General features: G+C 38.6%; 3 protein-coding genes across 3 annotated transcripts; all 3 read right to left on the bottom strand.

Moving 5' to 3' along the window:
* Positions 1-16493: 16493 nt before the first annotated feature.
* On the bottom strand, positions 16494-37539 carry pdgfra (platelet-derived growth factor receptor, alpha polypeptide). Its single transcript, XM_056264410.1, has 25 exons — positions 37373-37539; positions 35993-36155; positions 35609-35795; positions 35057-35172; positions 34644-34931; positions 34230-34493; positions 33649-33779; positions 33309-33477; positions 32985-33174; positions 32706-32821; positions 31036-31162; positions 30637-30833; positions 29820-29914; positions 28319-28451; positions 27852-27956; positions 27552-27662; positions 27162-27315; positions 24431-24591; positions 22781-22896; positions 20859-20981; positions 20607-20718; positions 20408-20507; positions 20205-20310; positions 18558-18796; positions 16494-17452 (listed from the first exon to the last, which is right to left on the bottom strand). Exons 1-25 carry the CDS (start codon positions 37466-37468, stop codon positions 17308-17310), a joined length of 3744 nt encoding a protein of 1247 aa, XP_056120385.1. The 5' UTR covers positions 37469-37539; the 3' UTR covers positions 16494-17307.
* A 1322-nt stretch (positions 37540-38861) lies between these two features.
* On the bottom strand, positions 38862-42375 carry LOC130097526 (platelet-derived growth factor receptor alpha-like). The gene is made up of 4 exons (XM_056264400.1): positions 42134-42375; positions 39670-39748; positions 39206-39466; positions 38862-39121 (listed from the first exon to the last, which is right to left on the bottom strand). Exons 2-4 carry the CDS (start codon positions 39725-39727, stop codon positions 38862-38864), a joined length of 579 nt encoding a protein of 192 aa, XP_056120375.1. The 5' UTR covers positions 39728-39748; positions 42134-42375.
* A 7270-nt stretch (positions 42376-49645) lies between these two features.
* Positions 49646-51206, bottom strand: gsx2 (GS homeobox 2). Its single transcript, XM_056264395.1, has 2 exons — positions 50477-51206; positions 49646-50196 (listed from the first exon to the last, which is right to left on the bottom strand). The coding sequence occupies exons 1-2, from the start codon at positions 50862-50864 to the stop codon at positions 49856-49858; spliced, it is 729 nt and encodes a 242-aa protein (XP_056120370.1). The 5' UTR covers positions 50865-51206; the 3' UTR covers positions 49646-49855.
* Between the last annotated feature and the right edge of the window lie 6154 nt (positions 51207-57360).

Below are 57360 nucleotides of genomic sequence, written 5' to 3'. Positions count from 1 at the left end.
AGTTCAAAGCAGTTCAGAACAGTCATTAATTGAGTCCTATTTGAACAGGGAATATCAACGTGAATGTTAAAGTCACCAAGCAGGATGACCTTGGATGATGAATCACAGGCTAGCGTTAGTAGTTCACTTAGTTCAGAGAAAAAATCGTTTTGCTGTTTGGGTGGTCTATAAAGCAGGATGATTGTTAAGGGACTGTTCGAAGAAATTTTCAAAACCATATATTCAAAAGTCGTAGTAGTGTGAAAGTCCAGTTGAGTAAGTGTTATGGAGTTGCGATAAATGATCGCAAGGCCACCCCCCTTAGTGAATAAACACGGCTTAGACAGGTGCTGGTATCCGTATGGTGTTAGCAGATTAAGATGCATGAAGTCATTCGGTGTTAGAGGAGATTTCGTCTATCGTCTATGGGTGGCAGGTCTTTCTCTGTTATAGCCCCTAAGTTATGGAACTCTCTTCCGTTGGCTCTTAGGACAACAACCACGTTGCACGAATTTAAGCATAAACTCAAAACACATTTGTTTAACCAGTATTTCAGTCATGAAAATGTTAATTTGACATAACACAGTCACAATGTTAACTGTCTGTAATTAATAATTAATGTTTGTTGTCTTTGTTTTTATGTTTGTATTGCAAATGTAATGCGACTTGCAACTGCAATCGCTCATTACTTGGACTGGGCAAATGTCCATTGTCCGTTTATGTGTAAACGGCTTATCCACTGTCATTGTGAAGCGTCCTTGTGCTTGGGAAAGGCGCTATATAAATTAAACGTATTATTATTATTATTATTATTATTATTATTATTATTACACCACCACTACCAGCCTGCACAGTGGTAACAAGGCATGATGGATCCATGTTCTCATTCTGTTTACGCCAAATTCTGACTCTACCATCTGAATGTCTCAACAGAAATCGAGACTCATCAGACCTTTCTTTCCCAATCACCTTTCTTTCCCATTCTGACATTCAGTTTGAAGTTCAGGAGATTGTCTTGACCAGGACCACACCCCTAAATGCATTGAAGCAACTGCCATGTGATTGGTTGATTAGATAATTGCATTAATGAGAAATTGAACAGGTGTTCCTAATAATCCTTTAGGTGAGTGTATATTAACCCACAGCTATATATAAAGTTGGATATGTATATCCAACTTTATCCACATACATACACAACAATAAATCATATAAATTCTACTGAAAATACCCTATGGGTTGGACCCCATTTTGCCTTTAGAACTGCCTTAATTTTTCATGACATATATTCAACAAGATGGTGGAAACATTCTTCAGAGATTTTGCTCCATATTGACATGATCGCCTCACTGCAGATTTGTCAGCTGCACATTCATAATGTGAATTTCACATTTCACACCAAAGGTGCTTTAATGGACTGAGATCTGGTGACTGTAGAGGCCATTTGAGTTTAGTGAACTCATTGTCATGTTCAAAAAAACAGTTTGAGATGATTTGAGCTTTGTGACATGGTGCGTTATCCTGCTGGAAGTAGCCATCAGATTATGGGTACACTGTGGTCATAAAGGGATGGACATGGTCAGCAACAAAACTCAGGTACGCTGTGGCGTTTAAACAATGCTCAATTGGTAGCCTACTAAGGGGCCCAAAGTGTGCCAAGAAAATATCCCCCACACCATTGCACCACCACCAGCCTGAAGCATTGATACGAGGCAGGATAGATCTGGCCCTATCTGAATGTCGCAGCAGAAATAGAGACTCACCAGATCAGGCAACGTTTTTCAAATCTTCTATTGTTTTGGTGAGAGAATTGTAGCCTTAGTTCCCTTTTGTTGTCACTCCGAGTTACGTCGGATGACGACGAATGGGGTTTCGCTTAGAAAGCCTATCAACTTCGAGTCTTACAAAACGAGCCAATGGCAAAGAAATGCCATGGGTCTGCGGAATTTGCATGGCGCAACTCTGCCCCACCTCGTGGGTATAAAAGGAGAACGCCGGCAATATGCATATATGTTTTCGCTTCGGAGCCAAGTGTATGCTTCACTCCCAAAGCCATCCTGAGATCTTCTCTTCCTCTTCGAGACGAGCTTCTCTCCAGGTGTTGGTGTGACAGCGATTCCCAGCGAGTGCACATTCCCTGCGATCTGTGCAGTGATCTGCCAGTGTGTGTGTTTTCTCCCTGGTCGCTTCAACACTCTGCGGAGATTTAATCCTCTCTAAAAGAGCAGCGCGTGGCACGTCTTTTTAAAGACGCATTGCCCGTGCACTTCTGGTTGCGGTCGACTTCTATACGACTCTGATGGGCACAATCGTTGCTTTGTGTGTTTGGGCTTAGAGCACGGTAAAGCAGCGCTTGTGGATGACTCATGTTTTCATTGTGGAAACATGGCCATCGTAACAATTCGGTCGAGACTCAGTGATCTTGCAAAAGTGAGAGTCCCCTCATCCACACCCCGATCTACCGTTCCCACGGGAGCTGGTACTTCAGCTGGTGGCCAGGGTGACCTCGAGCTCTCACTGCTTCAGCCTCTTCGTGGAGAATGGAGACTCCATCCCCAGTCGGTCCAGCTGATTTGGGATCAGTTCGGGGATGCACAGGTGGACCTGTTTGCCTCCCACGACTCGTCCTATTGCGACCTGTTTTACTCCCTGACCGAGGGCATGCTCAGCACGGATGCACTGGCGCACAGCTGGTCGCGGGGCCTCCGCAAGTATGCGTTTGCCCCAGTGAGCCTTCTTGCACAAACCCTGTGCAAGATCAGGGAGGACGAGGAGCAGGTCATCTTGGTTGCACCTCATTAGCCCACCCGGACCTGGTTTTCCGAACTTGTACTCCTCGCGACAGCACCTCCCTGGCCAATTCCTCTGAAGAAAGACCTCCTTTCTCCGGGACGGGGCACCCTATGGCACCCTCGTCCCAATCTCTGGAACCTCCACGTGTGGCTCGGCAGGGGCCGAGGCAGGGACGAGGCAGGTTTGAGTACCCTACCACCAGCGGTGGTGGCTACCATCACTTCCGCTAGAGCGTCGTCCACCAGACATGCCTACGCGTTGAATTGGAACCTCTTCGTCTCCTGGTGCTCTTCTCACCGAGAAGACCCCAGAAAATGCCCGATCAGTGTCGTGCTTTCCTTCCTGCAAGAGGGGTTGGAGCGAAGGCTGTCTCCCTCCAGCCTGAAAGTCTATGTTGTCGCTATCGCCGCACATCATGACGCAGTTGAGGGTAAGTCCGTGGGAAAGCACGACCTGGTCATCAGGTTCCTGAGAGGAGTGAGGAGACTGAATCCTCCTTGCCCTCCTCTCGTTCCCTCTTGGGACCTCTCAGTGGTTCTAACTGCCCTGCAGAGTGCTCCCTTTGAGCCTCTGCAATCAGTAGAGCTTAAGTTCCTGTCAATTAAGACAGCGCTCCTGGTTGGATTGGCCTCCATTAAGAGGGTAGGGGACCTGCACCCATTAAGAGGGTAGGGGACCTGCACGCTTTTTCTGTAGACGAAGCGTGCCTGGAATTCGGGCCGGCCTATTCTCACGTGATCCTGAGACCCCGGCCTGGATATGTGCCCAAGGTTCCCACCACTCCCTTCCGGGACCAGGTGGTGAACCTGCAAGTGCTGCCCCTGGAGAAGGCAGACCCAGCCTCGGCATTGCTCTGTCCAGTACTTGCTTTCCGCACCCATATAGACAGAACGCAGTGTTTCAGGACCTCAGACCAGCTCTTTGTCTGTTATGGTGGGAAGCTGAAGGGAAAGGCTCTCTCCAAGCAAAGGCTGTCTCACTGGATAGTGGACGCCATTGCTTTGGCGTACCAGCAGCAAGGTTGACCGTGCCCCCTTGGTGTGAGTGCCCACTCCACCCAGAGTGTGGCGTCCTCTTGGGCTCTAGCGCATGGCGCCTAGCTAACAGACATCTGCAGAGCTGCAGGCAGGGCGACACCCAACACATTCGCCAGATTCTACAATCTCCAAGTGGAGCCTGTGTCCTCCCATGTACTCGCTTCATTCAGCCGATACTAGGACCCGCTCAGGTGTCTTCGCTTGCTCGCCATTCCACTCCACGGACTGGATACGTGTGATATTTCCTCAGGTGAGCTTCCCTCAAGCCCTGATATAAGTTCCTCCAGTACTGCTGACGTTGACACCAGTGTCTATTGCCTGCACGTTGGCTAGGTGCATCCGTGTGCATGGTCCCCCCTCTGGGCGACCCCCACATGTGTATTTCCACTGTAAGCCTCTCTGAGCATGTGTCTTTCCCTCGGCAAGCCACCTTGCCACCCCTGGGGTTGAAATATTCCACCTGCGGCAGGACACCCCAGTGTTCTCCATATGCGTCCCTCTGGGCCATATGTGTATTCTCTAAATCCCCCCCTTCCCTCTGGGCTGGCATTAATTGCATATTTCTCTGAGATATGAGATATGCTCCCCAGTGTACCTTGGTATTCCTGTGCTAAATAGGAGTCCTTCGTCCATGCTAGTCTCACGACAGGGATCTCAGATTTACGCAGGGCACTGAAAGACAGCTGTGAAGGTGGCGTGATTAGACTGGTAACCCCATTCGTCGTCATCCGACGTAACTCGGAGTGACAACGAAAGGGAACGTCTCGGTTACGTATGTAACCCTCGTTCCCTGAGTAGGGAACGGAGACGTTACATCTGCCTGCCACTTCCGCTGTACCGCGGGGATCGCCTGAGCTCAGTCTTGGCTCCTCAGCGAAGAAACATATCTGCATATTGCCGGCGTTCTCCTTTTATACCCACGAGGTGGGGCGGAGTTGTGCCATGCAAATTCCGCAGACCCATGGCATTTCTTTGCCATTGGCTCGTTTTGTAAGACTCGAAGTTGATAGGCTTTCTAAGCGAAACCCCATTCGTTGTCATCCGACGTAACATCTCCGTTCCCTACTCAGGGAACGAGGGTTACATACGTAACCGAGACGTTTCCTGTTCTTAGTTGGCAGGAGTGTCACCGGTGTGTTTTTACTGCTGTAGCCCATCTGCTTCAAGGTTCGACATGTTGTGTGTTCAGAGATTCTCTTCTGCAGACCTTGGTTGTAACGAGAGGTTATTTGAGTTACTATTAGCTTTTTATCAGCTCAAACCAGTCCTGCCATTCTCCTTTAACCTCTGGCATCAACAAGGCATTTTTGCCCATTGAACTGGAGCTCTCTGGATATTTTCTCTTTTTTGGTCCATTCTCTGTAAACCCTAGAGATGGTTGTGCGTGACAATCCAAATAGATCAGCAGTTTCTTAAATACTCAGACCAACCGTCTGGCACCAACAACCATGCCACGTTCAAAATAACTTAAATCACCTTCTTCCTCATTCTGATGCAGTTTGAACTTCAGCAAATTGTCTACATGCCTAAATGCATTGAGTTGCTGTCATGTGATCGGCTGATTAGATATTTGCGTTAATGGGCAGTTAAACAGGTGTTCCTGATAAAGTGGCTGGTGAGTGTATATTATTCCACAGCTCTTAACTGCTAAATGTGACTATAAGGTGTGAATATTTTAAGATATTATAAACATTAACATCATAACCGGACATGACTCGAGCCACCCTTACCGCTTCCATGCCACATGATTCACTATATCAAACGGAACTGAGGAGTCACTGTCTCAAGTAAAATGGTTAAAATAGGCTATCGACAAAATGCAGACCACAAAAGACGTTAAATCGGTTTACACACACACACAAACACACACACACACACACACACACACACACACACACACACACACACACACACACACACACACACACACACACACACACACACACACACACATGGTCCTACAGTATACTGTAGTCCTACAATATTCCTCCACTAAGACTCAAGGGCTGGCATCCTCTGCCTTCAGCTTCAATCTGTGAGAACTCACATGCTATTCTCACACGCACGCACACACACACACACACACACACACACACACACACACACACACACACACACACACACACACACACACACACACACACACACACACACACACACACACACACACACACACACACACACACACACACACACACACACACACACACACACACACACACACACACACACACACACACACACACACACACACACACACACACACACACACACACACACACACACACACACACAGGCCTCAGGTCAACGTCCCAGAATGCAACAATAAACAGCAGTGTTTGAGCAGTCCAAGCCTAGACTCTAGCTAGTTCACAGCAGGGCTTGTGAAGCAAAAAGCCTGTCTTCTCTGTAGTACTGAGAATACAAGCTCTCTAAATTGAGGCTTTCTCCTTTCCCTGAAACCACACAGATGCAAGATGGATGTGAAAGGATTATTTGTTGTTGTTATCTATGATTACTGTATTTCTTTCAAATGCAAAAGCTATGAAATTTCACTGAAAATACTTTTATAGCATTTATTTATCTTATTTAAGGTCAATTCCAATATATATATACAGAGATGGTCAGTAACAAATTACATTTACTTGAGTACTGTACTTAACTACACCTTTTGAGTATCTTTACTTAAGTATTATTTCTTTCTGGAAACTTTTTACTTTAACTTCACTACATTTGAAAGACAAATATCGTACTTTTTACTCCACTACATTTCTGTCAAGGTCCTTGAGTAGAAAGTTGTAACGTCAGTCAGGGGATGATTTTGGTTGCAGGAGTTGCATTTTGGTTGGAAATGAAAGTCAGATTGACGTCAGAACCCGACTGATGTTGGTTTCTGACATCAACCCGATTTTCATTTTCACCACAATACAATGTCTGTCCAATGTTGGAGATTAACATCAATCTGACGTTGAATTCTGACATCAACATGATTTTCATCTTCAACGTTTTCTTCTAAATGCGAATTTTGTCATTGTTTTGGAGCATAGATAACAGTAAGGCTAACATATTCATACTAAAAGCCAAAAAACTTTAAATAGGGCACTATTTGAGGGAACAAATGGTTTTTAAATAGCCATTTGGGTGTACGAAACCATTGTGGACGTTATTGAGTGCACTTATTCAATCTCACATTCAATCCCACTACTGGAACTGTGTTCTAGAAATAAATTTGATATTGATATGAGGTAGGTAGGCAGGCATAGATTCAGAGGCATAAGGTACTGTTAGTATTACATGCAACACTGCAACAATAATAAAACAATGCATTGACATTTACTATACTTAAGTACTTTTAAAAACGAGTTCTTCTGTACTTTTACTTAAGTAAAAATCGATCTTTACAACTTTTACTTGTAACGGAGTAATATTTGACCAGTACTTTCACTCAAGTAAGGAAGTTGTGTGTACGTTGTCTACCTCCGTATACAACATAAATTATCAATGAACAACCACATATTTCTAAATTAACCTTACTCTAAATTAAAAAATGCCCTAAGAAAATTGTCAATTGTTAGTTCATGATTATGAATGCAATAATTGTTGAAGAATGCTAATGCCTAACTTGTTGGACTTTGTTATCCATATCAGTGGAGTCTCTAGGACCCCAAAACATAATAACGTTAATCTAATTAGAACATGAGGGTTCGCATAAGCACATCTTTAGGTATGTGTACAATACTGTTCAAAAGTTCAGGGTCAGTAAGATTTTTGAAGTCTATTCTGCTCATCAGGGCTGCATTTATTTGATGGAAAATACAGGTGTTTGATGGTAAAAGTGTGAAAAATGATTACAACTTAATATACCTGTTTTCCAATTTATTCCTGAGATGCCATGAGCTGAATTTAAAGTTGCCATTAATCCAGTCTTCAGTGTCACATGATCCTCCAGAAATCATTCTAATTTGCTAAAATGAAGTTTAAAATAACAGCATTTCTTTCAAATAGAAATATATTGTAAATGTCTGTACTGTTACTTTTTATTAATTTCAAAAAAAAAAAAAAAAAGCTGACTGACCATCTGTTAACATCTGGTTGTCAGTGAGGGTCACTAGTTTTGGTCCTTGACCTCATACAGTATGTACAGCACAGAAAAAGGGATTGGAAGGAGATAGAAACAAAATCAAGGAAGTGCTGATTAGTCCTTTTTAAGATTAGTATTAAATTGCATATAACTGTTATGTGCTGATTGGAATTTCTTTAATTGAATGAAGGCATCTAAACAAATGCTGAGAGTAACAATCCTCCTCATTTCAAGTCTCATGGAGCTTTTTCATGGGTTTTAGTGGGAGTTGGCTTAAAGAAGAGACAAGGTTACATAGGGACAATATGTGAGTATGTTTGAGTAAAATTGAGAGGGACAGAAAGGGACAAACATAAATAAAAAGAAAGAAATGAGGAAACATGACAAAATTGAATGATATTTTCTAGGAACTAAACTCTATTTTGACTTCATAACCTTTGGCATGAATTTTGCATGAGGAATTCTTGCAATTTACTGCGCTTTGCAAAAAGAAAAGAGTTTGTTCTTCATGATGTCACTGTTGAACAGATGATGACCTCATCGAATGCGGTCAGCTAGTGGTAGACAATTGACCCCTTGACATTAAATATTTGTAGGATAATATGCATTGACCTTCATAGCTGTCCCAGGGTGGAGGTCTATTAGTTTTTCTATTAGTGTGGAAAGTGTTCTTGTGAGGACACTTTGAGAAAGGTTAAGATCACTTTTTGCTCAATATAATTGGCTGGTTTGATGCATTGCCATGTACTGCACTTTTGGAAATACTGTATTTTAAAAGTATCCCCAATCTTCATTCTATATTAAACAAAACCAAATGAATGATTAAGCTGAGTGAATTTGACTGTTGTTTACTGTGTTGTCAAGTAGTCACAGTGGCCAAATGTTGTCAATTTTTGCCTGTCAGTGTATCTATATCAATACATTTGAATAAAAAATACCTTTGCAAAATTTGTGAGATTCAAAAGTGAATTATTTTACCGTCTCCCTGTATGTGTGAGAAAGAGAAAGGATGTTTGTTTCTCAGCTTAAACGTTGCCTGTAGCACATATTCACATGATAGAGAAAAGCTTGATCTTAGATCATAAGACCCAATAGTCCATTTATTAGTCTGTCTACCTACTTTTTTGCTAAAATACAGCACAAAAAGAGAAAACACTAGGGTATTTGTGTGCATGTGTTTTGTACTCATTGCATGTGTACATAATGTCTGCCTTCAAGTTGTTTTACTTGTACTTAAGGCAGTTGATTTGTGCACTTAACCAGGATGTCTAAAGACCAGATGACAACCTGCTGAAAACTGGACAAACATTTCTTACCTGACAACACATCGTTTTGTGGCTGGATTAGTGTGGAAAAAAATGTTTAAAAATGTTTACTGAGCAATTATAGATTAATAGTATCAAGCAGCCGTAAAGCATACCATGAAAACAAGTCTGACACATAATGCCTCATTTAAGTAATTTACTGGCAAATACCTCCAATAATAACGAATAAAAAGTATATATGCCTACTGGAAAATATAATAAAATATATGTGAATGAAAATGACATTATTAAATGTATGTGAGTGCAAATGTAAAAATACCAGTTAGGCCAGTTATTTTAGACTATACAGTTATATGTAATTATCAGTTAACATAATCTGTTAAACTGTTTTTTAACAACATTAAGAAAAAAGTAACAAAATATATCATGGGACATGGTGCCATGGTAATAGCTACTATATTTTTAGGACATGTTCTATATGGTAAAAAAATGGTAAAACAACAAAAAAATTAAGTAGGCTATATCTTTGAGAACCATTTAAATACTAAAATAGACTACATGAATATAGTATTCATTTAACCATTTTGTCATCTTATAGGCGTACAGTACTTTTTTCCTGAGGGAATTGTATGCAATTATGGTAGGCCTACTTATAGTTAGGCCTACCATGGTAAATTCTTAAGCCTAAATAGCCTAAGCATTTCTATGCACACAGATTAAAACAGCGTAAAGGGAAGGGCTGTTTTTCCCGCGCAGCTTTGGTCAGTTTTCAATTTGTATTTTGTTGCGGCTGTTATTGTCTGAGTGATAAATCAATCAAGGTATCACTTACAGAAATGGCGTTTTAATCTAGATGCGATACCCTGTTCAAACAACAAGAGCGGTCTGAGCACCGGGCCATGGAGACGGGCTGGTAACGAGAGACGGGCTCCGGGGAGGTTGCGGGGTCCAAAGACGACACAGCACAAAAGCCCGTCCGAACTCTCTCTGAGCGATATTCTCTCGACCGAGCCAAGCGATGAGAGGTGATGAGAGAGCAGTGCTATTAAAGCGGGGATTCAGTTACACCTGAAAGACTGAGAGATTACTAATGTGATTATCCTGCACATGCATCTGCAGCCAAATACATCATAAATCCAATTCTACCCCGCTGCTTTCGCATAAAGCACAACAACAAACCAATATCTTATTTCCCTTCATTGCTCTCCACGGATTGAGTTAAATCGCATGCTCTTTGATATGCCTTACGCTTGCAGGCCTTCTTCTATTCGAATCGTCCAAAATGTTCCAGCTGAGAATGTTTGCTTTTGTAGTTTTTAATCTTTACACGACAGAACTTGCAAATGCCTCAATGAATAAATGACAGCTCAGCTTAGTGCCCAAAAGCATCAATGGCAGGTCAAACGTGAAGTTAAGATCTGTTGAACTCACTTGATCACCCATTCATGCAATCTGTTTGAGCTACACACTTAGCACAACGCTAAGTGAATAGCCCGTGCTTAATTTTCAGTGATGATGTCATTCTTAGGCAGGTCTGGGCCGGGAAGACAGGATGATTGTTGAACGATGGAGTAATTAGGTTGGGAGTATTTCTCTAACTGTCATCATATTGTGAGAAAACAGTAAGATTATACACACACATCTATAATTTTCTTCCCCACATTAATGAGAGATGATAGTCCTAGGTGGGGCAAATATGACTCTTTTTGAGTATAGCTGTTATAGGCTACTATTTATTGATGTATTTTAGGGAAGTTTGATTCCTCCATCTAATCACCTTTGGAACAAGAAAAGAAGGTATATTTAAAAGCAATTTTACTGCTTTGGTAAATCGTAATTATAACATCAAATCTCATAATTATGAGGAAAAAAACATGTTATGTAAAATAAAATTATGAGATATATTACTTTATGTCATAGTTAGGAGATAAAGGCCTGGTTTCACAGACAGGGCTAAGTTTAAGCCAAGATTAGGCTCTACGTAGTTCAATTAGGGCATTTAAGTAGCTTTTTTAAACATGTCTTAGAAACAAACATCCCTGGTGTGCATCTTGAGACAAAACAATGGCACTGACATATTTATCACTGCCAGTGCAAGTTGCTTTCAGTTAAAACAGCTCAAACAAGCATTGTAGTCTAGGACTAGGCTTAGGCCTTGTCTGTGAAACAAGAATTAATCATTTATGACAAAAGAAATTGTTTATCTCATAAGTAGAACTTTGTGTCAATTGTTTTTTTATGTTCATTTCTGCACTCTCCCTCTCACACACTCTTGCCGTCCTGTTTACATGATCTTTCATGGCTTCTCTTTTGCATAGAACTGTATCATGATCCTATGCAACTTTGCAATTTGCATATGTACACACACACACACACACACACACACACACACACACACACACACACACACACACACACACACACACACACACACACACACACACACACGCACCACCCATTCCCTGGAAGGCAGAAGGAGAATGTTATTTTCATATTACACCAGATAAAGACCATTTCAGTGACTTTGACTCTGTTCTGCACTGACCCTCAGAAAACCTTCAGTAGCTTATATACTCCTGATGTTTCAGAACATACATAGTATAATTTGTTATACATAGTATAATTCAAATAATTTTCCATTTAAAATATGAGTGCTTTAAATAAATAGGCTAACTAAATAAATAAATGCAGCTAAATTATAAAAAATAGAACAATTGGAATTAATAAATAAGCCATGCAAAAGATTTTCAGTGCTTTTTTTCTTCTTCATGTCTCTCACATTCTGGATATCGCATTTTTGCATTTGTTTCATTTGTTGTTGTTGATCTGGATGTCTGTTCAGTGTTCACATAAAATATTTAGTGAGTAAGGTAATTTGGTTAGTATATAGCAACTAATACTGTAAAATATACTATACTAGTATAGTATTACTATATATATATATATATATATATATATATAGTAGCCTATATGGTATAGCTACTAAAATCTTCCACAGAATTGGTAGGAATTCGTAAACAACTGGTACACTGTAAAACCTGATGAGTTAGTTCAACTCAAACCGTTTGAGGAAACCGATTGCCTTAAATCATTTAAGTTTATTAACTAAAACAATTTAAGCTTAAAAAAATATTTGATTTGTGTTCAAGTAACTCAATAACTTATTGTTAAGATAACTTGGGTAAATAAAGTTAACAGTACTAATTCCATTCAATTAATATAACTTAAATCTATGAAGTACACTGTAAACCCAAATAAGTTGGCAGAACTCAAAATACTTTTATTAGTATAAACTTAGTTAGCTTTAAAAACCTAATCTGCTAACATAGTAAATGCTAACATATTGAGATATATCCAGCTGCAGACCCGCAGCACCACCAGTTTCAGAACCCCAGTGCCAGAACCCCAGCGCCAGAACCGGAAGTGAGGGAGGGGCGGAATTATTTACAATGACACATTTTTGCAAGTAGGCCTATTTAAAAATATTTAAAATGGTTGCACCTTTTAAATAATATTTAGGGTATGTTTTTATTACACAGTGAGTCACTGCTCGTTGTATGAACTATAACTGGTATGTGACAAATAAAGAGCAAGACAGCGCTCGTGTTGTTCGAAGACGTCAGAGTGCGCGCGCGCGGCCAGGGCTCTCTCTCTGCTCGTTAAGCGCCCTGTCACGCGCAGCAGTCATTCTATTCTACATCACTCACCGATCAAAATAGGCTTTGGCGGGACAAAAATTTGCTTTGGCGGGACAAAAATTTGCTTTGGCGGCCGCCAAAAAGCGGATGATCTGACGGGTTTTAGAATACAACCTGAAACTAAAAAACAGACCCGACCTCTATTTGAGGCCGGCCTTATATTTACCCAGACCTGCAGCCACACCAGGCATGTAAAGAGACAATCGTCTATTTGGGACTCGGCTATTATTTGAAGTACGGTACATTTTTATTGTTTCTTTTAAAACAATGCCGGATTTTCTCTCTCTTTTTAGATTTTTGACATTATTTTACATAAAGAAAAATGCATGCTGCACATGTTCTTGTGAAATAAAGTATATTTTATATAAAATGACCATAAGTTTCAAGCATTATTTTTCACCATCATGATCAGGAAGTAACTCTCATAATACAATGAAACGGATAACTATATAGAATTATATTACACAAAATCAACGTTTTAAAATGCTTATTGTACTATACCTTAATGTATCATTATAATATGTATAAAGTATGACGCTTCATGTGTAATAATTCCGTTTCGTGTCTAAGCAAACTACGCTCCAAAACGTTAGGTGGCGTTACTCGGTTTAGAACGTAAGCTCGGCCCCTCACTTCCGGTCCTGGCGCTGGTGTTAGAACGTAAGCTCCGCCCATTACTTCCGGTTCTGGCGCTGGGGTTCTGAAAGTGGTGGTGCTGCGGGTCTGCAGCTGTATACTATTGAACATATTAGCAATAGTATGTTATACAGAAACACTTGCTGTATGAGCACAGCAATATGGATTATTTGCTCTCAAATCAAGCTGAATGCACCACTTGTCACCATGATGGTAACTATCCTAAAGCCAACATTAACAGAAATTCTTCTAAATTAGCATAACAAAACATGAATCACTACTAAATCTCACACATAACATTAATCTTACACACAAAAAAACATTATATTACACTTAATTTTAGCATTTACTCTCCCTTTCGAGTGCCATCGGCAAAGCATGCTGGGAAATAGACATCCCAGCTGTTTCAGTTAAACTTAAGTTCGTCTAAATTAAAATAAATAATTTCATAAAACTCAAAACAATGAAACAGTTCAGTTTACTTCAAATATATCAGTTCTGTGAACTTGAAAGAAAAAGAAAGTGCTAAGCTAAATACTCATAAAAGTTAATTTGACTGAACTAATTTGTTTAATTTAAGTTTGTCCTACTCAAACCAATTAATTATTTTGAGCATTAGGGTTTACAGTGGGAATTGGTAAACATATTAAACTAGCCTTAGTACTAAAAGTAAATATACTGTATATTTAAGCCCTAAAGTCAAAGTGAGGAAAATGTTAGGAATAGGATCATAGTTGCAGTGTCCTCTTCAGTGCTGAACCAAGTCGTCACAATGTAAAAAAGTGATTAAGGCTGAAATCAAAATTGGTTTTTTGAACACCCACATGGGGCCCTTGAGAATCCAGCGTCATCAGCCTTTATTTATGTTCCAGTCTAAAATGTGTGCAAGAGCTTGCTGTGAAGGGTCCTTCCCTATAACCTTTACAAGAGTGCAGCCACTGGACACTTTCCACTAGACCTTGAAACACTTCTATATAATTCACCTCACAGGCTAAGCACTTGAAATAAAATATGCTTGCACAAAATAATGAAGCAATAAAATAAGTTTACATAATAATAAATAATAAACTCTCTAATGTCGTCTGCATTTTGGTTGTAGCCTATACAGCAAAATTTCCTGTGCCTCTTTCTTCAGAGTTATCCTTTAAAGGGGGTTTTCCCCAAATAGGGGATGACTATGAAATCATTGTGCCTTTAAATAAACGACGTTTTACAGCACCCATTTCACATTTATCAAAAACCCTCTCTCGTTCTCTTCCCTAATCCATATATTTGCATATCCTGTTGTTGTAAAACCAGAAACTCACTCGATGTTTAACGAGGTAAGACGAAGGCGGTTCCACAAGTATTCCAGCTGAAACAATATTTAAACAAAAAAACAGGCAAAGGACAGACAAACAGTACGCTCTCACTCACAATCACACACACGCATACACACACTCACCGATGATGTCATTGCGCACTCTAGTGGCAATATGGCATCACTACAACATCATTCTTCAATAAAAATCTTCATAGTATTAGCATAATTTGTAGGGGAGACTCACACAAAGTCAGACTTCGTACTTCTTTTTTTTTATAGTCAATTTATAGTCTTTTTATTAATTGAATTGCTATTGCTTTTTATTTCATTTTTATTAATTATATATATATATATATATATATTTTATCTTAAAAATGTCTATTGCTTGGTTAAAAAAACAACAACAGTTAGACAATTATGCAACCCAAAACTAGTCAGTATTTAACAAATTATGTAAATTAAAATGACATATAGTAACTGCATTCTTTAAACAGGTGAGTCTTGTCTGAATGTATGCCAGGCTTTATTGTGCTATAGCAATATTCCAGATATTAGCTTTTTATTTATGTGAGATAATCAATCAAATACTCTAGTTGTGTAAATCTGTCTGGTTGGAAACTCTTGCATCAGTTATTTATAATCAGAGCAAAATCTCAAAAAAATGCTCAAGAGTCAATTAAATCTCATTTATTGAAATATAAATCTTTTGAATGTACATGGTCATAATGCATATTATAGCAAAGGAATAACATCTGTTAAAGGGAATAACTACCTAACATTAACATTGTACCATAGAATGTACTTCATCCCTCTCCTTTGTTTCCCCTCTTCCTGCACAAGAACATTCACTCTACTGTCTCTTTAGGAATCAGTTACCTTCCTTTTTCAGCATAGACACATTTTCAACGTCTACTCACACTCACACACACAAAAAGCAGAATAATGAAATGCTATAACATATTCAAAAGAAGAGTTTAAAAAGTGCAACAGTTTTTTTTATACATGTATATCTCTCCTCCTGACGTGCCACAGTAGAGGGAGAAGATGGGGGCAGGCAGTGATATGCTGAAGTCCTGTTATACAATGATACACACTTACAACAAACAGTGATGTATAACATCAAAGTAAAGAAAATTTAAACGACGTGTCTCTAAGATGCTTCAAGACTACAGGATTTGGCTATGTGATTTTATCTACACTGTGATTTTTTTAATCGCTCTTGGGGGGGGGGGGGGGGGGGGGATTTGTGAAGACACAAGACTAGCACTTCTGGCAGGGCATGATTATCTATATTTCCATTTGGTTGAATGCTCATAAAATCCACTTGACAGGTACAACTTGGAGCAGAATCAGAGAAAACTGAAAAAGGTACAGACTTTCAAACATAAGCAAGTGATTTCACTGATTCACAGAGTCTTTCCTCATGACTATACTGCAATACAAGCTTCAAAGGCTAGGTAAAAGTCCAAAAAGATGCCGTGAAACTCTTTGAGATAAGCCATTTCATTTGGATCATCTTTTTTAAAAGATTAGCTTTGAATATCAGTAATGCCTCAGACTAACATAATAGTTACAAAATCAGAAAATTCTTTGCTTCAGTTTGGTAAAAACTTTGGCCACACATAAAGATGTTATGAATAGTGACATATCAGCAACTTATAAAGGTTGAAGTTACAAAAATACAATGCGACTCACAGGTCAAAACACAGTTGCCATTTTCTTCATGTAGGACTACACAATTTCCAAACCCAGTATTCACAAATAATATATCCCTTCTATCCAAATAGTACAAAAATAAAATTCAAACTGCCACACTTATTGAGACATTGACGATATATGATCAGTTACATTAAACCTATATGTCTTACAAGGTTTGTGCTGTTTAGTTGGTTTACTGCTCCTCAAATTACATAAGGTTCTGTAAAAATGTTGAAGTGAGAGGAAAAAAACAAAACAGGCCTGATTCAAAATAGTTGAAGGTTGACTCAGTTATGCTGGTTTAAGTGTTTATAGTGGTTTTTTAGTAGTTCAGATGGATTCATCTGAAAGGTAGCAGTTGTGAAACCACTCAGGTCACTGAAATGCTTTTAAATGACATGCTTATATTGCTGATCGGAATGCCCTTCAAAATACAGATCATATAATTCACTGACACACACGAACACACACATTACAAACATACAGAAATGATATACAGAAACAAATATCTTCTCCACTTCCCCAACTCATTGGTCTTAGCTCCATTAGTGTCACTTAACCACTTACTGAGCCTCATCAAGAGCGCTCATAAAGTCCTGTGGTGCACAGCTCATTCCTCCAGACCTGTAGAGGGCGATGTCTAATCCAAAAACATCAATGACATTCACGCATCAAAGTTTTTTTTCTTCTTCTGAAGGCTCCAATAGAGTGTAGTGAGGAAAATATGATTGAAGGATGCAGGGAGAGATCCATGAACTTGTAATGAATCAGAGTAAAATTTGTCTGTAGATGTCTTTCTCTCTCTCTTTGCATCTTTCTCTTACAGGAAACTGTCCTCCACCAGGTCTCCTGAGTCTAAGCACATCTCGTCCAGCAAGGTGATGTCCTCCAGGGTCTCTCCTTCACGCTTGGTCATGGAGCTGCTAGAGCCTGTCTCTATTGCGCTTTCATCCGACGTCTGAGAGCTACAGAGAAGAAGAGAGGCCAGTTCAGTCATTCATATTGTACCGAGTAATGGAAAGTTTTTAAATATGTCATAAGTATGAAATGCTCAAAAAAAGAAAAGAAAAAAGTAGGGATGCACCGATATGAAAATGTTGGCCGATGTCGTTAACTGATAATTCTTTAAATTTGAAAGCCGATAACCGATATATTGGCCGATAAATGTAAATCCAAATGTTTATATAATTTTTGAGAGCTTGATTAAACAAAAGTCTCACCATTAAAAGCCATGTCCCAAGCACTTCAACATAAATCAAACTAGTCTGAACCAGTGTATATTTTAAAATGAATCCTATGGCCAACTTTCCTTCCCAAAAAAAAAAACAAGAAATTCCAATCATATTCAAGCAATTCAAAACCATCATGGCGAACAGTGTGCATCTGAAGTGTCCCAGCTGAAGGAAATAATATTTTTTTTTATTGGCTTTAAGATATCGGCCAAATATTCTCATCGGACCGATAACGATAACATTAAAAATTAACATATTTCGGTGGCCAATATAACATATGGTGGCCAATATATCATGCAAAAAAAAAAAAAAAAATGCTATGAGATTGTCTAAATAGCAAAACATTTTATAAATTGTGTCACGTGAACCTTCAGAAATCATTCTAATATGCTGATTTGGTGCTCAAAAAATATTTCTTATTATTATCAATGTTGAAAACAGTTGTGCTGCTTAATATTATTTTGGAAATGGTGATACATTTTTTTCCAGGTATTTTTTTTTGAGAAATAGAAAGTTCAAAAGAACAGCATTTATGTTAAATAGAGATCTTTTGTAACATTGAATTAATTTTGGACATACACAACAGTTCAAATGTTTGGGGTCAGTAAGATTTTTTTTTTTTTTTTTAAGAAATTAATACTTTTATTCACTAAGGATGCATTAAATTGATCAAAAGTGCAATTTAATGCATCGTTGGTGAATAAAAGTATTAATTTCTTTGGGGAAAAAAATCTTACTGACCCCCAACTTTTGAACTGTTGTGTGTGTCCAAAATCTTAAGAATCATCATTCTAACCTAATACCCCAATGTGAGAATATAATGTAATTTGTGGGCTACCTGTGGCGGTTCCTCTTGCTGTAGTCTTCATTTGACAGTGGGTCGAGGTCCGGCAGAGGAATGATGTAACCGCTGTCAGAGCTGAGTCTTTGTTCATCAAAGCCGCTCTCGCGGTCCTTTAGTTTGCCCTGGTTCTTGTAGAGCACGCCCATGTACGCATCATCATTGTCAATACACTGCACCCGAGTCACAGCGGGGTGATCGCTCTTCAGGAAGTCATGATTCACGCGTTCATAACACTTCACACCAAGAAAAGTTATAAATAACATTTGAATATGTAAAAAATCATATTAAAATTATGTAACATAAAAAAATTATACAAATAAAACATAAAAGTACAACTGAAAGAGTATTACAGCGATAACAAGTAGAAAAACGAGTTTATTGAATAGGATTTATGTGACATGAATATTGTAGTTAATCTCAAATTAAGCTTGCCCTTCTCTCTTATAATGCGTCGTACTGAAAATAAGGAAATGAGGGAGAAATTGAATCATTTCTGGTTGTTGTAAATAGCACTTCAACGCCACCATAAACACTGCTCAACCCCGAAGTTCTGCCCCATTTCTGCAAGCGTTCTGTGGTTACTTGAGGGCTTACAGGCCAATTTACGAACCGCATTTCCCACCACACCCCTGCCCAAGGTGCTATAACAGGAGCTAGTTATTCCCTGGGCCATGTGACTCTGGGAAGCAGAGTTTTGAAGTACCACGTGTGGTGTCTGTTTAATAGAGCAATTATGGCTAGCTGGCGGACGCTAACTGTATGCTCCTGGTCATTAGCACTGCTGGGTTTCGCCTTGCTGGGGCGTTAACCAGCTGGAGCGCTGGTGTGCTAATCTCTGTTAGCGGTCTGGCAGTTTTGCCAATGATGACATAGACATAGCCAAGGCCTCAAAGCCCAGATTGACACACCACTGCATTTAAGCTACAGGAAGTGGGAAGCCATTTCCACCATACTTTTATCTGGGCCATTTATTAGGGGATGGTGGGACATATTATTATAGTTTTTTTTTAAATCCTATATTATAGTTTTCAATTTTAGTTTAGTTTTAGATAGTTGAATGGAGCATAAATACAGTAGATAGCATTTATTTCATTATTTATTTTTCGTTTGGAAATGACTATTGTAAATTGCTATTTAATTTAGTTTCAGGGTAGATTTCATCCCTTATAACATTATTAATTAGTGTAGTGTCGTCAATGTTAGATTAACTCTATCCTAAACATCTCATATAGAAGGCTATGTTTGTTATTTTTTGTATATATCAATCAGATACCCCCTTCTTGTCTTATTTGGTGGTTCTTTTTAGCAAAACACATGGTTCAGATGTCTTGGAAGAGATTAATTACAACATAAGATATTTATTTTTATTTGATCCATTTTTGTTCATATTTGTTCTTTTTTTTCAAAATCATTGTTATTTTAGTTAAGAATAAATATATATATATATTTAAAATAAAAATATATATTAAAAAATTCAATTATATTATAATAATAGCACAACTATTTTAGTTAGAGAAATAATTAAATAGTTTAAGTAAATGACTGAGAAATATTCTCTCCTAGAAATGATTTCTTCCCAAATAAAACTGAGACCATTTGAGAGTGATAAATCTCCATCTAGTGTCCATGTTGCAGGCTTACCCTCTTATATCCTGAGGGCAGCAGAGAGGTCACCGTATCACTCAGGCTGTGGAAAGACGGTCTCTTCTCTGGTTCACTGTTCCAACACTTCATCATAAGCTCATAGCTGCACATAGACAAACAACAGCACATTGGTCAGATATCTGTGGCAACCGCAGCCAAGCACAGCAAAGCAGTCACGCAAACTTCGAGATGGAACGTACACTTCACTGGAAGCATGCTCGGGTTTCGCCATTCGGTATCCACTCTTGATCTTGTTGTAGAAGCTGGAATCCACAACCATACCTGGATAAGGCGTCCCTCCTGCAGAAACGACAAAAACACATTATATACTGTGCATTTGTCATTTGTAAAATTTGTAAATAAATGCTAAAAAAAAATCTATGGTCACATTAATCATACCAAGAGAGAAGATCTCCCATAATAAGATGCCATAAGACCAGACGTCACTGAGTGTAGTGTACAGGTTATCAAAAATACTCTCAGGGGCCATCCACTTCACTGGAAGAAAAGTCTGTGTGTGAGAGACAAAAATACGAAATATTAGAGGACGATTGTTCCAGCTCTCTTTGCCAAAATAGGGCAATGTGAAAATATCCATAATCTAAGATGATTAATCAATAACACCATATTAGGACCAAGACATCCACTCACACTTCCTTTGGAGACATAGTTGTTATCGTGCATGATGTCTCTGGCCAGCCCAAAGTCACAGATCTTCACTATCTTGCCTTGAGACAGCAGGACATTACGTGCAGCCAAGTCTCTGTGTACACACTGTGAAACAGGGACAAATAGAAGTAAACAAGAGAGTGTGTTTGGTACAGAGAGATTCAGTTCAGTTTTAGTGGGTTGTATTATATAGAATTTTCTTTTCTTTTCTCCATTCCATGTAACACAGTATTTTACACATTTGTCATGTACCCTTTCAGCCCCATCAAAAGGCTCAAAAATACCTTATATACTATACTGATATTATATTCTATATAATTTAGCATTATGTTAAGACATTTTTAAACCACAAAAGGATAAAGAGACTCACCAAGGAGCACATACATACACAGTCCCACACAAATATTATTTATACAAATTTTTTTTTAAATGGCACACATTATATTCTTTCTTTGAAAATGATTTATCAGGATGTCTTTTAATTATAAGCAGTTTTATAAATCGGTTTTATTTGAACTATTATTTTATTTAACAGTCCTAATATTTTCTAAGTTTAACAAAGAAATATATAGTTATTAGGGCTGTAACGATTCCCTCATGTCACGATTCGATACATATCACGATACTGAACTCACGATACGATATTATTGCGATACTCCAAGACATATGGTAAAAGGTTAACAAAAAATGTACTGTAAATTAAAATGCTAAATTTGATATTACATTGTGTGTTTAAATGAACAGGATGGACTTGGTGCTTGTAACCCAAGGACAATGGTGACACCAGATTAAATATTCATGATTCTGAAGCTGAAAATACTGAATTATTTTAGATGAATATGTTTGCACTCTTTCACTGACTAGATATATTTTAAATAATGTAGGCCACTTTTTACTGTTCATCAGACATCAGACATTTGGCATTATCAGGACACAAATATTCCCCCATTGCATTATTATACATTATAATCAATATTATAGTAGTTTATTGTAGTACTGACACTAAAACTCTGAAAACTTGAATTTTTTCTCACACAGTAATTTTTATTTTGGGGGGACTATCCACGATACATATTGTCACTATCCACGATATACGTACTGTTGCATTTTTGTATTGCGATATATTGTGGCACAATATATTGCAGACCGTTCTCATCCCAAGGCGTCAAATACTGACGCTTTTGCCAAAGCGTCTATATCCAACGCACATGGCACCCTTTAGCGTCAATATGAGACGCAGATATATGGCGCCTCCTAGTGGTCTAACCCTAACACTACCCCAGACCTAAACCTACCCGTTTATATTGACGCTAAAGGGTGCCATGTGCGTCGGATGTAGACGCTTTGGCAAAAGCGCCAGTATATGATGCCTTGGGATGAGAATGCGTTGTATATTGTTACACCCCTAATAGTTACCTAAGATTCCTCTAGAATATTCTTAAGCAACCCCTTTCCTAACCTAACTCCTTTCCTCAACTCTCTCCCTCACTCTCTGTCTTTCTTCAAGGGTGGTCTAGAAAGTCCACCTGTGTGAGATGAGATTTAGTAAACCCTCTGTTGCCGAATTTTAAACAAGAGGTCTAATTAATAGTTGCTACAACATAACATGAAATGATAGCAGCATCGTTTTTACTGAGAGGTTTCAGTTTACCAGGGAAGTTCTGCAAACCCTCAATCCTACGTATTTTAACTATACAGCCACAGTGCATACAAGCAACCATTTTCTCAAAAATAGAAACCTGCCATCAAGTCACCTCCTCCGCAAAAACATCCAGAATCACTATAATGTTACGTCTCAATGTTATGTCTAAACTGCATAAGCAAGATCAAATGTGTTTTGAAGCAAATGTTTACAGACTAAACTGACAGAGGCAGTTATCCTGCAAAAACAGGATTTAACTTACGTTCTTAGAGGCCAAGAACTCCATCCCTCGAGCCACCTGATAGGTGAAACTGAGGAGGTCCACTGTCGTCAGGCCTTCATTGGTGTCATCTGAGAGAAGGTTCTCAACTTCACCGTCTGTTATTCACACAAACATTTTAAATTAGAACTGTATGCTCAAATTGATTTTGTGTGTGTGTAAAGTCTGAGGAATGGCAGGCAGATGGATGCATTAAGACGTTTGCGCTACAATTAGCATCTGTAATTGCAGGGTGCACGGACTGTAGTGACATGGGTGGACCTCTCTCCTATCACTAGCTAAACATCGGTGTATATGTGTGTGTGTGTGTGTGTTTCCTACAACAACCAGCCAAGCCAAACCACACCACAGCATGCCAAACCAACTGGAGTACGTGCAGTAAACGAGGGATAGACAGAAAAATAAAGTGCCAAAAGAAAAAAAAAATTCAGAAGGATTAAGAATGAGAAAACAGAACAGGAAAAGGAAAGAGGTGGAGATGTGATTTATACTTAAAGGCATAGTTCAACCAAAAATAAATACTCTGTCATTATTTATTCACCCTCATGTTGTTCCAAACCTGTATGACATTCTTTTTTCCATACAACACACAGAGAGAAAATGGTTTTTCATGCTCTTTTCAATGCAATTTCAATGAATTAGAGCTTTCAAACTTTTAAAGTTTTTAAAGTCATACAATAGCTTTGTAAATTTGTCTGTAGTCTAAAATTGAAGATTTTTTTCCACTGTTAATATTGACATGTGCTTTAGCTCTGCTTGGTAAGACTTAATGATTCGGGAATAACCATTTATGGAGTAAGATCTTTTCAGTGAATCAGTTGATCGGACTAATCCAGTTCCTCACACAAAGCTCGGATATTGCAATAGTCATTCATACGTATACAGTATGAACAAATAGCTAGTGCAATATCACACAAGTCAGTCTTTATGATACTTCTATGGTCATTCTGAATAGACACATAACTAACATATATTTAGAAAGCCAGCACTTAAGAGTTTACAGTTCAAGACTCAGAATTACTCAGACTGTTATTAATATGGAGATATATAAGATCAAACATAAACATAATAACAAATATTAAGAATATATATTTTAAATGTATAAAACTATTATGTGGAAAAATCCCAATTAAAGTGAAGCCACAAATCTGAGGATTATATCTCTAAAACTATGGATTTTATGAAGCATTTTCTAAGACCATGTCATGTGAGTTTTTAGAGAAGGCTGATAATATGTTAATAAAATATTTTATTGCCCTGTAAACATCTACTTACAGTCTATTTTCTATTGCCTGGCAAGGAGAACTGCGCCATTCATGTTCTATTGTTTTCCCTCGGCAAAGCTTCCACACCTCTGAGGGTATGAGACTTAATCTTCATTATTCTTTTATCATATTCTTTTGTTTGTATTCAGCCATTATTAGCTTTTATTCTGGAATTACATGGCTTGCCTTGTAAGCTTGAAAGCTTCAGTTCTCATTCATTGTTCTTGGATGAGGGAAAAAACAGAGTCTTTAAAATATCTGCTTTTGTGTTCCACAGAGGAATGAAAGTCATGAGAGTGAGGGTTAGTAAATTATGACCGAATATAATTTTTTTGGGTGAACTATTCCTTTAAAAGAGTTCTCTTACCAATTAACTGTCTGTAAGTGGGAGGATGGTCATAGTCTGATCTCTGGATGGGAGAGTATTTTGAAGCTTCACTCATTTCCAGCATGGGGACATATTGCATGGTGTCTGCTTGCTTCATGTCCATATAATCACCTTTCCCCTCAAAAGACAGGATGACGTAGCTGCACACACACATAAATACAGAAATAATAAGTTTGGGGAGAACATAATGCTGTGTAAGGTTACTCTAGCCAAATGAAAACACTCACACGATCTGTATAGTTGGCCATGCTAATGAATGATTAGATCATCTTATAGCAGAACAATCTGATGTGTAATATAAGTGAATGTGCCGAGATTAGATCACCAATCTTCTCACTGTGGGTTACAACATACGGCCAGTAACCACCAGTTTTCTTTTAAAGGTGACAAACTTCACTTTTGTTTTGTTCCAAAACCTTGTGAGCATAATGCTGCCTCCAAAGATACCTAATTTTTGACAAATTAAGGCAGCACTGCATATATTCTGCTCATGGCAGTGTTGTTATTGTTAACTATTAAAAATATTTTTCATTTGAATTATTTTCAATTTTCATTAATTCATTTTAATTAATTAATTAAAAAGCTATAATACAATATAAATATTTTATAAAAACGGTAAACTTAAAAAAACTTAAGTTAAGTTAAATAGGCAAATGCTTAAGAGTCAATGATTGGGTCATTATTGCAGTGACTATTATGTTTCTATGTTTGCCAACAGTTCCTCTAACCCTAATTGAAGTCTATAGCTTTTTATTTCTTAAACAACCATGTATAAGGACACATCAAAGCAATATTCCAGGATGACAATGTCAAGATTCATCAGGCTCAACATGGGAAAGAATGGTTGGGAGGGGGCATGAAGAATAATTTTCACACATGAATTAGCACCTCTGAGACTTAAATTCCTTGAAAGTCTTTGGGATGTGCTGGAGTAGACTTTACAGAGTGCTTGACTTGCATTGTCAATACAAGATCTTGACCAAAAATGTATGCACTTCTTCAATAGGTGTCTGCTGTATATCTGTGTTTTATTCAACTACAGCGATCGCTGGACGTCTTTGTCTATATTAGGGATTTCCTGGAACTTATTACTCATGAGTCTTTCAGTCCTCCGGCGTTGAGTATGAATGAAACATAAATTACATGTGAGAGTTTAGCGCTCCATAATGCTCACGTCGTCCTATTTTGGGTAAAATAGAAGAAGAAGAAAAAAGACTGCTGTCTAAAGATATTTTAAGTAAACATAATAATCCATACGTTTTTATCCGAATGAGCTCAATTTTGGACTAAAATTCCAGAGGGATGTAAAAAACACAGAAAGGTGTCAGCAGTTAACAGGTTAATGTAACATTTCTGATAAACGAGTCATTTTTGCGGAATCCAAAACTCTACCATACTGGCGAGTGACATGCTATGCTACATGCTACATCCAATGACATGCTTTTACGTGGCAGCAGCACCTGCGCACTGTGCTTGCGTTTTATCATGACAGGTGGCAACCAGCGTTAAGGTCCAATACAGCCACCTACTGTACGTTGGGATGTTAACCAGAGACTGGCTCTGGATAATTGATGTGCCATATTATCATACGTGTGCTATTAGGGCTGGGAATCGCTGGGTACTTCACGATACGATACGATATGCGATACATTGTTCACGATACCGATAATACCACGATATGGCGATACTGCGATAATCGACATATTATCAGTAATAACTCACAATATATCATGTTTTAAGAAATACAATTTTTTTTAAATTAGGAAAATTAATCTCCATTTATTTTTTGGGATGAAACACAATAACAAAAACAACTTGTGTCTTATCAGTTGCAACAAAACAGTCACAGACACTATTTTAGTGTAACATTGCTGCAATCAGTAGTAATAAAAATGTTTACGCCGGGGTGTGTCGGCTTCGAGCCAGCACCAACCACGGCTTTCTCACAGAGCTCCGGGTGATGCCGCGTGAGGTGTCTGTACATGTGGTCGTGTTTCCCGTTTTGCGGACTTTTGCAAAGCCAGACATCCCAAGTCTCCCGGAAGTTCCGGGAGTCTCCCGCATAATGATAGCGTCTCCCTGATGCCCGCAAATTAGTTCAAATCTCCCGGAATCTAGAGCGCGCATGCGAGACAGAACAGCCTACTGCGCGCATAACATACATAGCACGGCAGAGAGGGAGAGAGCGAGAGACTTTGCGTGTGTGCCTCATGAAAGCTAGTCAAATCCAGTCAACTCGGATAATGAATAGAGCGTTTTATAACGGCTTTTAAGATCGATACTTGGCAAGAGCGCATCGAGAATCGATCGCGGGAGTAAATATCGTGAGATATCGCCATATCGATATTTTGGCGCACCCCTATGTGCTATTCATTTGAAATAGTAGCCTACGGTTATCGCCAAAACCTGTATATTGCGACACCCCTAATTAACAAGATAAAGATATTTCTTTTTTTTTTTATATCACGGTTATCGTCAATACCGGTATATCACGACACCCCTACTCTCTACCTCTTTACTTGTCTTTTATCTCTCTCCTCTCATAAATGTCTTCACTTACCCAATTAGACTGCAATCCTGACACCCCTAATCTTCAATCAGATTAAAGAGCTAAATAAAAACAATTCCTAACTTCACATTTTAACCTAAAAAATATTTTTTTATTATGCAGCAAATCACATCTTTTGTGTGGGTATGCGTGTTGGCTAACCTCCTACTGCTCTCATCGGCTGGGTTGATGCCAAAGATGTCTAGATCTTTCTTGCCCTTTTCTGTGTGGCGGCTGAGAAAACCATCTCTGTTCTTATGCAGGTAATTCACCAGGTCTCCATAGAAACAATACTCTGTGATGATGTAGATTGGTCCTGAAAAGAGAAATGGACAAAAAGAAAGAGAAAGATTGAGAGCAGTGTTAATAAAACTGGTCTAATATTATCAGAGACTTGTAAAATGTCTAAAAGCAGGAGGTTAAAGTTCTACAGTCCATTGCACTTAACTCGGCCTGTTAAAACGCCACACAATAAAAACCCACAAACCAAGAAGACACCACCCTAGAGACTGTCTGTTTATCTTTGTTATCTGTGTGTTTGTGCATTTTCACCTGATTTGGTGCACGCTCCCAGAAGATTGACGATGTTTAGGTGAGGGCCCAGGTGGGTCATAATTTTCAGCTCTGACATCAAAGCCTGTTTCTCACTGGAGCGTGCTGTTGCTGAGGAAGCAATCATATCACCAATTATTTTACCATATTGCCAACAAAAATGAGCTTTTAATATTATTAATCATCATAATTCATAAATGAGATATTGCTGTGTTTATCATCCTGCTTGTAAAAAAATACTCTCCCAGCAGACATTTTATATGCAAATCAGAACTACTAGTCAAACTTCAATTAACTTACGTTTAAGCATTTTTACAGCCACTTTCATCACAGGTTGAGAACGACTGAGTCCGTAAGCAGTGCCCTCCACCACTTTCCCAAACGCTCCTGAGCCCAGGACACGACCTGCAACACACACACACGCACGCACACTTTTAACTCATTTGCATAATGGATGCCACAGAAGCATTATCTAGTGTAAGAGAGCATGCGAACACAAAGCGCTTTTTGTAACTTTCAGTATTACCACAGTGGTTTCCTGTGCAAGACCATTTTGGATGTTTGAGTCAAAAACCTCAATCAGTCTGCACAGTCACCACACAAATCACCTAAATAGAATCTGTGCAGTAGATTGTGATGTCAGATTACAAAACCACAATACCATCAAGCACACGACCACAAAAAAAATGTCCCTTAAAGATGGCTGAACCACACTGAATCCACAAGACAAGATCATGGTGGACTGATTCACAACAACCGTGACTCACCCAGAACAAGGCTATCTCGAGAGAACTCCCAGCGGGAATCATATGGAAGCTGCATGGGATCGACATAGATGTATTCGTGACCGTCCGGACTGACCGATTCAATCACACGCCATCTGATCTCATAACGTGGTTTCTGTAACACAGGTGCAGAAGGAGAGAGTGATTCGCATGTGGTCAGGAACAGAGCTTACAGATACTGGAGGACAGTCAGGTTGAGAGGTGAGAAGTGTCATTCACACACAAACAATGTGACATATGTTCAATTTACAATCTCATTTCAGCCCTCACAGAAGCTAACATGACTGTGTTGATGCATTATGTCTATTCATACCTCAAATGTGGATGAGTGACTACAAGAATGAATGTAAGAGAGTGGGGATTTGTGAATGTGTGCATCAGTGGGTAAATATTTGAATAGGTATGTTAGTGGATGAATGTGTGAGTGATTAAATAAAGGGACTGAGTGAATGAGCAAATAGGTACATTACCGTTCCAAAAGTTTGGGGTCAGTAAGAATTTTTATGTTTTTGCTCTTATGCTCACCAGTGGCACATTGATTTGATCAAAAATACAGTAAAACCGTAATATTGTGAAACATTATTACAATCTTTTCTAATTTAATCTACATTAGAAAGTAATTTATTCCTGTGATAGCAGTTGTGCTGCTTAATATTTTTGTATAAACCGTAATACATTTTTGTTCAGGATTCTTTGATGGATAGAAAGTTCAAAAGAACAGTCTTTATTTGAAACATAAATCTTTTTTAACATAATGAATGTCTTTACAGTCACTTTTTATCAATGTAATGCATCCTTGCGGAATAAAAGTGAATTTCTTAAAAAGATTTTTACAGACACCAAACTATTGATTGGTAGTGTAAATATGAATGAATGAATAAGCATTTAAAAGGGTGAGTGAGTGAGTGAGTGAGTGAGTGAGTGAATGGTTGAGTCAATGGGGTCAAAATAAACGTGCGAGAGCGTGTTATAGGCTATATGTCATGTTATAGTCAGATTTGACGATGCTACTGCAACACAGATCACCTCAGATGAGTGTCTATTCATCAAGCCAACGCGCCGCAAACTAACGCAAATCAAAGTGAAAGTAAGTCGCAGACGCTTAACACACAATCATCTTCGTTAAAAGTAAAGAAACGAAATGATCTTACCAGTTCTGTTAACGCTCTCATATTGCTGTCTTTGATTTTGAAATTAGCTGATGATCAATAAAATGCAGCTCATATCTGTTGCTTTCGGTGACGTGCACTCCATTAAATCTGCATATAGCGCGGGAATTGAAGATCGGATTTATATCCGTTTTATGTGACCAGGTGTAAATGGAATCGTTTTGATAAATCAGATAGCTATCCGATATGAGAAAACGCATGAAGTGGCCAGGTGTAAACAGCCCCAATGAGTCAGTGTAAGTAAATGAGTAAATGGGCAAGTGATTGAGTAAATAAATGAGTGAGTGAATGAGTCAATGTGAATGAGTGAGTACCTGTTTCCAGATAATGACCAGCACAATGAGTGAGATGACGACAATGACCAGCAGCACCAGAACAGCAGCAGCCACAGTGAGCTCTGAGTGCGGACCTGAACACACCAGCAGCAATGAGGAAGTGGAGGGTGGAATTATGAAAGGATATGGTACAAAATTGATCTATGAAAACTGCCAAAACAAAACTAGCCTTTCCTTGAGCTAAAGCTAAAATAACGTAACTAATAATGTCATCATACAAGTATAAATATTTTGAACTGCATCACTTTTGTATGCTCTGTTAATCAAGGTGCCCAGTGTGAGCCATTCATTTAAGCTGTAACTTAGTGAAGCGAAACCCCTGCCAACAGAAACTAGTGTAAACACATATGGATTTGTTTCTAAAAGCAGTGGACGGTCCACCTGAGAAATCTATCACAGGAAAATGACATGGGGAGCCTGACAAGACAGGCACGAAATGAGGCCAACAGATGTTAGGACTACTACAAGTAGCATTTGCTGAGTTTAAAGCACCATGATGAACAGATAATCACACACAAACAGAGATGTTTCCTTACAATGAATGAAATTTCAACAAACAAAACGTATCCTCAGTGCAAATCTACTCCCAGGAATTCATCCCTAAATAAACTGTACACCTGTGATTCAAATTAGTTTCAAATCAGCTTGAAACTTTGTTTACCCTATGAATGCATGACAAACAGTGACACTAAGAGATTTATAGCACTTCAGATGAATGGATTGGTTTAAAAAATCAACTTTGTGGCTGTTCAAATAAAAAAAGCAGTCTCTGTAGAGACAAGAACAGGCCTCTTACCATTTGACACAAGTTTAACCTCCCGTGAAACAACACCCATGTCATTTCTGGCCATACAGCGCACAGCAATCGTGCTCTCAAGATGGTGGAAAATTATGTGACTCTCAATGTGGTTGTCCACATCCATTTGGAGTTCCACAGTGATGTCCGTAGAGTTGATCGGAAGCGGTATCCACTGGGAGGAATCGTTGGCACAGCTGGTGAAAGAAGGAAAAGTGAGGTCAGCATGTCATTATGGTGACTTAACTTTAAACTCTAGGGATGTGACTGTGTCACCAGTTTGGACTGCTTTTATAGAAGGAAAGAGTGAGAAATGATGGACAAATTAAGGAAGACAGAAATACCTGTATTCCAATACCTGTAGGGTAACAGAGCGAAACAAGAAGGAAGACTGCTTACTGTTTAATGTTTTTGCAGATATACCAGTCCACGTCAGGGACAGGGGAGCCGCCAACAGTACACACCACTTCCTGACCTGCAGCAGAGCCATGGTGGATGTCCATCAGGTCCACAATCACAGGGGGAACTGTAAGAGGAGACAGATTTTTACTTTCCTTGCCAACATTTTTACTGGCCCCACCATCATTTTTTTGGCAAAAACAAAAATAAATTCATACTTTTATTCAGCAAGGATATCAAAATAATCAGAAGTGACAGTAAAGACATTTATAACGTTACGGTAACACTTTACTTGAAGGGGTGTGCATAAGACTGACATGACACCTTCATAATCATGACATGACACATGTCATGAATATGAAGGAGATTTTATGCATGGTTATGACAACTGTCATTAAGTGTCATTCGCTCAATTATGACATTTTGAATGGAAATATGACATTGTTTGAGATGTCTTTGTTATGTCAACTTGACATAAACCAATACATCATAACCTGTCAGTGTCTTGGTAATGACAACTTGACATTACCAAGACAACATAAATTGTCATAAATATGTCATAAACATGACATAGCAGATTAATTATCAAACTTAAGAAACCACTTAGCTTTATGGGTTAACATTACATTAAACTGTCAGGTAGTTGGTTTTGACATTGGCTGTCATGAGGCCATTATAACATTTTAAAGACAAATTCAATTTGTACCACTGTAGTTGAGGTCAAGAAAAATATTCATGACACAGTTATAATGGCCAATGTCAAAACCAACCACATGACAGTTTAATGTGATGTTAACCCATAAAGCTAAGTGGTTTCTTAAGTTTGATAATTAGTCTGCTATGTCATGTTTATGAGAATTTATGTTGTCTTGGTAATGTCAAGTTGTCATTACCAAGACACTGACAGGTTATGATGTATTGGTTTATGTCAAGTTGACATAACAAAGACATCTCAAACAATATCATATTTCCATTCAAAATGTCATAATTGAGCGAATGACACTTAATGACAGTTGTCATAAACATGCATAAAATCTCCTTCATATTCATGACATGTGTCATGTCATGATTATGAAGGTGTCATGTCAGTCTTATGCACACCCCTTCAAGTAAAGTGTTACCCACTTGTATTAACTTTATTTAAACAATTATGCTGTGCAAAGAATTACTGATTTGTTTGATATTTCAGGAAACAGGTTTCATTAGTTTCCATTTAATAAATTGTGTATCCTTGAGCTTTATTTTTGAGCCTTGAATTGTGGTTAAATGTTTATTTAATACAAAGATCTCTTGATTTCATCGGTCAATTTCAAAAGCTAATTTTTAACATAATTAAGTACAATTAAATGTGGAAACTTGAGTAACATTTTTAAACATTACCCTTTACTTTAACATGGTGTAATTATTTTCAGTCATTTCTACACCTCTGTTTTGAACACATACAGAACATAAGAAATCCAGCACTTGTACTGTAAGTACATGTAGCTACAGATTGCTTGACAAAGATCCTCCAGTTGACAACAAGAAAAACAAAAGCAAATATATGTAAAGAGTGCTGAAGAAAGATATAGAGGGGCATCGAGATAAACCAACAAGCAGAGGCAAAAGCAAACACATGTAAATGTAGGAGTGACAGAAACAACCAGTAGGTACAGAAAAAAAGGTCCCACCTTTAACCTGAAGGTAGAAATTGTAGCTGGTAGTCAGGCTGCCTATTTCTGCCCTGATGGTATAGTTCCCACTGTCCTCTGCTTTAGCCCTGATCAGGGTCAACACACCCTGGTAACTGAACAAACCACACAACAGCTTTAAATCAATGCATTTCAAATATTTAAGCACAAATACAATTTATAAATACAGCAATTTTAGTCACTTGTACATACAGAAGATGTAAGCATGCTACAGTGCTCAGATGAGGTTGGTGAGGTGGAAGTGGAAGTTGTGGTCACCTGGTATCGCTGACTTCCAGGAGGATGGTGCTGATCTCTGCAGCAACGTCTCCCAGAACGGAACCGTCCTTTAACCATGTGACTTTAGGGGCGGGTAAAGACTCTATGTCCACCCTGAACTCTCGCACCTCGTCCAGCCTAGTAGTCTCCACTGGACCAATCAATGGATTTATGTGCACAAACTCATGATCTGTACATTAGGGCAAATTAGGAATGCAAATGAATCACTGTCACGTATGCATATGTGTGAATCAGCCTTACACATTGAAAATCATGTGTATTTTAAAGCGTGTGTCTGTGTGAGTGTATGTGTGATCTCTGTACCATAGACTGTAATAGTGAGCTGTTTGGTTTGGCTCTCGTTGCTGTTAATGTTAGTGATGGAGCAGGCGTAGACGCCGCTGTCTTTCGGTGAGGCATTAGTCACTCTCAGAGTATAATGGATCTCAAGATCTCGCTCACTCTCCTTCACGGTCTTTACTCCTCGATCCGCCTGAGAGAGAACGACAGAGGCAGAATATAAATGTAAGTACAAATATACTTATTTTGAAATTGTATTATTTTGTTTTATTTTATCTAGGTTAAACACGATTTGTGGGAAGGTGAAGTATATATATATATATTTTTTTTTTTATTATTATTATTTTGGAGCTGTTTATCTTACCAGTTTCCCAGGGTATTTCCAGTGATCCTCCAACATCATGCTACCTCTGGCCACACAGTCAACAGTGATTGTCTCACCCGCCAGCAGAGCCTCCTTCTCTGCTCGTAGCTCGACTCTCAAATCAGACCCTCCTGAGAAACAATATAATAAAGTCAAATTCAGTTAGTTTAATGCATGGCAGGGGAAGAAACTAAATTCATTGTCTCCTGAAAAAGCGCAGAAACATTTAACCAAAACTTGTACATACATACATATATATATATATATATATATATATATTTATATCCAATCATGACAACTCTGAATAGTTTAAGCATGTCATTGAATATGGCAATTTTAATGTATTTGGTCTCTGCAGAGTAGAAGCCTACTAGGACTAGATCTGCTACGCTGCTGCTGCTATTGATTATTGTTGCAAGTATGGACTTGCTACTGCTAAAAGATACATATACACACTACACACATATAAACAAAACCCTTAGAAAAATACAATTAAAATTTTCTTCTCAAGTAAAATCTTGTTTTGAAATGATTTGGATTAAGAATATGTCGATTTTTTTTAAACTGTAAATTAAACTGACCTGTCCAGCCGTGAACGATGTACTGTATGCTGTCATACTTCTGTCCTTTAATGAGGGCTCTGCAGACATACGTGCCAGCGCTGAAGAGGCCAACGAAACCTCTCTTGCTGTCATAGACACTGGGCAGAACCTGATTGGTCTCAATGTGAATCAGAGAGACGCTGGCGCCGGGGTCTGTCACACGGCAGGGAATCTCCATTTCATCATGACTCAACACATGGTTTTCAAAAGGTGTCATGGATGGTACAAACGGCGTTTGTGGATCTGTGTGCGTTGATGGATAAAAATGTTTGAAGGGAAGAAATTCGCCAGTACAAAAGGCTTCATACTAACATATTGTAAATCCTTTTTTTTAAAACAACTTCACTGCAACAATCCAGCTTGTACGATAAGAGGGGGAAAAAGACTAGCTACCTGGCACATAGATGTAGATGGTGGTCTCCTCAGTGTTGTTGCTGAAGTCATAGCTGCAGCTGTATTCTCCTGTGTGAGCAGCTGTCGCATTGCCAACAGTCACAGTAGAGATGAAGAGTCCTTTCTTTTCAGAGTCGGTCTGATCATGAAGATAAGGGCTGTTCCAAGTGAGCTCGGCCTGACCTCGACATGTGAGTCTGAAAGTTGAGTGGAGAGACACCTCCATGCTCTCCCTCTGGGGCCACATCACTGGAGCCAGCACTGACTGTGGCAGCTCAGGGTATATGGCTGTACAAAAAAAAAAAGTATTTGATTTTCTCATATACATCTCATGCATACCAATGCTTTAGATTTGGGTTTCTGAATCAATGCAGGCACTTCATTCATAGTTTGGTTGTTTTCTATAATCATACCTTCAACCAGCAGTTTGAATGAAAATCTTGAAGTCCTGGAGCCAGTCGACGCAACAACCTCATAGATGCCACTGTCTTCCTCTATGGGATGCCGGAAGACCAGAATATTCTCATACCTTCATAAGAAAAAGACGTGGTATTATGTAACTGGTGACAAAGCTTTGTTAACAAAGGTTAATTTATTAGGTATTGTGAACTAACCATAAATTTACAGCATTTATCAATCTAACTCAATGTTAATTTGTACATATACAAATATATTTATAACATTTCGAGTTGCATGAATATTTAAAAATTACCCTTAAGCTAAAATTAAATTAATTTATTTATGTAGGTAAATGTTTTTAAATATAAAAGTTTTATAGTATTTTTTTTTGTATTATTTTTTTAAATGTACAAAAAAATACTTTTCTACAGTATTTCTTTATTTATAAGTATATTATGTTCATTTTTAAATATTAAAAAAAAAACTTTTTAAAGCATTTATTTATTTAGGTTAATAAAAAGTGTTCCCATGAAACCCATTTTGTGAGCAATTTTGTGAAATTCTACCTGAGGCCACCCAGATGAGTGGTCTTGGTGGAGATGTAGCTGTCATCCAGCTGAAGGCCATCTTTAAACCACCTGACCTTTGGCTCAGGGTCAGCATCAATGTAAATGGTGAACTCTTTTTCCTCCAGAAGAGACGCAACCTCCGCTGGCCCAATCCCATTAGATATTACTTCCACAAAAGAGCTCTCTAAGGAAGGACGCAAAGAAAGAAAGAAAGAAAGAAAGAAAGAAAGAAAGAAAGAAAGAAAGAAAGAAAGAAAGAAAGAAAGAAAGAAAGAAAGAAAGAAGATTGATGACCACATCTGTTCATCCCATCTCCGTTTACTGGTTTTAATGGTGAAAGCAGAGGTGTGCAGAATCTAAGTGAGAAAGGGAAGTACATACCGTGGACTGTGATCCCCAGGCTGCTGGACTTGGTTTGTCCAGTGAACTGGTTGGTTACAGAACACTCATAGCGTCCAGTGTCTGCCACAGAGGATTTTGGGATGTTGAGGATGTACTGAACCTTGTCTGGGAAAGCTAACTTTATCGGAACAGCCTCTCTGGCCTGAATAGTGAGAGCACGAGGAGAGAAAATAAAGAGCAATATTACACATTGTGTTTACTGTGCACATGTGGAATGATGATAGACATCAGTTGCAGATTTTTTTTTTTCTATAATCTATTTAACCTACTCCATTTTTATATCAGTCTTTTCTTTGCAAAGATGCACTTTAGCCTCTGTAACACATATTCTCTTCCAGGACTAGTCTGTGCTCATATTTCAATGCAGCCTGCTGGAGATAAATCAGCTCTCCACAAGTCTTTTAAAGGGCTGCAATCAAACAAGCGCAGCAAACTCATCATAAACAACCCCAGCAGAACCAGCAGTCCAGCACAGCTTCAGACCAGACAAGGACTTGGATCTTCTCTACACAATTCCACACTGCTTTTAAAAACCAATGTCTCTTATTTTAAAGATAATGCTTCTGACAAACTCATTTAAAACAAACATGGATGGTGAGCTACATCACACTGAAATATAAACACATCTTTCCCACAAACACACACAAAAACTAACTAACTAACTAACTAACTAATTTTGATTTGGAACTCACTTTCACCACCAAGTAAACAAAAATGACATCAAATAAAGCTAAAACATTTTTTTTTTTTTTTTTACTTTCATTCATCATCATTCACACACACACACACACACACACACACACACACACACACACACACACACACACACACACACACACACACACACACACACACACACACACACACACACACACACACACACACACACACACACACACACACACACACACACACACACACACACACACACACAATTACTAACTAAAATAAACACATTTTGATTAGGAACTCACATTAATCATCAAACACACAGAAAATATTACAAACATTCCCACGTGGAATATATATATATATAGATATATATCTATATATTCCCACACAAGACCAGTAAGAAACACACATCTGTCCTGAACACTCACAGGGCGTGCAGGTCATAGGTCAAAGTACACTGTAAATTAGTGTCATTCCTTTCCTTTGAGGTTTCTACCTTCACTTTTTTAAGATTCATTTTTTGCATTTTCTCCTACTGTAACATAAAGAGTGAAGGAATACTACACCAGAAAACACCTCTGCATCACATCAGAAGTCTTCAGTTCTAGAGTTTCAGAGGAGCCAGTTTTGCATATATAAGGGAAGTACAAAAAAGAGAGCGAAAGAGAGAGAGAGAAAAAAACTTGCCTGTTTTTGGGGATGCAGCCACTGCTGGTGGAAAGCCTTTCCAGGAGGAGTCTCACAGGTGAGATTGACAGCATCCCCCTCTTTCACATACTCCATACTGGCTCTTAGCTGTATGCTGAAGCCCTGCTGTTCTTCCTCATTATCATGCTGTTCATCGTCATCGTCGTCATCTTCAATACAAGCAGAATCATTCAATAAACAATGCTGTTATAAAACTCATTTTTGCTTACTAGTCTTCTATTAATAATAAAAACGTGTGAGTGAAAACAGGACCAGTTACTTGATGCAAGGACTTAAACTTAGTCCAAGACCAATGCAGAAACACCCAATCACTTCGATTTATTCCTGTACAAATTCCTTACGCAGTGGCCTTCGACAGCCACTAAATGTTCTTCTCATGAGTAACGTGAGGTGTGTGATGATCCAAAATGAAGCAAGTGTGTGTAAGCATCTCACACCTGCGGCCCACCCCAACTCAAAATGTCATTATCTCTTCGTCAACAAGAAATTGTAATCTCCCTTGGTACTCATGTAATGTCAAAGCTATGACCTAATGTTTCACTTTATGGCCCATTATACAGATATTTTTTTATAAAAGATAACACTTTATTCCAATGGTCCACTTTAGATATTCTACTAAGTATAGGTAACTTTGCAACTACATGTCAACGACCAGTCATTAGAGTAGTAGTATAGACTTGTCTGCTTATCTGCTAAAGCTTATTTTGATGCTCCCCAACAGACATTGTACTGACTGTAAGTAACTTTGCAAGTACATGTCAACTTATTGTACTTACCCTGATCTAACAGTCTACTAATACTCTAATCAGAGGGTGAACTGATTTCACCAAGTACAACATGTTCCTGGATCAACTTCTTTGTTGATCCTGGAAAACATTCCAATCAACCAATCAGATTTGAGGGACAAGTTTACAGTTTATGTCAAGTTTAGGCTTTCAACCGGGCTTATGTGCTTTTACATCATTGTTATTCACCCATAATTTCACTCTGATTTTAGGGAAAAGTTATGGGTAGGGTTAGGTTTAGAGGTTAGGACTAAATTTCCAGACAGGAATGTTGTTCCAGGATCGACAAAAAATGTTGATCCAGGAGCATGTCTTAATTGGCAATATCACAGTGACCCTAATTAAGAGTTAGCTGACATAGTTGCAAATTAGAGAGAAATACATGAAGTTGCTAAGTTACACTGTAAAAAAAAGTTGGTGACTTAAATTTTTAAGTACAATCAACTTAGATATAAGTCATTTCAACTTAAATTACATCGAACTGACTTTTAAAAAATGAGTTGAATCTTAGCCTATATAACCTATTAAAAACTTTTTGAACTAGTTGAACTAATGAGTTAAAGCAATGCAAAAAAAAATATTGTCATAACTTATTAATCATATAATTTTTTAGAATGTCTAAAGTGGCCTATCGAAATAAGTTGTAACCTAAACACTCTGAATGTTTAATTATTTGTTGTGCATTAATTACCCGTGTCATTTGTCACATTATAAACGCTGCTCCTCACTGCTTTGCCATTCACGCTCGTCTCGCAAACGTATTGACCTGGTGATAAGATGCCGAAAAAGCCGGTCTTGTGGTCGTAAAACAGAGAAACCACATCCCCACTCTGCAGGTCTCTGAGAATCACTTGAGAATGTGGGTTTGTAGCGAGGCATGGGATAGTTATGCCCATCTCATTTGTCTCAACAACAGGTTCAGACACGAATGGAACCTCAGGATCTGTGGAACAAGAGGTGAGTCATTTTTACAAAAACATAACATGCTAATTTGTAGGCTATTCAGTAGTCGTGAACAATAACGTACCTGAAACAAAAACGTAGATTTCAGCGTTTCTTTCAGGCTGATCCACATATTCGCAGGTGTAGAGACGTGTGTTTAATGCCTCAACATCAGTGATCACCAAAGTACTGTGATTAAACCCGGAATGCATTTCGCTGTTGTCCGGTAATGGTTCGGCCCATCTCACTCTGCTTTCTCCAGAGCATGTGATGTTGAACTCCGAATGAGGTGTCAGAATAAATTCTTTTTTATCTGAATTAATGACCGGCCAAGGTTTTGAAACATCTGGAAATATTTAATGTATTTAATTAATTATACTGTAGCTTAATAGCATGCATATATATATGAAAAAAATAAATAAAATAAAAATAGCATTAATCAAAACGTATTATAATATTATTATTATTATTATTTATTTTACTAATATAAAAAGAGTTCTTTATTTATACATATATCTATATATATATAGTTTTTTTTATTCCACATACCTGAAAATACCCCTAGTAAGACAATCCCCAAAACGAGATGTGTCTCCAGGAATCCCATGGTCACTTTGATTGTGCTCAGCTGAAAGGGAAGATGTTACGATTTTAAATATTTTAAGAAAATATGAAAATTATACATATAACTTTTTTATTCTTTTTTTTTCAGTTCTGGGTTTGATCACTTGTGGTTAATCCAATGTAAAAGATGAACCTCTATTAGCTCAGGTAGCCTGAATCATCGGAAGCAGAAAGTTTTGGAAAGGTTCAGTGCCAAGACATAAAAGGTCTTTAAGAGTCTGGACGCTGTTCAGTCAGTAAACTGACGCCAGACTCTGTCGGGGAGCGCTTGGATAGATCGTTTCAGCTTCAGCTTTTTGACCAGCAGGTGGAGACGCAGTACTACACATTTCCCCCGACAGACCACCGCAGCGAGATACGAGGTTCCAAAAATTACGAAAAGACTTTGTTTACATTAGTACAGTTTTAACTTTTTAAAATCCTAAACCATACGCATAACTTAAAATATAAGACATAATAGCTCATATGGACACATCTCAGTATTAAGAATGGTTTATCTTTGTAGCCTAGTACTGCTTATCTATGTGACTCTGAGCGGGAGTTATGAGTTATTTATTTAAAATCTATATTTTTCTATAGATTGTATCTTAATATGCAATTAAATTTGGCCATCTGAAATAACATTTATATTCAAACGTTTTATGAACTCTATAAGACTAAAGTGCGTAAACAAGATTACAGTGCTGAAGCACAAATTTTTGCATTCTGTTTATGTTCCTGTGATTTCAAAAGTCCCGTCGCTGGTCTTAAAAGCTTGCCTTGCCGAGTTTCTAATCAGACATTCCACGCGCGCGTGTTTTATCTCTGTCTGTCTAATCCTCAGACCCCTGGGTTCCATCAGCGCTTCAGCACACAGCCAGTGTCACTCAATCTGAAGTGGTCAGCTCTGTTATTGCAAAACTTAATTATCCTAAAAAAAAATGCACCACCTATTTAATTGGTTCTCTGTAATATAATAATAATAATAATAAATCAAGGTAAAAAATTGATGAAATCATATCCAGTTCATTAAAACTTTTGTGAAAAAATGATACCGCAAGGTCTACTTCAAAGTGAAGGGGGGGAAACTCTTTTTTTCTTCTTCTTTTTTTTTACAGCCCAGAGAAGACTGAAGCTCTGCCATTTGCTCATTTCAGCCCCACTCAAACTAATTATCCTTGGTGAATCCGGGGGTGTTGAGTAAGACTGTAATTAGTCGACCCCTTTCTGTGCCGCAATTTGGGAATCAATTGGATTGCCGTGGGAATCAATTCTGGAATGGCAGACGGGTGCTCTTTTGGTACCGCTCATCTATCCAGCGGTGTCTGAAAGCACTTTTCTCCGCTAACCCCCCATCACCAGGCGCCCACACACAGACGCGCAACTGGCTGCCAAACACACCCGATCCGCTGCGCTTGACACTCTCGGGCAACAGCTGAGCGAGGGGTGCCATCCAACACCCGGTTACTTCACGCGTAAAAACGATTTCCATGGGAATAAAAGAAAGCGGTCTAAAGATAGCCCGGTGAGGTGAAGTCTCATAGAGCAAAAAAAATCTTCTTTTATTTCATCCAGTCACAGCCTTATTTTAATCAAAGCAACATGGTCTCCTTGGTCCTTGGTAAATACTACCTAAATTGCATTAAGTTAATCCAGATGTGAGAGAAGTTCCCCATTCATGTAGATTCATCATCGACGCGGAACTCAGCTCAGAAGGCGGCAAAGAAGTTTTTCTAAACTCCTCAGTCGTACTTTGACTTCATCGCTCCGCAATAAATAAATATCCATCCCACTGACTAATCCAAAGAAGGGTATTCCAGAATGGTCATGGGCATCCCATTTAAATTTTGATGGGTAAACAAGGCTCAAAATCCAGTCTGAAATGTGTTTGCCATTAGATGCCAGTGCTGCGCCTCTCCAAGGGCTGAGACACCCCCAGCTGCGCGCCTGTGGCTCCAACTGGGATCCAGCACAACCAGGCTTTGACTTTACGAGTGATAATGCGGTTCCTTCGGGGAAACAAGTATATATCCTCCTCGATGGTGTCCAGAATCAAAGTGGAAAAATCCGTTTATTTTTTTCTGAGCTGAAAACGAATGATTGACTTGTCCATTGTGACCGTTTATGAAAAAAAAAAATATTAACATCCACTTATCATTTAAAAGTAAAATAATTCAGTGAGTTAATATAGGGCTAAAATATTTTTTTTGTTTTGTTTCTTTTTACTGGTCGTCTCAGAAACTGAGAAAACTAGGTAAATTAAAAATGCAATTGTTAAAAAAAGAAATAAAAGAACAGCTTTAATTAGTCTAAGTGCAATTGTGCTCACAGGTTTTTGAACGTCTGCTGGAAACTTTGCATGAAAGAAAATGCAAAAGAAACTAATTAAACTAATTGAAACATACAATACCTTTTTAATCCCTTTTGGTTGTTCCCTTTGATAAAAAAGAACAGCCAAAATGAATGGCAAAGCTCTTGTAAAATACTCTAATCAGCCCAAGGGTCCTCGGTTGTAAAGCAGTAGTAATCCTCTCCCTTGTGCTGTGCTCCTCCGTCCTGCACCACGGCCACTCACACAAATGCGCCTCTGCAAGAGCAACCTGTAATTGATTCAATGTTACAGTCCATCCTTCCCAGAGAACTAATCATCTGGCTCAAAGTAAATAACTCTCAGGAAACGGCCCTCCCCTCTCCCGCTGCCCCAGGCGTCCCTTCAAAATAAGAGTCCGTGTTTTCACACTGCAGCTCCGAAGAGGAGTCAGATTACTCCGCGCTCTGCAGTTCTGAAGGAGGTGCATGAAAAGAGGTTGAGCAGGGAAGAAAAGGAGGACCATATGTTTTTCGTAAGTCTAAGAGGGGGCCCTTTTGGAATAAAGGGATCTTTTTTGGGGGGGGACAATGAAGTCAAGTGACCCATTAAAAGTGTTTTTATAGAGGCTTAGGTAGGAAAGAAATCAAAGAATTGGGAATGCCCTATTACATTCAGTAACTCGATTAACCTTGTCAGCACGCTTCATTCTTCATATTCAGCTTTCCGATGCTTGCGCTTTTCAGTGGTGGTTGCTGTTGCAGCTATTTGCACTTTCTTTTATGCATATTGTTTAAGCTGACTTTCATTTGCGGTTGTTCTGTCATTTCTGCGACTTTCAACTTTGCAGTGTTTATTCAGTCATTTTTAATTCTCATTTTATATTGATTTATATTCTCGGATAATATAGTTTAATTTTGTGACGAGTGCAGTGTTGTTGTGAAATGGGACATTCAGCAGAGAAAAATCACTAAATTGTTGGTCCGTCATTGGCACGTGCTGACGCATGCAAGGGGGCGCTCTAACATAAGAAACAAAAGCAGTCGTTCTCGGTCTCTCACTCTCTCTCTTGTATTAAATAAACCGCATCTAAGACATATACTACTCATGAAATTTGAACTTTATACCCTTTATATAGGGTTCATTTGTGTATATCTGAAAAATATGTGGAAAATTCCCTTAAAAACAAAACTGCCACCACCTTTTCTTTTTCTCTCTCTCTCTCTTTTTTTTTTGCCCTTCAGCTTTTCTTCAAGACATAGCAGGCTGCAGATAATGGCTCATTATGATTTGGTACTCTACATGTCCCTGCACACGGTGGTTCGCAGCTCTGTGCAGATGACTGACCCGGACCCGGTATGTGGTGAGTGAAGCCCCGGGGTAGGCTTGGCCCCCCTCTAGCCCTCTCCGTTCTTCCTGCAGCCGGTCCAGAGGAGCCCGAAGCCTTGCAGCTCACCCTCGCAGAGAAACACACATCTCCAGTTGCTCAGCACAATTATTTCCACATGTTCGTGTCGCCCGGCCGCACAAAAGAACAGAGTCCCTTGTTCTGGAAACAAATGACTCTAATCGGACTAAAACTGAAGCCTTTAGAAATAGCTCGCGGGATACCTTGATCGGCGCTTAAATGCACTGAAGTGTGCACAATATTGTCAACAAATACGCGCAACTATGCAGGTTTGTTATTGTTTACTTAAGATATCTGCATTAAAGGTATTCATCAACGAGCGTAAGCAGACATGCCACACCATGTAGAGGATGGCTATGTGATAATGAAAAGTTTCCAAATGACTGAATATGACCAACACAGCTGAAGTCTCAAAAGGTGGCCTGAAAAGTTGCCGCTATTTTACCAGTTTTCCGATTTGGCTGTAATTTTTATTTAATAATAACGTTTAATGCAAATTGTAATTTTTATTTAATAAATGAGTTCCAAAACTACAACTAAACCTTGACAATACAATACCACAGGACTGGTTTGTTCTCATTCTTGGGAGATTGTTCTCAACGGAGAAAATCCTAGATAACATTAAATATTCCATTCAGCGATAATGAGACTGCTGGTCGGAAATCCTCGATTTAGGTTTAGATAGAAGAATGTCCAGTATGGGACGAATGCGTGAGCGGGAGGGAGAATCTGTCTCAGCCACGGGACACCAGCAATTCAGTCCACCTCCTCACAGTATGTCTGACGCCAAGATGAATAAATATGCGCATACAGAGAGAAGTTTCGGCAGAGCTGAGTTTCTAATCTTTAATTTCTGAAAGAAGAAATGCGGTGTCTTGAGTTTTTTTAAGCCTAGCCCTAGTCTATCTGCAGAGATATAACCACATGGTGGCGTATATGTCCATCGGTGGGATAGCCTACATCCATCTCTCTCCTGTCGTCAGTTCAATTCAGTAAGAGAGAGAGTGAGAAAGAGAGCGAATTAATACAATTGAATCGAATAACAAACCACATCAAAACGAATGGTTTTAACTTTATTAGCACAATAACTACTTATGAAGAGAGGGTGAAATAACGGCAGAGATTTGAGGTTTAACATTTTTACATAGTGTAGGCCTATATTGTTTGCATCTCTCTCTCTCTCTCTCTCTCTCTCTCTCTCTCTCTCTCACACACACACACACACACAGATAGAGAGAGAGAGAGAGAGAGAGAGAGAGAGAGAGAGAGAGAGAGAGAGAGAGAGAGAGAGAGAGAGAGAGAGTGACAATGCTTCATGGTGTTCACAGTAAAGAGATGGGCAGGAAAAGAGTAGACTAATAACTTGTTTAGTTGTACTTTCTACGTTGTCAATTGACTTAACACAAATGCAAATAATATAGACAATTCAGTTCAGTGTCAACTTTTCTTAAGGCAAATTTGAGATTAATCCTCATAGCTCATTAACTGTGAAAATATGCACAGATTTTGTTTGCATTTATATTTGAATAGAATGTATCTGATATATATATATATATATATATATATATATATATATATATATATATATATATATCTTATAAAGAACATAACTTTGTTTTTAAGAAGTTCGTTGCATGGTATAGTAAGGTTTAGAGAGATTAATTTGATCATTTTTATGATTAAAAAAAAAGAGAATTCTGAACTCGGACTCTTATTCTGTCACTTATGGTTTTCTGTGCATTAGTTCAAACAGATTTCAGATCTGGTGAGCAGTAGTTGGTGATATGGAGTCACACTCCTTGATTGGTCAGTTGTCATCGGTCTCAGTCTGTCGCGCTGTTTTCACACACGCGCTGTCCAGCGTGCTGAAGCTCGCAGCTTTTTTTCTTTCTATATCGGCTATATATTTGTGGGCGTGTGGGCGTGTGGGCGTGTGAGCGTGTGGCCGAGGCAGAGGCGCTACTGCTCTGCGCGGAGGAAGTACTTTATAATGAATAAAGGCTGACCTTGGACGCAGAAAACCGAGTCAGCACAGGCGTTTAGCCCAGGAAGAAATGTACCTTAAGAACATGCTTTTTCTATGGGTTTGGGATGCCCAGAAATCCGAAATTTCAAAGCAAAAGTGAAACAATAATTTCATTTTTTTTTTTATCTGTATGGCAGAATTATTGGGTGATGAAACTGCATATTGCCATATATTCTGCATATATAATCTGTTAAAATGGGTCCCTAATAATAACCATCATTTTGTCCAGATTTTCATAAACTTGTGATTTTCTTCCCTAAAAGTCTCTGGTCTATTCCAAATCTTCAATCCTGCTGGTTTCAAAAGGAAGCTGGGCAAGAGTTGCAGAGTAATAGCTGTTGCTCTGCAAAGACCAATCTGCATTAAACTTGGTTTGCATTGTCAACAGGATATTCAAGCACCAAAATTCGTCAACTTCCGACCATAATGGGCGCTAACACCAAAAAACGCTTGTAACTGCAACCTTTCTATCGAGGAAGTTGAATTTGTGGTTTCTTTTGGAGTTTATTTGCTGCATGTACCAACATAACCATAGATAACATTTTAGCAAATCAACAAAACTGCTTACAGCCATACAATTCAACAGCCTTTTATTGCAAGGCCACTAGCCTTTAGCATAATCTGCCACGAAACATCAACTTCACATCTTAATGCAAAATGTCCCCACAGTTCCCTTCCATTGGGCCTCTTTTTTTCATTAAGTATACTGATTATTTGGCAAATAGAAATAATTTTGATGTTTGAATGCTTTTTAATATAAAAATCAGATTTAAATGAATGTAATATTTTTGACCTTGCAGTCTTGTTCTTGACTTATCAAACCTCTGTTTCTCTGTATTGTCTTTTTCCACTTCATCCACCTGTTCTGAATCCACATTTTGAAATCTTGTTCAGTCAGGTTTAGTGTTACAGCCAGAATGCCTTCAAGGCTGTAAAATGTAGGCTATAGGGCCAACTTGTTAAACAGAAACTCTTTCTCCAGTTCCAGAAGCGGAGGCCTATACTGTTTATTCGGTCTGGCTCCTCTTGTTGTCCTCGCAGAAAAAAAATCCCTAAAATGTAAACGTTCAAAGAATCACAATACATGATGTTTTATTAGCAAAGTTTCGGGAGGAGCACGTTCAGTTAATCAACTCAATTAGAGCGACAGGAGGTATATATACATCAGACTTACCTCTGTCCCACAACAGTTTTCCAGCATCTCCTCAATCCTAACTATTCCTATCCCAGCCTGGGATGGGGGTGGGTACTCTGGGTTCGGGCCAAATTCCGAGCTCGGAGCCCTCTCCTCGGACAGCACACCAAATTTACTCTATCTGATTGGTGTGAACTTGTGAATTGCTTAAAGAACATACAATTGATTACGATGATACATTGATATGTTTTTATTCATTCAGATTATTTCTCATAGACCTCAAGCCTGCTTTCCAACTAAATTACTCATCCATCCATCCATCTTTCTTTCCATCCATCCATCCATCCATCTATTTATCCATCTATCTATCTGACGCTGATCCCTATTTCCACCTGAAGAAGTTGGCCAAAGTAATAATATTCTATATTCATATAATGGCCTATATTATCTCATTCAAAGCTGATCTCTTTTTACAACGGCTATACATTCGAATCCAGCAAAGCCACTAAGCACACTTGATAATAGTGGGCACGCTCAGAGGCGCAACAATGGGACGCATTAAAGAGGAGTTGACACGTCTCAGAAAGGACCCATTCTAGAGAGCGCAAAAAAAACGCACATATTGTGTGATGACTGAGTTCCCACTAAATTAAGTTACCATGGACAGCACTGATGGGACACGTGTCTAGAATTCGCAGTTCCAACATCTTTGAAACAACTGGTTTCGGACGGAAACTCAGAGAAGCCCAAACGATGTCCTCAAGTTCGACGAGAGTGTCACATCAACCACGTTTTTCATCATTGTACTTTGCAGTTTAAACTATTAAAGAAGCGATTTCCGCGACTGAAGACAAAACCGGTTTTGGAGGCATTCATTGCCCGAGTGCCCCACTTCTCTCAAGGCGAAAGCAGCTGCAAGCGCTTAAAAGGGGATTCTATTAATTGCTCTTTGTCCTGCGTATAATTGCCCATTTTGCGAAAGAACGTAATCTTTTAAAAGCGGAGCTGTACTTTGTTTCCATTTTATATTTGATTTTAAGCATCGGATTCTCAAATATGGTACTCAACTGCACCACCCAAGTGATATTAAATGCCATAACACCAAATGAAAGCTTGCATCACCTTGCCTCACATCCCAAATAGCTTAAAACAAGTTTATAGCCTACAGCTTGCAAAACAAAGTAACTGCCAATAGGCTAAGTAACTAAATAAATGAATAGGCTATTTTTAATTTTTAATATCCGTTAAATATGAAGTAAAGTAAAAGTTCTCAAAAATCCAAACTCAAAACTTAGTTACATCTGACGAATCTGGGGTCAACCGTGTCACGTCTGAAAAACGAGTCAGTCCTGAAACGGCTGAAAACTCTTTTGTCGGGAGGTCTTTCTCTCTCACACACCTGCAAGGGGTGAAGTCTAATTCGATTAATAAGAAATTCAATATATATTCATTAGGTGCCTTCCCTCGATAATATATGATCGTGAAGCGAGACGTGAATGGAGGCCATTTATCCCCTCTCTGAAAGGACCTGCGTGGGACCAAAATTTCACCTGCTTCCCCTCTCAATTAGGAATGTATCCCAAACTCTGACGGAACACGAGTTAAATTAAGCGTTCGCTAATTTCCTATCACCCCTCCTACGTAATCCCTCAATTTTCAGAATGCCCCCTCAATTTGGCCCAAGTTGAAAGGTTCAAATAGTGCCTAATGAAACAGTGACTAAATCGTTTTCTCGCGCGCGGAGGAACCCTGTAGACGTCTCGTGAAAGGCCTTGAGCTCGCCGCCGTCGGGGGTCCGCCGGCTAAATGCGAGTTCCTGGCAGGACAATCTAACCTGTCAAAGCCTTTGGCCAGCTCTGCGTAGCTTTTTTCCCCCTCGTTCGTATTGAAGGAATTGCTACATAAGCAACCAACGTGGGACAAAAACTGCAATTAAACTCCTTTCGGATTAATTTAACAGGGGGACAACCGTCTCTTGAAAAGCGCACAGAATAGGGTCGGCGTATAATCGACTATCACCTGGCTCGTGAGATAGAAAGTCTCTGCTATAGGCCTTTTGTGGCCTGTGCACTATAGGAGGGAATATATGAGAAGAACAGTGGAAATTAAGTGAAAATATATCTCATATAATGTTTAAATGGTTCTTAAAGACCAAGTGAGCCCGTGCAGTTGAAATGAAAGAATAATAATAATAAAAATCATAATTAAGTGATACAATTTTAAAATCAGATCTGTAGACACAAATGAGTTTCACATTAATTGACTTCAGGAGGCTTTTAAATAGAGTTTCCCTTGTTCTCTTTGAAAAGGGGTCGGAAGGCTTTGCCGTGTTTGCAAATGCTTTTAGCGTCATAGCTGATACTGGTTTACACTATGGCAGAAATACAAATCCAGAACTTCACGTATTTGCAATGTTTGTCTCTCAAAGTTCTATTCACGTCGAATATAAATTGATGAGGGTTGAACGAGTGTATTTTGTGAGTGCATTTATAGGCTATACGGTTTGCATCAAACCAAATTTTCTCTGGCTTTTTCCCAACCCAACTTTTTTCATCCTGATCGTATATTGTCAATTCAATATGAATGTGATCTACCATATATTTAAATATATGCATATAATTATAAATAAATATGCAGGTAATGTTTTTATTTCATTAGAATGAGGTTTATTAAATGTTGGTTTGGATTCCTGTAATATTTAAACAGGTGTCTTCCAATAGGACAATTAATACATCTCAGAACTGATTCGTGTAGTTACAGGAGTGATTTATTTAAATAAATACAAATATACACATTTTTTAATAGGCACATAAAATTCAGGTGAAAAAAAAAAAATCACAGCTTCTCAGTAGTCTAGGACAGATTGGATTAACAGTCTGCATATTTACAATATCACGCAGGGAGTCTTTTATAATCTCCATTTGTCTAACATTTATCCTTAAAAGGAACAGGGATGGCAGAATGGGTTACCAGTGGTAGTTTCAAGAACGTTTTCACTTAAACTGTAAAAAGGTTATTGACTTGCATCACAACTATTATTTAACAGTTTGTCGTACAGATAAGACAAATAGCGGAGCTGTCAGGGTAAAACAATATTTTGAGAGGGAAGGAATTGGCAGTGCTAAATCTCCATACACTTTGGGCTATTGAACGACAGAAGACAGTGTCCTATAAATTCAGTCGTTTCAACGGATCCGTAAACTTTTGAATGTGTCATAAGGTACCAAACTTAAGTCTGTGATGTTCGTGACGCTTCTAGATCGGCGATGTTTCCTTCTCCTCTGTGGCTGACACAGGTGACAGGGATTCTTCGTCTTCAGAGCGCGGATAGTGTGAGTGGCTGCCCGAGCATTTGCATCCTGCGTGCGCGCTCCGTGGCGTGCCTTTGCCTTCTTTCTTGTGTTTAACGCGGCGGTTCTGGAACCATATTTTCACCTGTTTCTCTGACAGATTTAGATATGTGGCTATTTCGATCCTGCGTAAGCGGGAGAGGTACATGTTAGATGAGAATTCGCGCTCCAACTCAAGCAGCTGAGTGCTGGTGAAGGCGGTGCGCATCCGTTTGCCGTTCTGTATGTGGCTGTTGTCAGACGCGCCTATAGGGGAAAAAAACCACACACAAAAATATTAAAATCACGTCAATGCCTAGTAACTTTGCAAAATAATTCAACGAATGCCGTTAACACACCAGTTTGTTTATTTTAGATGTAATTGTTGCTAAACTGCATATCAAGATAGTGCATTAAAAGATAAAGTAAATAAAAAGTAAAACAAAACAAAAAAGTAACATGCGTAAAGACTTTTGCATTCAATATATTATGTCAAATAGTTGAGCGTAGGTAACAGGTGTGGTAGCATGCGCGCGCACCCACTCACCTAGAGACAGACAGTGATACCTCCGAGGGTCAGTGACGCTGTAGCTTGTGGGCGTGCAGACAGGCGCGTGTCCGTGTCCCGGGTGCGCTAACGCGGAGCTCTGTTGGTGTGCTACCCTCTGACAGAAAGCCGCATCACCGGCAGAGAAGCCCTGTCCTTTCAGCAGTGGGATTCCGCCGCGGGAAGAGTGGATATGCGAAGTTACGCACAGCGGACAGACACAGAAGGTGCCGGTCTTCCGGGACGGGCAAACGGGCGCAGTGACGCTCATCACGCCGGGAGAGTGCATGCCAATGGGGATGAGAAAGTCCTGCCCCGTGTGCTCTCTTAGAGCCGGGCGCGCGGGATCCTTGATAATCAAAGAGTCTACGTAGAAAGACCTCGACATGATTGCTCCTGTCTGCGTGAGATGCTGATGGTGTCAGTGATAGACCACACTGATAGCGTTGCTCCAAGGACTTGCGCAGTACACAGTGGTCTTAACACTGTTCTGAAGCCCTCGGGAGCTGGCTTATGTTTGGTAGTTCAACAAAAGGGACCCCGGAGAGGGCCGGCCCTAACGTCACCCACGTGCGCTGCACGGCCTAGGGGCTTTAGTACCTCTGGTGTCCCGAGACACGTGATGCCCAGGCGAGCCTCCAATCAAATCTTTGCCCATACAGTCTTGTTAGCTCACAAGGTGGCACAACAGCTCTGGCGAGTACGCCTACTGAGATATCAACAATTATTCTATTATACTCCCGCTCTAATAGATTCATATTTTGATTTACAGATGACGTTGGAGAGAGCGAGGTAAAGGCCTAAATTCCTTACAAGCTGAGCCATACATTGTCTGTATGTGTCGAATTAAAATAAGTTACCTCCTCCAAATGGGGGAATTACACCTCAGTTGTCAAATTATACAAATAAATAACACAAGGGATCATTGGCCAAACTATCTAAATGCCATGTATATAAGTAGTTAACAATCTTTCCTTTTTCTACTGTGATATGGGCTTAAAATCTCTTGAAATGGCTACTGTTTTATCACTAACTTGGCCTAACCTTAAACTTCAGACAACGTATAGAATAAATGATGTATCGACGGATTTGTATCTTTAAAACAAACAAAAGGCTACACAAATGTGCAAAACAAATCCTTTATTTAATTGTATTTATTTGAGAAATTATAAACAGAGATTAACAAAGGAAAGTTTAGTAGTAAATGAGGCTAATAATGAACTTCTGGGATTTAATAAACGAACAAATAAGATTATAACTGATTATAACTTTGGTTTACATTTTATTCGAAAATTCAGTTTAAGTCTGTTTGGAAAGATCTCGGGCCGGCAATTAAAGATTTATGATTCTCAGTGGAGTCTGGCCATTTGCAATTTGATAGCGATTAGGATTCAATTAGAAAGCGTTTATTGTAGAGGTTTTCGGAGTGGATAAACAGCCAGCTATTCCAGAAATGCGCTAATCCCTCATCTTGTGACAATAATTAGCAGGTTTGATCTCTCGGCGGGTCAGCGGCTGGTTAAACTTCCACTTTTATCTGCGCGCGAACGCCTTTTACCCCCAGACGCTGCGCCAGGAGGCCAGTGGCGCAAAGCGAGCGAGCGAGCTCTGACGAGGTTAAATCTCGCCAAACCGGTAGGTCTGGTATTACTCTACCTTCAACTTCTTGCAGGAGAGACTTAACCTCGTCAAATCTTGTCTGAAGATTACAGTGAAAGCAATGCTGTCAATCTATAAGAGCTCTAATGCCTGCGCATGAAGGCTGCAATTATCTCTGCGCACACTCAATTACAGGCCTGACACCTGAGCTTTTCAATAACACAGCAAAACACAGTAAAATCAGCTCTCATTCGGGCCGGCTTTTATGGATGTTATGATAAAACTGAAAGTCTACTAATGATGATTGAGGGCAAAGTTCAAGCGCTGTAATGACGATTTCATATCAGCATTCAGCGCTAATATCACCAAGAGGAGGGTGCTTTGCTTTCATAGGCATTTAATTGCTGAAATCAGCGGCAACTCTTCTTAAACGAGGTAGAATGTGACTTTAAATGGGCTGAATTGGAGAGGCGAAAAAACAAACACATCTGTCATTCTGGCTGTAATTGGTGTAATGGTGGAAACACGGCGTATGAGAGAAGAGGGAGAGACAGACAGAGAGAATGAATGAAGAATGACAAGCCATGCGGAATGATTCGCGGCGCGCGCCCATCATACCGTCCAGTCTTCAATATTATTATTATTTTTCTTTCCATAATTCTTCACGATAAAATTTCATTGTCTATTAAGTAATCCCACAAATGAGAGCCTTTATGAGTCTGTAATGAGCTCTAATTGCTACGACTAGCCGGGCCACGTGGAAGGATTTAAGACTTAAGCTGTCGGGTACTGTGCACAGAGTGTTACCTAGCCATTACTTTCATAATTCAAGGGGAAAATTAGCCCATTTAAGGAAAAAAATCCTTTGATTCCTTTCATTCTGCTCGGGGTGATAGGAATACATTTTTGTCTGCTTGGGTTAAGACAGAGAGCCTAACAAATGCGTAGCAAGGTTTTCAAAGAGAAACGATAGTGGCTGAATGACGTTAAAATTGCAGAAAAAAAATCTTGTAAAGATTGTAGGCTAATCAGTATTTTTAACTTTTTTTTTTTTTCAGTTGTAGCCTATGTGTTGGCTAGTTGGGCCTATTTGAAGCCTGGGTTCTGGCTTTATATTGCAGTGTTCATTACAAGTAGTCTGTTGAGTAAAATAAATGATCAAAATTACCCGTATTGTCCTCAGGTCATTTTTTATCCGTCTTCTGTAAAGAATGCGCTATAAATACCACATCGTGTTTGGCACTATTCATACGACATTGTCAAGAACATCTAAGAAAATAAAAACAAATGTTGTTCATAAAACTAAAAGGTGCTCCCGTGATCTTTATACTGTCAAGAAATGCAATACTTTATACTGTGATCTTTATACTTTGGCTTTTGAGTAGCTATTACTATATTTTACATTTCCTAAGATTTTGCCCCTTATGTTTTCGATGCTAAAGCAAAGGCCACCTATAAAATAATAATAATAATAATAATAATAAACCCCATTGGATGTAAATTTCTCTTGAAAAACTATTACACCATAAACACCATGTAATACCTATAAATTATTTTGCATAAGAGGTAGTGGATGGATTTGTGGGTCCAAATTATGGAGTTTATTTTGTTAAATACTCATGAACTAATAGCTATAAAAGTTATGTATGAATAATTAAGAAGTTCTTATAAAAAGTGAGGCATTGCGAATGGCAAAATCATTTAAATAAACTCGGGGGAAAAGGACAGACCCTGCTGAACTTGTGTTCCAAAATTCTTTAATATTCCATTACTCAACCGGTTGTTTTATCAATATTGATTAAAATGTTGTTGTTATTGTTGTTGTTTTTCGGGGGGGTTTTCGGGTCCAGATGAAACATTTTCATTGACACCACAAACCAGACCTGTTATATCTTGAATTTTAAATGAATTTCAATTCAAGGATCACAGTGCAATTTCTTAGGAGAGATAATGTGCAGTTATTGGGAGAAACTGCTTACAAATATTCAAAAAATAAATAAATAAATAAAACAAGAATTATATTTACATCAAATATGTGGCTGTCTCTATGTGATGTATTGAAAATGAACACCGCTGTCAGCGTATTGTGCCAAAAGCTCTCACCTTCAGTCCTGTGCAATATTGCACTATAAGAGGTCCATAACTGCCGTATTGCATAAGTGTCATTAATTTGTGTCAACGCCTCCTCACAAAAGTTGCATTGTGGCGCAAGGGGCCAGCCTGCGGCCCATCCCGACTGATACAGTGGGTGATTCCCCCCATTCCCAGTAACCAAGCAACACACGGTGAATACTGAAAACTGAAAAGAAACACTCGGGTTTTCAATATAGTCTTCAATAGCAAGGGGAAAATGAACAATGATCCCGCAGACAACATAATGCGGCGCAGTGACTTTTCATTGCCAATTATCTCCTTCATCTGAATAGCAGCTGCAGGGCCTGCTCTTCATTTCATCGTTTGGGGGGCTGAGTGGGGGGCTTAAATTCAATTGCCTGTGTGTGTCAAAATCTAATTTATGTCTTAATGACGGATACGATTTTTATGAAAAGGAGCCGGAGCCACACACATAGGAATTTCTACAGGGATCTGCAACTGTTGCTTATTCTCAACGTTTTTCTTCACGACTAAACGACGGGGTATATTTATTAAGAGAGTTTATCTTTCAATAAACACACAAAGAATGGGTGAGACTGAAAGAGAGGCCTCGTAAACAACGCGCAATTAGGAGAGGCCAGAAAAACAAGATAAATGCCGACAGATTCGGTGATGCTGAACTCAACGTTACCCACAGAATCTCCACTAACCTCATTAAAAAAATCCTCTCTCTCATCACCTTATTAGAGCGCACAACTCTTCCTAATAGCCAGCCAACAGTTCTTTCCGAACGACTAGACAAACATTCATGACTAAACCACAACAGGCGAGACGCAGGATCAAATAGCCCTTATGCCGATTGCGTTTCGCCTGACATGCTGAAATAAAATCTTGTAAATATGTATAAAGGCCTTACTCAAAGGGGCATTGAGATCTGCAGAGTCCAAGACACTCTTTTAAAATATCTAGTTTATAACAGACGTTTACTGGTCCGAGATAAATAGGACCACATTATAATAAATCACATTTGTTCCATGTTTATCCAATTTAATTCCAATGTAAATGTAAACAAACTTGAATTCTCATCTATAGAATTTAAGATGTAATTGACAATGTTATTTTCATCAGTTAAAGCAGCAGTTGAAATCCTTTTTTATGCAGTGACTTCATGTAGGATATCTTAATAAATCTTAGTCAAAATCATTTATTTATATGATGATCAATTATTAAAAATGACTCAAATTTGTTTTCCGTTTGTCATGCACCTGAAAAATATATAATTATAGGAATTATAAAAATAAATGATATCAGAATGTTACAAGACATTGACAGTTTTTAACATATTATCTGTTTACTGTTTGAAAGTTTAATAAATCAAATGACCAATTCAGTTTACCTCAACTCTTAAAAATGATCACATTCATTAGTATTGTTATGAAATGATGTTTTGGTCTTTTCTGGTCACGTGGAGTTTAAGTTTTAAGTTAAGTTGAGGGATACATGGTCTGTTACACTGATGCTTTCACATGGAAATTATATTCTATTATGAGTAAATAATTTATCCTGTTAATATATCTGTATAACGCAACTTTCTTTTGATTTACTTTTTAATAAATTCAATAATAATCATTACATAAATGCATACATAAAAAATGCAAAAAACAGAACAGTGTAAGCTCATAACACCACACGAAAAGGTAGGAGTCCTTCTATTGTCAGAAAAAAAACTAAGAAGTTAGCAGAACACAGATTCAGCAGTGTTCCCTTATTCTGATGAGGGCTTCCTCTGTTCACTCTCTTGTGAGCAGATGCACAATTTATTGATTGGCTTGAGTGTAAAAGTGGTGTTTTTCTGTCAATTACAGTAATGTTTATCATGGCTCATTACCGCACATTGTTACACAAATACACACCACTCTTCCAAGATTGCCCTCTTACTAGGGAACACTAGTTGACTTTAATGACTACCGTCAACCCTTCCCTCTCCCACACACTCTTTCCCCCATCACTTCCTTTCTGGATGAACAGGGCACACATGTTATAAATGAGTTTATGCTGCCATTTTCAGATATAATCTGCTGTTCTCTTACTATGTTAGTGATGAGGATGATTTTCAGAGATTAGTTTGAGAGAAGAGAGCATCTATGTCATGATATTGCCATAAATTGAGATCAGGCCATTCAGAGCCTATTTGGTCAAAGTTAGGGGCATCATTTCATTTTGTCAATCTCTTATTGTCATTACTTTCTTGCTTGTTTGTGTTATTTTTGGCACTGTTATAATGTTGTATGATAACAGTACCAAAAATTGAATTGCCAACACCACCAAAACACCTCAATCTTTTTAAAATGTGCTTTGAAAAAAACTAACACAGTTAAATGTAATCTTGGGCAAATATCATCTTCATAATGTACATTATCCTACACTGTAAAAAATATTTTAGCAATTTAGTTATTTCAACTTATTTTTTTTGTGTAGAGATAACTAGATTGTCCAGACAACAAGAAATTTTAAGTTTTCTTGTCCTCAACTTATCGAAATAAGTTAGTTAAACAAAACAAAAAACAATGCAAAAAGATAACACAAAATAATGAGTTAAGTTTTTTACAGTGTACAGGGCTGTTGAATGCTTGAATATGATTGGTTGACAAACATTCTAAGGTGTCCAATTATTTTTAGAGAAACACATGGCTAAAGTAGTTCCAGGCCGGTCTTGACCGCATTACAGCTTCATATCACTTCGCCAAATGATTTCAGTGAAGGTCTTTACAGACTACAACAGAAAGAGAACCAAAATCCACAACGACACTGACCAAACAAATAAATATTAAACGATAAAAACAACAAATTATTTTCATGGGTCTTTTTTGGCCACAAAATTGACATTTTCTCAGACCATCATCATGCACACAAAAGTTATGCAATCTCTGCAGTTGTCTAAACTGAAAAATTGATTGACTAAGACAAAAGTTTGCCAATCATATGATAATTAAATCAAGTTTTACATGCACTCTCAGGGAAAAAAAGGTACAAAAACTGTCACTGGGACGGTACCCATTCAAAAGGTTATAATATGTGCCATTTAATATGTACACTTTTGGTACCAATATGTACCTTTGAGGTACTAATGTGCACTCTTTAGGTACAAATATGTACCTTTTGAAAGGGTGCCGCCCCAGTGACAGCTTTTG

The sequence above is a fragment of the Rhinichthys klamathensis genome, unplaced genomic scaffold (assembly GCF_029890125.1).
Source record: "Rhinichthys klamathensis goyatoka isolate OS25496 unplaced genomic scaffold, OSU_Roscu_1.1 h1tg000221l_1, whole genome shotgun sequence".
Lineage (NCBI taxonomy): Eukaryota > Metazoa > Chordata > Actinopteri > Cypriniformes > Leuciscidae > Rhinichthys > Rhinichthys klamathensis.
Note: the sequence above shows the minus strand (reverse complement) of the source record. Positions and strands in the feature narration are given on the sequence as shown.

Coding starts and splice junctions, on each gene's coding strand:
- pdgfra (XM_056264410.1), bottom strand. CDS start 37,468: ATGGAGTATGTGAAAGAGGGGGATGCTGTCAATCTCACCTGTGAGACT. Junction 33,175..33,308: donor GCTCACTATTACAGTCTATG/GTACAGAGATCA, acceptor CCTAATGTACAG/ATCATGAGTTTGTGCACATA. Junction 27,663..27,851: donor GGCTGTAAAAATGCTTAAAC/GTAAGTTAATTG, acceptor TTGCTTCCTCAG/CAACAGCACGCTCCAGTGAG.
- LOC130097526 (XM_056264400.1), bottom strand. CDS start 39,727: ATGGGATTCCTGGAGACACATCTCGTTTTGGGGATTGTCTTACTAGGG. Junction 39,467..39,669: donor CTTACTAGGGGTATTTTCAG/GTATGTGGAATA, acceptor AAATATTTCCAG/ATGTTTCAAAACCTTGGCCG. Junction 39,122..39,205: donor AATCTACGTTTTTGTTTCAG/GTACGTTATTGT, acceptor CTTGTTCCACAG/ATCCTGAGGTTCCATTCGTG.
- gsx2 (XM_056264395.1), bottom strand. CDS start 50,864: ATGTCGAGGTCTTTCTACGTAGACTCTTTGATTATCAAGGATCCCGCG. Junction 50,197..50,476: donor GTATCACTGTCTGTCTCTAG/GTGAGTGGGTGC, acceptor TTTCCCCTATAG/GCGCGTCTGACAACAGCCAC.